General features: G+C 50.1%; 4 protein-coding genes across 4 annotated transcripts in view; 2 read left to right on the top strand and 2 right to left on the bottom strand.

The window, feature by feature from the left end:
• TMEM119 (transmembrane protein 119) overlaps positions 1-5,067 on the top strand; it is an 8,617-nt gene extending 3,550 nt beyond the window's left edge. Inside the window, exon 2 of the mRNA XM_048514757.1 lies at positions 3,113-5,067. Within this exon, the coding sequence (XP_048370714.1) occupies positions 3,139-4,056 (918 nt within the window). The 5' untranslated portion in view covers positions 3,113-3,138 and the 3' untranslated portion in view covers positions 4,057-5,067. The remainder of the gene's footprint in view (positions 1-3,112) is intronic.
• An 18,556-nt stretch (positions 5,068-23,623) lies between these two features.
• Positions 23,624-28,646, bottom strand: ISCU (iron-sulfur cluster assembly enzyme). Its single transcript, XM_048514918.1, has 5 exons — positions 28,490-28,646; positions 26,162-26,275; positions 25,373-25,483; positions 25,159-25,237; positions 23,624-24,423 (listed from the first exon to the last, which is right to left on the bottom strand). Exons 1-5 carry the CDS (start codon positions 28,592-28,594, stop codon positions 24,326-24,328), a joined length of 507 nt encoding a protein of 168 aa, XP_048370875.1. The 5' UTR covers positions 28,595-28,646; the 3' UTR covers positions 23,624-24,325.
• A 1,096-nt stretch (positions 28,647-29,742) lies between these two features.
• SART3 (spliceosome associated factor 3, U4/U6 recycling protein) lies at positions 29,743-47,165 on the top strand. The gene is made up of 19 exons (XM_048514279.1): positions 29,743-29,957; positions 31,466-31,592; positions 32,514-32,618; positions 33,179-33,363; positions 33,868-33,973; positions 35,102-35,226; positions 35,632-35,787; positions 36,593-36,731; positions 37,103-37,210; positions 37,902-37,979; positions 39,095-39,153; positions 40,159-40,268; positions 40,655-40,767; positions 41,152-41,228; positions 42,011-42,179; positions 43,215-43,675; positions 44,400-44,552; positions 44,893-45,083; positions 46,262-47,165. The coding sequence occupies exons 1-19, from the start codon at positions 29,775-29,777 to the stop codon at positions 46,440-46,442; spliced, it is 2,826 nt and encodes a 941-aa protein (XP_048370236.1). The 5' UTR covers positions 29,743-29,774; the 3' UTR covers positions 46,443-47,165.
• Positions 47,166-48,388: 1,223 nt separating this feature from the next.
• Positions 48,389-52,333, bottom strand: FICD (FIC domain protein adenylyltransferase). Its single transcript, XM_048514280.1, has 3 exons — positions 52,245-52,333; positions 50,423-50,779; positions 48,389-49,647 (listed from the first exon to the last, which is right to left on the bottom strand). Exons 2-3 carry the CDS (start codon positions 50,727-50,729, stop codon positions 48,566-48,568), a joined length of 1,389 nt encoding a protein of 462 aa, XP_048370237.1. The 5' UTR covers positions 50,730-50,779; positions 52,245-52,333; the 3' UTR covers positions 48,389-48,565.
• Positions 52,334-68,761: the final 16,428 nt, after the last annotated feature.

The raw sequence follows: 68,761 nt of genomic DNA, 5'->3' as shown, positions 1-68,761 counted from the left end.
AGCGAAAATAACAGTAGATAGTGGTCTAGAGCTAACAATTCAGCAATTCAGTTGCAGCAACAACTTATGCTAACCTAGCGAATAACATTACAATCCAATACTCAGTTAACTAAGCTAGCGCTAAACTACAGCTAACCTAATGAATACAATGGCTAATGCTAATTAAGACAGTTTCTGGAGCCTGTCTCAGGATCCATCAGCTGGGAGCTGGGAAATGCCTCCTTTCTTGGCCTCCACAGTCTTGATTTATGGGATTCAGTGAGATCACTGAAGGAATGTGGGGTGGGATGGAATGAGCTCCTAGAAGCGGACATCTTTCCGTTCTGCGTTTCCAAACCTCTCTCCATCTCTGTCTGAAAAGGTGGCTGGGAATTGCAGCAAGCTGGCTTGACGCTCAGGCATTAGGTAAACCTGCCAGTCCGTTGCGGCTTGATTAGATTAGTGGTGTAGGGTTGGGGGGGCGGGGCGGACGGTGGAATCCAGTTTCTGAAGGGTGGTGCCGTTTCTGCTGGCTGCGCTCCCTCCCTCTCCAACGTCCCTACGTTTCCCTGGACAGGAGCCTAGCACTGCCTGCCAGAATGTGGATTGGGGTCTCTCTCTCAAAGGGGTAGCCTGAAGAGAAATCCCAAGGAAAGAACAACAGAAGGAGAAAGAGAATTAACGGGGGCCAAGAAAGTTCTGTGGCCCTATGAAGGCCAAGGCCGTTGTTAATCAAGCATGACACTGATATTTGTCTTTATGGCGCTGCAAATTCCCTTTGAGTTTGGCTGCCTGTTTGGGACCATAAAAGAGGAAATCCTTCTCCCCAATGAGTATCTGCTCAGGTGATCGGTGGAATGTGGGGCAGCCGGCACAGTCTGGCTCCAGACTTCTCCCGTTGAGGAAACATGTCCATATATAGACGCGGCACTCTCCTCTTCACGTTCCTGAAGACGAGCCGGACTGACCCATGCACAACTAAATGGATCCTCCATGTTCACGGGCAGAATAATTTATATGTCTGCATTGCTCTTGCACATCACTTCCCATATATTATCATCTTGACCACAACCCTGTAAAGTAGGCCTATACAATTCTAAGGTGAGAAGAGGCATCAAGTCAGGCTGAGGTCTCCTGGTGGAGGCAGGATTTGAACAGGGGAGGTAAAGATGGCCAGCCTCTCAGCGGTCCTGAGATGCTCTGAATGCCAGTGGCTGAGAGGTGGGGGAGGAGCTATTGAGGACGTGTGGGGGGGGCAGTGACCCCGGGGGCAAGACCCCTGCTTTACGTTTCCCCACTCAGGAGGATGTTGCCAAAGTGTGTGGCTCGTGGGCCCCCGAGGACCATCTAGTGGACAACTTGTTGGAAACAGGATTGGGTCTTGATTGAATCAATCAGGGCAGCTCTTCTCTGACCAGCGTTTTCATCCAGTTTTCATCCAGACACCGGTGCAAAGAGACGCATTTGGCAGCTGCAGAGAAATCCAGCGGGTTCAGCCGCACCCCAAGTTTGAGTTAAGAGTGCTAAAAGTTTGACAACTTGGCAAGAAGTCTGGACAGTTCACCCTCGAGTGGAGAAATAGCCCTTTGAGTCAGAGGCAGCCCCTTGAAGGGGCCGTTTAGGGCCAGGAGGCTGAGGATGCTTAGAGAAGGGAGGAACACAGTGGTGGGATCCAAAAATTTTGGTAACAGGTTCCCATGGTGGTGGGATTCAAACTGTGGCGTAGCACCAATGGGGCTGGGCGGGGCATTCCTGGGCAGGGCTGTGGCAAAGACGGGGCATTCCTTGGGCAGGAAACAAATGCACGCAGGCGCAGGCTGCCATGCATGCTGGTGCACCTCCTGCTAGACTGCTTCAAGGTCTGCACACCAGTGCTGAGAGGAGGGGCGTAACTAAAGCAAAAAAAACCCTGGCAAAATCGCCAATTAGTAACCCCCTCTCGGCACACACAAATAATGAGTAACCTACTCTCGGGAACCTGTGAGAACCTGCTGGTTCCCACCTCTGGAGGAACACCTTCACGTTTGAGCATGTGCAGAGGGACTTTCACACTCACCACTGGGCAGGGTTTTGAGGGCTACTATGTGTACAGCCCCCAGGAACGCTTCCACCCTGGAACCCCTTGCTTTTTCCAAATTAAGAACTGGAGAGCCGAGTGCGTTTTATGAACCACATTAAAGTCCTTGCAGATGCAGCTGGCCATGTAAACTGCGTCAGACCAGTGGTGCGGCCTGCTGGAGTTTGCCTCCTTGGAGCTGGGTCACAGTTTCCACAGCAGACCTTCAAACTCTGGAATTTGCCTCTCACAGCCTGAACCAGCCCAGGGTTTGGCCAGGCCCTGGTTTGGGGGCAGGAGCAATTATGGCTCCAATGCTGCTCTCAGCTGTGGACTGAAATGTGAAGCTGGTAATTCTAGAAAATGTACTTAATATTCTAGTATTAAATATTAATTCATTAACTGAAAATGTTTGAAGTCTCTTTGCAACCATCAAAATGCTCTTCTTCTTCAGTCATTGTAAAGGGACAACTCACTTGCTTTTGAACCATGGAAACTTGAGAGCCAAAGCTTTTATAAAACAATCATAGCTTTCCCACTGAAAGAAATTTGTGAGAAACGTGGGGAAAAATGGGCAGCAGGGTAGACCTGTGGATAAGGTAGCTGGTGGCAGCAGGCCCCACCCAAAGTTCTAGGCCCCCTCCGCAGCTGCCCCACCTCAGGGTATGTGGACACCTGCCTGGCCCCAAACACCTGGGTATGGAGAATAATTGTTCCAGGTCAAAGAAGAAGAAGAGTTTGGATTTATATCCCACTTTTCTCGCCTGTAAGGAGACTCAAGGTGGCTTGAGTCCTCTCCCCACAACAGACACCTAGTGAGGTAGGTGGGGGTGAGAGAGTTCTGAGAGACTAGCCCAAGGTCCCCCAGCAGGAATGTAGGAGTGCCGAAACACATCTGGTTCACCAGATAAGCCTCTGCCACTCAGGTGGAGGAGTGGGGAATCAAACCCGGTTCTCCAGATTAGAATCCACCTGCTCTTAACTACTATACCACACTGGCTCAGTTAACTGCTGTTATTAGAAGCGATAAAAGACGACAATATCTAATTCTGTTGTTTCCGTGTGTTTGTTTTGCAGAGAGCCACCCAAGGCCAACGGCTGCCATGGCTGCCGCAAGAGTCGTCTGCCTCCTTGTTGTGCTGATGGTCCCTCTCTGCTTCTCCCGATCCAGGCATCTTCCAACAGCGGCCGAGGAAGACAATGGTGGGAGTGGGGAGGGGGAGGGGGCTTCCTCCGTCTCCCCCCCTGCAAGCGTGACAGTGAGTAGTGTCCATCCCACCTTGGGCGACATCCTCGTGACCTCGGTGAACGAGACGTCAGCCACCCTCACCCTACTGGATGGGATTGTGGATTTCTTCCGAGAGTACATGCTGTTGATCATTGTGGTGGGTTCTTTGGTCTTCATCTTCATGTTCATCGTCTGCGCCGCCGTCATCGTCCGGCAGAAGCACAAGGCCTCAGCCTATTACCCGTCATCTTTCCCCAAGAAGAAGTACGTGGACCAGAATGACAGATTGGGGGGTGCCAAATCTTTCAGCGAAGTGCCTGAGAAGGTGGGTGATTCCTGCCAGGAAGAGCCTGTGGATTCCACCAAACAGCTGCAGGCGGATATTTTAGCAGCCGCTCAGAACCTTAAATCCCCAACCAAGGCGGTCACAGCTAATGGAGAGAGTGCCAAGACAGAGGAGAAACCAACCAAGGAAAGGGAGGAAGGAGCTCAGGCACCAGAGGTGGACAGAAAGGAAGAAGAAGGAGCTACCAAAACCCAGGATTGTCCACAAGAGAAGACTGAACTTCCAACCGAGACTTCAGCTACCCACAATCCAGCAGATGCTGAAGTCGATGGAGGAGATCCGCCACCCAGTGTGGAAAGTCAGCGGGTGGAGGAAACCGTGCCACTTTCTCCAGAGGAACCCAAGGAACCGGTCGGGACTGATAACTCCACCGTACAAACCTTGGAAGGTGAGAATCAGGAGTCTTTGGACCAAAAAGCGTGTGATGACAGCGCCTCAGGAGACTAAAAACTGTCCAAAAAAACCCCCCTCCAAATGTTATTTGCCACCCGCTGGCTTTCGTCTTGGACATTCATAGTATTAGATCAGTGATGGACTTACTTTCTACACTGTGGGAAATGGGAGGTCCTTCCTTCATTGTAGGAGACCACTTGCTCACCTTCAGTTTCAAAGAATCTCATTAGAAGTTGCACGAGGCGTTCGTTGCCTTAATGGACATCTCTGGTTCCAGGGAAATGCACAGCCAAACTCATCCAACAGAAGGGACCGGTTCGGGGCTGGGCCCTATGGCTCTGCTAGGCTGCGTGGTGGAGGTCACCTGATTCCAGGGAAAGCACCATCATTAGCCGAACGGATCCGAGGGGGCCAAGTCATTATTTGGTAGTTCACGGTGGACTTGAAGAAAATCCAATAGCCAAGTATCGCCTGGGAGAGGAGCAACAGTCCTTGAGTAGACCTGACTGTAAGCACCCCTCCAATAGTTCCCCTCAAATACACATGGCACCATTTGTCTCTTGGGTCCAATTTTGGTGAGTCCCCTTGGAAGTTGCCTCTTCGTGGCCGGTAGCAGCCGGTATCGTGGCCGGTATCACCACATTCCATGTGACTTTCTAGCTGAACCACTTTTGTTAAATTTCCTGATCACATCATCTCACTGTCCTCCTGCACCTCGGACCGATTGTTTACAATCTGAGCTCACTCGAGGTTGGATTTCTTCTCCTCTTCACTGACCTCCAGCCCCTTCTTTTGACTGGCTGATGTTATATTCAGGGATGCGTTCACATAGTCATTTCCCATTCCCTACCATGGGAAGCAGGAAGCTGCCAGAACAGAGTTGCCCAGTGTGGGACCACTGGTCACCATGGTGCCCATCAGTACTTCCCTTGGCATCCACAGAGCTTTTCAGAAAGTGGGTGGGGCCAGTGGTGGGATCCAAAAATTTTAAGAACAGGTTCCGATGGGGGTGGGATTCAAACAGTGGCGCCGCCGCACACACGCGCCTCCAGTCCCTATTGGGCAGGGAAGTTGCTTTAGTAACCCCTTCTCGGCACTCAGAAAAAAATTAGTAACCACTTCTAGAGAAGTGGTGAGAACTGGTTAGATTAAGGTGACCAGATTTTTAATTTTGTAATGCGGGGCACGCGGCGCTGCACTCCGTAAAGCGACCAAGCGAGCAGCAGGGAGCACACTGCTGCCCTGGATGTGGAAGCTCAGGTGGTGTGCAGGAAACCGGGAGCTGCAAAAGGCTGTGCGCCCCAAGCGGCCGCATGACAAGCATCTCTCGCTGGCCATGCACTGCCTAGTAATCAGGAAAATTTTAAAACCCCGCGGGACGCGTTGCCGAAAAGCATGGCTGTCCCGCCAAAAGCAGGACAGCTGGTCATCTTAGGTTAGATCCCACCTCTGGGTGGGGCCACTGTAAGACAGGGCTTCTTACTGGCTGCCCTCACTCCAATGAAGGGGTTCTCCACTGGAGCATCAGAAGGGCTGGTCAAAGCACCTGGGATTTCCTACCAGTGTGTGGCTCCATTTCCCCTCCAGGGTTTCCTGCTTCCCAGGATACTTGTGTTGGGGGAGTAGACATTCCATTTGACTCCTCCAGTAGCAGAGCCATTTGAGGTTTGGCTCCATCTATTGTAGCACCACGCGCTGTCAAAAAAAAAAAGGTTGGGAGCCCTTCCCCCAGAGTATTGGGCCACCACAAGCAGATAATGTTGTACTCCATGAGGGTGTGACTCTCCTGCCTCCTGCGAGTAGCAGAGAGCTGGACTAGATGGACTCTGGTCTGATCCAGCTGGCTTGTTCTTATATTCTTAGTGGGGACTGGTGTGTGCGGCTGACATTCCTGCCCCTTTCCACTCTGCTCGCTAGTACTGTCATGGTGGGGGGCAGTTTTGTGCCCTGCTGCGGAAACAGCTTAATTCCTTCAGGGTTAGATCAAATGTAACCTTGAAAATTTGGGCTGATGACCCCAGGGAATGTGACGAGGGTGTTTTCTTCTTCCGACTGGATCTTTCTCCGTTGGCGCTTGTTCCCGGTTTCCTCCTGATCTCTAGTCAACCTCTTTCAGTTGTGTGCTCAAAATCTTTCCCCCCGTGACTCAGAAAAATCTCCCACTAGGCTTGGTTACAGATCCTGCTGCTGACCCCCCAGTCCGCCAGACTCCTGCAAGACAAAGATCCACCTGTCTGCTTGGTCAATAGCAAATGCCAACTGTGAATCCTCAGACGACTCAGCAGCCCTGAGACCACGTTGAATCATTTCGGCACTCCGAGACATTCCCATGGAAGATCTTGCCCTAGGAGAAGTCAAGCACAGATATGTTTTTGTGGGACTGGCAGTCTTTAAAAAGCCCCGAACATTTGGATATGTGCACGACAAGGGAGTATGTGGGCGACCTCAAGGAAAAATCATGTTTGGGAAAAGCACATTTGCATATTTATGAGGCTTGAATCTTGAAGCATTTTTTACCAGCAAAGAATCTTCATTCATAGAGACAATTCTGGATGTCTAGTCCCTATGAAGAACAATCTGGGGATAGACGTGTACATTAAGGCTAACATAACCAGAGTAGAAGAAAGTTTTGAATTTATACCCTGCTTTTCTCTCCTGAAAGGAGTCTCAAGGTGGCTTACAAACTCCTTTTTCCTTCCTCTCCCCGCAACAGGCACCTTGTGAGGTAGTTGGGGGTGAGAGAGTTCTGAAGCACTGTGACTAGCCCGAGATCACCCAACAGGCTTCATGTGGAGGAACGGGGAATCAAACCTGGTTCTCCAGATTAGGGCCCACCTGCTTTTAACCACTACACCACGCTGGCAGAGTCTCTTCAAGTGCTGGAAAGAACTTTCTGGACTTGTTCGGTTTATACCGTGTTGCAGAGGAGGAGTAACTTTTTCCTGATTCTTTATGGGTGGGAGAAGGTACAAGAATGGAGACTTTCTCAGTGGACTTCCTGCTTCCAGGGTGGGTGGGTGGGTGTCTGGGATATTCCTTCTCCTGGCTGTTTGGGGACATTTCTCCATTTTCAGCTGGACCTGGACCTGGTAGCATTATCTTGTGTTTGACAAGCCTTGAAGAAGGAAAGGAGAACAATTCTCTGGTACCTTTCCTGATTTTGCAAAGGTTCTGCTAATATTTATGATGCCGAGTGTTCTGTATCACTTGGTTATATGGGACACCTGACCCCAGAGGAGAGGGAATGCTTTCTGTCACCGTAGCATGCTAGAACAAGCAGATCGGAATCTCATCTTTTTGAACTAAGACGTGAAGAGGTCCTCTCTGAAGGGGTCTTGTGCCTGCAAGGGGGCTATGTTGGTAATTAGCACTAGGTTGTGAGCAGAGGTGGGATCCAGCAGGTTCTCACAGGTTCCCGAGAGTAGGTTACTAATTATTTGTGTGTGCCAAGAGGGGGTTACTAATGGGTGATTTTGCCACGTGATTTTTGCACCTTTAGTTTCACCCTCCTCCTCTTGCCAGCAGTAGCGCCAGCAGAGAACTTTGAAGCAGTCTTAGCAGGAGGCAGTGCACCAAGGCGCAAGTGGCAGCCCTGCGCCTCGCCTGCATCTGCTTTCCTCCGCCTAAGGACCGGTGTAGCGACTCGCATCCCTGCCACAGCCCCGGCCTAGGGAATGCCCTACTCCCATAATGCCTCGCCACGCCACAGTCAGTCAGTCTCCTCGGCTCCCAGCCCCATTGGTGCTACGCCACAGTTTGAATCCCACCACCATGGGAACCTGTTACTAAAATTTTTGGATCCTACCACTGGTTGTGAGGGTATTCAGGAGGAAGCTCTGGGGCAAGTTCTAGTGGCTTTGGGCTTTTGTCTGTCTGCATCCAACTTTTCCACCTTCACCTCCAGCTCCAAATCCAGTCACTGGCATCAGGGATGATGGAGAAAAGGCCCGGGCATCAAGTGGGGCTGTCACCCTTGGGATGCCGAATGTGCGCTGGGAAGAAGGACTGCGCATTTCCAACCAGGGGGTGAAGTTGTCTTTGGAGTGTGTCACATTGTGACTCAAAGGTGGGGGCCATGTATGACTTGCAGAGCAGATGAGTCTTGGCCCCATCCATGAAAATACCCCCCCTCCCCCGGAGCTCATGACACTGTCTGTGACCAAAGGGCACCCACTGCAGGATTTTGGGAGGAAAGGGATCCTTATTGTGAGTCATAGCAGCTGAATGAATGACGGCAGAGATGATGGGATTGGGAACCCTCCTTCTCCACTGAAAGCTCATCCATTTTTTAAAAATTAGCCAAAAGAACAATTGCAGACTGGAATTTTTGGGTTTTTTCTTCTCCGTTCCACAATGCCTTTAACCTTTTTGCTATTAATAAAGATTTTTTCCTATGCAGAAATTTTCCACGTCATTTTTTAAAAAGTTCTGTGTGTGGCTGGCCAAGGGGCGCGCGTGTGTGTGTATGTGTGCGCGCGCCACCAAGTTACAGCCAAACTTGTTGGGTTTTCAAGGCAAGAGACATTTGGAAGTGGTCTCCTATTGCCTGCCTCTTGGATGTTACCAATCCAAATACTAACCAGGACCAACCCTGCTTAGCTTTTGAGATGTTGAGATCAGGTAGCTTGGGGCTATTCAGGTCAGGGTGTGCCATGCTTGTTGGGAGAGATGTAGCCTGTATCATCCTATCCCTGTGTCTCTGTTTGCTTTTCCAAGATAAAAAAGGTCACAAACTCCTCCACTCTTATGCAAGTTTTTGGGCTCACCCCAAACAGCTCCATCGTTGTCTGGAAGGTGGTGAATGCGCATATATTTAGGTACGTGAAGCAGTATCCCAATGAGACTTTGATCCATAAAAGCATAGGAATGTATTGATTATCAGATGTACTCCATTCCATTATGAGGGGTCACGGGGAGCAGCCCAAAGGAATTATCCTTGCCCAACTCTCCGTGTCCCAGACCAGAACCCAGTGTGAATAAGAATATCCTGCTCGGCTTCAAGGAGATTCTTTGGTGTGTCTCCAAGCTTAGAGAATTCCAAAGCTGAAAGGCAGCCCCTGGGAATGCTTCTCAGCAGGCTCTTGAGGATTTAATGCGATAGACTTAGTGGGCATTCCTGGGCCATTTTAATCCTGGGACTGAGAGGTAAGAGCTGGACTTTCACATATGTTGGGGACTGCCTTTCTGGATCAGCCCCAAAGCCTGACAGTTTGCTGCTTTCACCAGTGAGGTTATTCTGGGAAGCCCGCAAGCAAAAGGGGATGCTTAAAGATGTCCCCCGTTGTCTGTCTCTGCTGTGTGGCATTTGGAGCCATCCTTCCACAAAACATGGCGCTTCTATTTGTAGCTAACAGCTGTTGATAGACTAGACTTCTGTGAATTAGTCATATATATACACAGAGAGAAAGAGCTGGGGATGGAGGGAATTTCCAATCCCTGAGCAAATCTGGGGGGAGGGGCAGAGTCCCTCGAGACACTAATGGCCAATAAGCAACCGCAACCACCTCTGCCCCCTGCGTGCCTGCCAATCAATTACCCGTTTTGTGTAAGCCCTGCCCCCTAGCTGTGGGTGCATAGTGATTGGCTGGGAGTGTGTCACTGGCTTTACTTACTCTTTTATATACTGATGATATGTGTGTGTGTATAAAAATTAGGTAAACAAAATAACATTAGGACTAATAAAAGGAAACACTTCTTCACGCAACGTGTGATTGGTGTTTGGAATATGCTGCCGCAGGAGGTGGTGATGGCCACTCACTGGATGGCTTTAAAAGCGGCTTGGACAGATTTATGGAGGAGAAGTCGATCTATGGCTACCAATCTTGATCCTCCTTGATCTGAGATTGCAAATGCCTTAGCAGACCAGATGCTCGGGAGCAGCAGCAGCAGAAGGCCATTGCTTTCACCTCCTGCACGTGAGCTCCCAAAGGCACCTGGTGGGCCACTGCGAGTAGCAGAGAGCTGGACTAGATGGACTCTGGTCTGATCCAGCTGGCTTATTCTTATGTTCTTATGTTCTTTCTTAACATTTAAAGGTAAAGTCATCCATATTTCGACGACAATCTTCTCCCCATTTCCAGGGTGAACTTAATCCTATCTAGGTGTAATTTTTAGAAAGGTAAATGCTGGGCCTTGTCCTTTCTAAAAGCCTCCTCCCCCAATCCCAGGTGCACAGTAAGTGGGCTGAAGCTACTTCGGAGTGGCTCTGGAAGGAATGTTGGACATGCTCAGGGGCACTATGCTGTGCTGCTACACAATCGCCGAGCCCCTGGCTGAGATAAAGTCCAGTTTCTCAGTCTCGGTGCGGGGCACCCTGGGGTTGCCAACTCTAGTTCAGGACATTCCTGGGGATTGGAGGACACAGCCTGGGAGGAGGCAGGTTTGTGAAGGGACCCCATCCAGGTGCAGCACCAGAGTCCACTTTAAAAACAGCCATAACAACAGCCGTGATCTCTGTCGTCAGCCGATCAGCTGCGATTCCAGAATATCTCCAGGCCTAACCTGGAGGCTGGCAACCCTAGGCCAACTCCACATCACACGCTACCCCCCCCCCCCACTCGGCTCAATGAACAGTCACCTCAGTTGATTGAGGAGGCGTCTGTTTGGGGTTGGTTTCCTCACTCACCGTCTTGGCTTGCCTGTGGGCTAGACAGGGATTAGGATCCCAAGTGCAGTCACACATCACAGCAAGCTTTGGTGGGTCGGACTCGGAGGCATCTCAGACAGCGGTGAAGTCGAGGCCGTGTTTGGATGACTGCAGCTGGGGCTTTTGTTCTGGTCGGGCAAAAAAAATTCCTTCTAGGCTTTTGGGGGGGCAGAGAGTGTCACAAGACTGACTGAAAGCTGGCTGGAGGGGACGGCAGGGGGTCAAGGCGGGTGAGGGAGACGGCCCTTGGAGACTATCAGTTGCCTGCCTCAGGGCTGGCTCCAGCTTTTGGGGTGTCCTTCAGCCAGGGGGCCCCTCTGGTCCCCTGGGGGGGGGGAAGGGAGTGTGGGAGCAGGGATGAGCTGCCGCAGGGATCTTTGTGTGTTTGGCTAAACGTTAGGGACAAGTGAGAGGAGTTCCTCAGTAGAACAGGCTTCCTTGGGAGGTGTCTGGATTTCCTTCTTTGGAGGCTTTTAAGCAGAGGCGAGAGAGCCGTCTAAGGATCAGCACTGATCGTGCGAATTGGAGGCAAATCGTGAGAGGGTAAGAAGGGTGGCCTCAGTGCTCAGCTCTCGTGGCCCCTTCTTACATGCCCAGATGGCCACTCTGGGGCCGGGAAGGAATTTTCCTCTGGGCCACACTGACCCAGGAATCCTGGAGGTTATTTACCTTCCTCTGGGCATAGAGTAGGGGGAATTTCCTGGGCTAGATGGCCCATGAGGTCTCTTCCAACTCAGTGTTCCTCACTCTCCCTCAGCCCAGGACAGAATGAGTGCCAGGTGCAATACCTCTGAGCAGGCTCAACCCAGTGCCAAGAGAGTCAAAGATAAAAGTCAACGGGCCGCTTAATGGAACGGGAGCCCCTCAAGTGCCCAGTTGTGCAGACCCTCGATGCTTAATGTGACCAATGCATTTGGTCTGAGATTGGAGGGGGAAGGGCTTCACACAGGACTTTCATCCACGGGATGACTGAGCTGGGATCTGACCAAGGGGAAGGGTGTGAAGGGTGGAGAGTTTGTGCTTCCTCGGCTGGCTGAAGCAGTTGCTTCTTCAAGCAGTGTTGCAAACTAAGCCTCCAGGTTACTATTGCTGACTGCCCGCTTAACCTGCCTGTTTCCACGTCTGTTGTGGCGTTTGGACAACAGCCACAGACCCAGCTTCCGAAGAGCTTCCTTGATGGCAAACGAGGCAGGGGCTGATGGGAATTGTAGTCCATGAACATCTGGAGAGCCGCAGGTTGCAGACCCCTGCGTGTAGTCTGATGAGCTGCAATTCTGGCGGGTCCCACTGGAAGCGGGCATCTCTCCTTCCTTCCTTCCTTCCTTCCTTCCTTCCTTCCTTCCTTCCTTCCTTCCTGTCTCTGTGCAGCCGCTTGGGCAGCCAGGTCCTCCTTGGGGAATGGGGGGCGTGTTTCCCTTCTCCTTTTTCCAGTTTGGAAAACGAAGCAAACTTTGGCCAAACTTTCCCCGTCGTTTTGAGTTCTGACCAGTCCCGACTCTGAATTCGAATCCAGTTCTCATTTGCACGAAGCCCTCCCGGGCTCCCTCCGGGGCTCTCCTGTCCCATCTTCAGTGCCGTCCCCCCGTGCCGCCTACCTCGCAGGATCGGCGTGCAGAGTCTCGGAAGGAGCGGGGCAGAGAAAAAGCGGGATCTGCCCGGGAGGCTGGACGCCTCGCCCCCCCCCCCCCCGCCCCGCCCAGCCCCGCCCAGCCCAGCCCAGCCCCACAAGCGGGGAGGACGGAGAGAGGGAGGGAGGCAGGCAGGCAGGCTCTGGGGGCGGGCGCTTTCCCGGCAGCCGGCGAGGCTGAGCCGCAGGCTTCATCCTTGCCCACTCTGCAGGCAGCAGGGCGGGCCCACCAATTGCCTGCAGCCGGCTGGGACGCACTGCGGCTTTCTCCTCACCTCGCCCTTGGCTCTGGAACGGGGCGGGCGGCTTCCCCATGGGCCATGAGGCCGTTTTGCTGCTGGCTCCCATCTCCTGCCTCGCCCTGCAGGCAGCAGTGCGGACGCATCCATGCGCTTCTCAGAATGAGCGGAGTAAAAGGTAAAACCCCCCCCTATATATACAGTGTGATCTTTATTTTAAATGTCAAAAATTATTTGCGGCTCCAAGTGTTTTTTTTTTCCTGTGGAAAACGGGTCCAAATGGCTCTTTGAGTGTTAAAGGTTCCCTCCCCTTGCTCTAGCTATTCTAAGGCCACTGTTAATCAAGCGTGACACTGATATTTGTCTTTAGGGCGCTGCAAATTCCCTTTGAGTTTGGCTGCCTGTTTGGGACCATAAAAGAGGGAATCCTTCTCCCCAATGAGTATCTGCTCAGGTGATCTGTGGAATGTGGGGGCTGCCGGCTCAGTCTGGCTCTAGGCTTCTCCCGTTAGGGAAACATGTCCATATATAGACGCGGCACTCTCCTCTTCGTGTTCCTGAAGACGAGCCGGACTGAGCCATGGACAACTAAATGGATCCTCCATGTTTAGGGGCAGAATAATTGATATGTCTGCATTGCTCTTGCACATCACTTCCCAAATATTATAATCTTGACCACATAAGAACATAAGAACTAGCCAGCTGGATCAGACCAGAGTCCATCTAGTCCAGCTCTGCTACTCACAGTGGCCCACCAGGTGCCTTTGGGAGCTCACGTGCAGGAGGTGAAAGCAACGGCCTTTCATGCTGTTGCTTTTTTTTTCGTCTCCCGAAAGCACCTGGTCTGTTAAGGCATTTGCAATCTCAGATCAAAGAGGATCAAGATTGGTAGCCATAAATCGACTTCTCCTCCATAAATCTGTCCAAGCCCCTTTTTAAGCTATCCAGGTTAGTGGCCATCACTCACCTCCTGTGGCAGCATATCTCCAAAACATCAATCACACGCTATGCGGATAAGTGTTTCCTTTATTAGTCCTAATTCTTCCCCTCAGCATTTTCAATGGATGCCCCCTGGTTCTAGTATTGTGAGAGCAGAAACCACAACCCTGTAAAGTAGGCCTATACAATTCTAAGGTGAGAAGAGGCATAAAGTCAGGTTGAGGATTCCTGGTGGAGGCAGGATTTGAACAGGGGACGTAAAGATGGCCAGCCTCTCAGTGGTACTGAGATGCTCTTAATGCTAGTGGCTGAGAGGTAGGGGAGGAGCTGTTGAGGATCTAGGTGGGGCAGTGGCTCCCAGGGGCAAGACCCCCCTGCCTTTACATTTCCCACTCAGGAGGATGTTAAGCTACAAAGTGTGTGGCCTGTCAGCCCCCCCCCTCCTCCCCGAGGACCATCATCTTAGTGGGACAAACTCTTGTTGGAAACAGCATTGGGTCTTGATTGAATCAATCAGGGCAGCTCTCTTCTCTGACCAGCTGCCATCCAGACATCGTGTAAAGAGGCGCATTTCCAGCTGCACAGAAACTCCCGGCAGGTTCAGCCAAGCGACTCCCAAGTTCTGAGAGTTAAGAGTGCTAAAAGTTTGACAACTTGGCAAGAAGTCTGGACAGTTCAATCTCGAAAGTGGGAGAGAAATAGCCCTTTAGTGGCCAGAGGCAGCCCCTTGAAGGCCGCTTAGGGCCAGGAGGCTGGAGGATACTTTAGAGAAAGTGAGGAACACCTTCACCTTTGAGCATGTGCAGAGTGGGATCTTCTACACTCACTCACCACTGGGCAGGGTTTTAGAGTGGCTACTATGTGTACAGCTCCCAAGCAAACACTTCCACTCTGGAACCTCTTGTTTTTTCCAAATTAAGAACTGGAGAGAGAGCCGAAAAGCGTGCAGCTAGGAGCCACACATTAAAGTCCTTCTTGCAGATGAAGCCATGGCAAGTAAACTCTGCGCCAGACCAGTGGTGCTGCCTGGGCTGGAGTTTGCCTCCTTGGAGCTGGGTCACAGTTTCCCACAGCAGACCTTCTCAAACTCTGGAATTTGCTCTCTCACAGCCTTGTGAACTTTCAGCCCCAGAGTTTGGCCAGGCTCCTGGTTTGGGGGGGCAGGAGGCAATTATGGCTCCCCAACGCTGCGCCAGCCTGTGGGGCCAGACTGAAATGTGTGAAGCTGGTAATTCTAGTAAAATGTACTTAAATATTCTAGTATTAAATATTAATTCATTAACTGAAAATGTTTAAAGTCTCTTTACAACCGTCAAAATGCTCTTCTTCTTCTTCTTCAGTCACTGTAAAGGGGCAACTCACTTGCTTTTGAATCATGGAAACTTGAAACCTTTTATAAAACAATCATAGCTGATTTTCCCACTGAAAGAAATTTGTGAGCATGTGGGGAAAAATGGGCACAGGGAAGGCCTGTGGATAAGATAGCTGGTGGCAACAGGCTCCACCCAAAGTTCTAGGTCCCCCAGCAGGAATGTAGGAGTGCCGAAACATGTCTGGTTCACCAGATAAGCCTCTGCCACTCAGGTGGAGGAGTGGGGAATCAAACCCGGTTCTCCAGATTAGAATCCACCTGCTCTTAACCACTACACCACACTGGCTCAGTTAACTGTTGTTGTTAGAAGCGATAAAAGACGACAATATCTAATTCTGTTGTTTCCGTGTGTTTGTTTTGCAGAGAGCCATCCATGGCCAACGGCTGCCATGGCCGCCACAAGAGAGTCGCTCTCCCTCCTTGTTAAAGTGCTGATGGTCCCGCCTTCTGCCTCCCCGATCCAGGCATCTCTCTGGAAGCGGCAGAGGGAAGACAATGGTGGGGAGTGTGGGGGGAGGGGGCTTCTCCGCCTCCCCACCCCTGCAAGGCATGACACAGTGAGTAGTGTCCATCCCACCTTGGGCGACATCTTCGTGACCTCGGTGAATGAGACGTCAGCCACCTTCACCCTACTGGATTGGTTTGTGGATGTCTACCGAGAATACAAGCTGTTGATCATTGTGGTGGGTTCTTTGGTCTTCATCTGCTTGTTCATCCTCTGCGCCGCCTTCATCGTCCGGCAGACGCACAAGGCCAATTACCCGAAAACAAGCCAAACTGTGTGTAACGTAGATGACAGAGGAACAGAACAGCGCGTCACACACTGAAGACCGAGGATCAATGTGTTCAATAAATGTATTTATGTATATTTTATAATTGTCCAGTTACTGAATCCAATGATTGTACATCCAGTTTTTTCAACAATACAAGTTCATTTTTGAGATATATAATCCATACCTTCAATATCTACCGAACAAAAAAATAGTTCATTTTTTTTCAATATCTTTAGGGATAATTATATTCCATATAGAAAGTACTTTCCCAAACGACTGGCCAAGCTATAAGGCATCAAGCCACTTGTAGTCTTCCTCAGTGAGAAGCAATTCTTTTCCTCGAAAAAATTATTTATATTCATTTGCCATGCACAGGTCTTTTTCATTAACGAAGAACAATATAGTACTCTATGTATTAGATTCTAGAAGATTTTAATATTTTTAAACATTTTTACCATTAATATAAAATAATTTTACAAAATTGGTTTTATATTAATGGTAAAAATGTTAAAAATGGTGTTAGATATTACTAGAATCTAATGCACAAATTATACTATGTTGTTTATTATAATTATATTGTATAATAATACAATATTATTATATTGTATTATTATACAATAATTATTATAGTAGGAAATGTTAGCAGTAATAATTTTCTTATTTGTCTCTCAACAGAGCTGACACACAAACCCAAATGGCTGCATACACTCCGCAAAACCTTACTAAGTATTTCTAGGCTTTTTAAACATTCTTAACTTTTTTACATTTATAACATTTATAACATTTTTAACATTCTTAACATTTATACATGTTAACATTAATATTAAGAAAAAAATTAGAATGCATCAGCACGCGCTTACTGGCACCCCTAGGTCCACATCTGGCACCCCTAGGTCAACTCCACATCACAAACTACCCCCCCCCCTCGGCTCAAACCTCAGTTGATTGAGGAGGCGTCTGTTTGGGGTTGGTTTCCTCACTCACCGTCTTGGTGCCTGTGGGCTAGACAGGGATTAGGATCCCAAGTGCAGTCACACATCACAGCAAGCTTTGGTGGGTCGGACTCGGAGGCATCTCAGACAGTGGTGAAGTCGAGGCTGTGTTTGGATGACTGCAGCTGGGGCTTTTGTTCTGGCCAGGCAAAAAAAATTCCTTCTAGGCTTTTTTTTGGGGGGGGGGGCAGAGAGTGTCACAAGACTGACTGAAAGCTGGCTGGAGGGGACGGCAGGGGGTCAAGGCGGGTGAGGGAGATGGCCCTTGGAGACTATCAGTTGCCTGCAGCAGGGCTGGCTCCAGCTTTTGGGGTGTCCTTCAGCCAGGGGGCCCTTCTGGTCCCCTGGGGAGGGAAGGGGGTGTGGGAGCAGGGATGAGCTGCCGCAGGGATCTGTGTGTGTTTGGCTAAACATTAGGAACAAGTGAGAGGAGTTCCTCCGTAGAACAGGCTTTCTTGGGAGGTGTCTGGATTTCCTTCTTTGGAGGCTTTTAAGCAGAGGCGAGAGTCAGTTTAAGGATCAAAGGCACTGATCGCATGTAATTGGGACCAGTGGCAATCGTGGAGAGGGTAAGAAGGGTGGCTCCCCAGTGCTTCAGCTCTCGCGGGCTCCCCTTCTTACATGCCCAGATGGCCACTCTGGGGTCAGGAAGCTGAATTTTCCTCTCTTGGCACACACTGACCCAGGAATCCTGGAGGTTATTTACCTTCCTCTGGGCATACATAGAGTAGGGGAATTTCCTGGGCTAGATGGCCCATGGAGGTCTCTTTCCAACTCAGTGTTCCTCACTCTCCCTCGCCAGCCTCCAGGACAGAATGAGTGCCAGGTGCACACCTCTGGAGCAGGCTCACCAACCCAGTGCCAAGAGAGAGTCAAAGATAAAAAAGTCAACGGGCTCGCTTTTAATGGAACGTGGGAGCCCCTCAAGTGCTCCAGCTGTGCAGACCCTCGATGTCTTCAATGTGACCAATGCATTTGGTCTGAGATTGGAGGGGAAGGGCTTAATACAGGGACTTTCATCCACGGGATGACTGGAGCTGGGATCTGGACCAAGGGGAAGGTGTGAAGGGTGAGAGAGTTTGTGCTTCCTCTGGCTGGCTGAAGCAGTTGCTTCTTCAAGCAGTGTTGCAAACCAAGCTCTCCAGGTTACTATTGCTGACTCAAGCCCGCTTAACTCCGTCGCTCTGTTTTACCACGCCTGCTGTATGCTTTTGGGACAACAGCCACAGACCCAGCTCCTAAGAGCTTCCCTTGATGGCAAACGAGGCAGTGGGGCTGATTAGGGAATTGTAGTCCATGAACATCTGGAGAGACGCTGCAGGTTGCAGACCCCCGCGTGTAGCTCTGATGAGCTGCAATTTGGCGGTCCCACTGGAAGCTGGCATCTCCTTCCTTCCTTCCTTCCTTCCTTCCTTCCTTCCTTCCTTCCTTCCTTCCTTCCTTCCTTTCCTTCCTTCCTTCCTTCCTTCCTTCCTTCCTTCCTTCCTTCCTTCCTTCCTTCCTTCCTTCCTTCCTTCCTTCCTTCCTTCCTTCCTTCCTTCCTTCCTTCCTTCCTTCCTTCGAGAGGAGGTTGCATTCCAAATGCAGCTCAGCTGAAGTTTGAAACTACCCTCTGCTTTTAACAGCTCTCTCCGACGGCTGCTGCTGGGTTTGCCCTGGCTCGGCCCAGCTGCCAGATTCGCAATCCGTCTGGCTCTGTCTCCCTCCAGGATCCTACGTAGAAATAGGAGGGTGGGGAGGGGTCTCATCCCCCCGCCCTCATTCCAGTGTGTCTTCCGCACTGGTGTGTCTCACTGCCACGTTCTTCAGGGGTGTGTGAGAACTGTGCTGAAATCTATTTCTCTCTGGGGATTAACAGAGGAAATAGCCCACATACTTTGGCCACACGGCAAAAGCTGAGAGGCCCCAAACGCAGAATTTCCCGGCTTTTCCATTCAGGGCTTCAAGCTCTCCTCAGGCTAATGGTACCAGAAGGGGAGTAGAAGGGGTTTCTTGGGAGGGGGGCTACCTTTGTGAAATAAGATTTTGGAGGGTGGGGAAAAGGCAGGCAGGCAGAAAGAGGGTCATTTTGCACAGGGGTTCCCTTTCCTTTGGGGATTTCTGCCACATGAATTTGTTTGCCAAGGGAGCCTGCCCGTGGGCCATGGGCTCCTTTGCATCACGGCTGAGGATTCTGGGAGAGTGTGATCTGGCCTGGACTCTCAATTCTCCAGGGGCACCAGTCACAGTTGCTGGGCAAACAGAATTACTGGAACATGCTCCACATTCCTCCTGGATGGAAGGAATGAAATGGGAAGATGGAATGAGGAAACCAGACGACACCGGAAAGATGGCTGGGAACCACATGCAGGGGCTGGAAGGTCTGGGGGCTGCAGAGAGGATTGGAAAAGCTGTCAAACTCTGGAGGTGGGGGGTACTGGAGAGCTCCCAGAATTACACCTCCAGACTACGGAAATCTCTTCCCCTAGAGAAAATGGCTGCTTTGGGGGGCAGGCTGCATGGCATTACACTAAGGTGACCAGATTGTTTTGTGTTCTTTCAAAAATCGGGACTTTTTTAAAACGCTGTGGGACGCGGGACAAATTGTAAAAAATCATGAGTGTCCCGCCAAAAGCGGGACGTCTGGTCACCCTACATTACACTCTACTCAGGCTCCAGCCCCAAATTTCCAGGAGTTTCTTGGCTTGGATCTGGCAACCCTATGCAATCCCCCCCTCCCCAAATTGCTCACTGGTAGTCACAGGGGGCACCTGGGGCCTGAAAACAGGATTGGCTGGGCGTCGTTTGAGGACAGGGCAAGTTGAATCACTTGTTCTGTCCCTTAGCTTGCGGGCCCACTTCTTTTCCTCTGCCTGGAGACTGTTTAAAAAATGTGGCTGCCTCTTTTGAGAGTAAGGAACGGAGCCTGCTGCTTATCTGGAAGCCTTGACCCAGCGTCTTCCCTTCTCACCAGCTCCTTGTTCTTTGAATCCAGGACTACGTAACCCCTCCTAGATAGATCTTCCAAGGGCAGCAGTCCTGTTTTTGCAAGAAGCACCCTCCGCCCCTGTTCTGTGCTGGGCTGGGGGAGGGCCTTCTCCCTTGTGTTAAAGAGCATCTGGGACCAGCCGAAGTGGTTTCTCGCTGGAATGTTTGTCTTCCTGTGAGCAGCAGTGGCGTAGGACGTTAAGAGCTCGTGTATCTAATCTGGAGGGACCGGGTTTGATTCCCAGCTCTGCCGCCTGAACTGTGGAGGCTTATCTGGGGAATTCAGATTAGCCTGTGCACTCCCACACACGCCAGCTGGGTGACCTTGGGCTAGTCACACCTCTTTGGAGCTCTCTCAGCCCCACCTACCTCACAGGGTGTTTGTTGTGAGGGGGGAAGGGCAAGGAGATTGTAAGCCCCTTTGAGTCTCCTGCAGGAGAGAAAGGGGGGATATAAATCCAAACTCCTCCTCTTCCTCTTCCTCTTCTTCTTGGCTTGCTCTGCTGGTGCCAAAGGCAAGGGCATGTTTGGAGATGCCAGCTCTGACCTTCTTGGCTGTCTCTCTGGGCCTGGAGTCAAGACTGTTGCTGGCTGCCCACGATCATGACAGCTCCATTTCACCATTTATTTATTTTTAAACATTTATTAGCCACTTTTCTTCCTTGCAGAAGGGAGGCTCAGGAGAGGCTCAGAAGAGAAACAAAACTATACAAAAAACACAATGAACACAGAGGCAGAACACGCGGTGGATGCAAGGTGCGCAGCCAGCAACTGGAAAAGCTCCTTGGCCTCCCAGTGTTCCATGCATGGAGTTGTCAACCTCCAGGTGGTGGCTGGAGATTTGGAGAACTCCAAAAGCACCACCCAGACATTAGAGTCAGAGGTGTGAAAGTTTCTCTTTACCTGCCACTTGTTGCATGATCCTAGACCTAGTTTATACAGGCGGTTCTTGGCACTCCGACTATAATTATCAAGCCCTGCCAGCATGGCAATTTGCCATGCTGGCAGGGGCTGATGGGAATTGTAGTCCATAACATCTGGAGTGCCAAAGGTTCGCCACCACTGTAGGCTATTTTAGCATGAGGCGAGAGGCACAAAGATTTCCTGCATGATTTTGTGGACATTTCCAGCCTCTGAACACATACCCAGTTTTTAAAATGCTGTAGAATCTTGATAGTGCAATCCCACTTTATTCATCAAAGGCAGCAACATACTATGATATTTCATCCCATGTACCCCAAAGGACGTTCAGTCAGAACTTCAGCAAGGTTGCATACAGGTTGACTCTGAAAATAGTTCCCCTGGGGCCGACTTCCAAGGAAGTGCTGGCGGATTTCCACAGCTGATTTCATAGTGCTTTGGGCAGGCCCAGCGGAAGTGAAAGATAACATCTTGATCAAGCGCTATTCATGTGTGTCTGTAAAATGCAGGCTTGCTGTTCCCCTGTAGGTTAGATATCTCCCTAACCTTGTTGTCCTTTTGGATACCCCAAGTCCTCTGACCCTGGCAGGCCTTTCCCTCAGTGTTTCTACCTTCTAAGGTTGACAAATGTACACAGCCTTTTCTTAGGAAATTCTGCTCCCAAACTGCTCAGCAGGGCCATTTTAGAACTCTTGTTTACAAAATTAGTATTCATTTGACCTTTACAGACATGGATTGCTTTGGTGACATTTTTGTTCGGGTCCCTTCTACTGACTGCACTTTTGCTGTCGATGGTGACTTTTGAATTGGATTTGAACAGCGTTTTGTGTGGGTGTTAATTTGTATAAAGTGTAAAGACAAGGGCTTTAAAAGGAAGAAACAGAAAAAGGCATAATGAGGGCTAAACAGCTGTACAGTGTTTACAGCGAGAACTACAACCTTGAAATAGATTTGGAGTGAAAATAGGAGCCTGCTCTTCAGCTATGAGATCAGTGATGGGGGTGGCAAAAAGGTCCCATCGAGCTTTCTTGACTGGACCCATCAATCTGAACCAGACACTGCCCAGTCCAAGCACTCTGGAGGGATTTGTTGGTTAACATCTCTAGCTCTTGCGGCGACAATCGCTAGAGGCTCAACTCCTCGCTTGTGCCAGGCAGCTGTTGTCATAAACCATGACATCGTAGCAGCTGTGCGGCAATTTCGGTTGGAAATCTGAGCCAGCGATAAATTATTTCAAGGAGCAGATCTACCTCCTCCGGATAGCAACAGGCGCTTGGCAAGAGGGGAAGGATTTGGACGCCTAGCAAACACGACCAATATTTCTGACTTTCCACAGATTTGTGGAGGGCTGTGGATTTATTAGGGTTCACACATTCATGTCCAGTGCCTGCTCCCCTCCCCCCATTTCTGAGCATGCAGAACGACATTTTGGCACTAGAAAAGAAAGAGCAGAGCCCGGTGCATCCAGTGCTGGCTTGTTTTCCAACTGTGGGCGGGGGGAGGCATTTGGGATGAGATCTAAAACCATCTGTGGTCTATTCCAAATTAATGGAAAGAATTAAAAAAAATAATGCAGCCATTTACAAAAGCCCCAGCTGCAACATCCTGTCTTGGAGGAGGGGCGCCTCTCACACGCAAGAGTCTGCCTCGAACCGGGACAGCCCTGGGGCAGATCTGGGAGGCACCGTTGTGCGCACCATCTGACTGCTTCTCTTAAACTTTTGCACCCCAAACATCTGCCTGTGCGACAAACATGGCCTGGAGGCGTTCTTGCCAAAATTGGTTTCTTCTGCATTGTATAAGGACTAGTGTTGGCTACAGCAGGAGACTTTGTCCCAGACAGCTCTGCTCCATGCTGGCAATTCAGCCCATGAATAGCTGCTGGTCCCATGCTTGTCACGAGGCTGCCAGGAAATGGAGCGTCGATCTGTCACTATTCCTGACATTGTATAGATTTCTGGGGTATTGCCATTTGGAGATGGAGAGGCTCCACTCATCCCGGGTCCCAGGATGAGAGAAGCCCAGATGAGCTCTTCTGAGAACCAGAACCCAGGTGCAGAAGGGCAAAACGGGGACAGTGCAATGAATGCCCCCCGCCCCCACACACACACATTGGCCATGGGCATAGTAAAGACCCCTTTTCTGTTTGAGAAATTGCATCAGTCCGTAGGTTGTGTAGTGGTCTGTGTATTGTGCTGCCCTCTAGAGGGGCTCAGCTTTCCCAAGCAATTTAAAATAGCCTGATGCCAGCCAACTTTGCAAGTTCCACTGCAAAGAGCACGCCTGCTGCTGCGCCCCGTTTAAACACCGTCCAGGCTAAGGCAAAAGCACTCTGCAGCAGGACTTTGTACCTCTTGTTTGAACTGCGCTGCTACCTGGTTAAAGCAGCTACCAGCTTTCCATAGGCAACATTCCAGTTTAAATGAGGGACCTTATGCTTGAATCAGGTTAGAAAGGCACCACCCAGTACAAAAGAAAGCAACTTTATCCTCACAACAACCCTGTGAGGTAGGTTAGACTAAGAGAACACAACTGGCCTGAAGTCATGGTCTGAGCAGGGATTGAAACCTGGAGGTTCCAAGCATTAGCCTGACATTCTTCACCGTACCACCACACTGGCTCTCTTCTCAGTATTTAAAAGCATAGGAAGAGAAGTATTTAAAAGAATCGGTCCAAATGATGAGTGAAGATGGGGTTCTCCTCAGATGAGAACAGACCTCTCCTTCGGCTTTTCCAGCTCTCCTCCCCCAGGCCCCTTCTGCACACGCAAAATAATGCGTTTTCAAACCACTTTCACAACTGTTTGCAAGTGGATTTTGCCATTCCGCACAGCTTCAAAGAGCACTGAAAGCAGTTTGAAAATGCATTATTCTGCATGTGCGGAATGAGCCCCAGCTACTGCAAGTCTAAACAAAAATGCGAGGCACCTTCAGGCTTGGCCTCGGGCAAGCTTCAAGTGCTCCGTTTTCAGAATCCTTTAGCTGCAATGTAATTCCCCATCTTTAGAATTCCAAGGCCTCGACGTAATGCACATCCACTGGTGGAGAAACTGTGTGGCGCATATTTCCCAAAAACACAGGTTTAGAAAAAAGTCAACTCTTTCTCCTTGGACACAGTTTAAAAAAAAAAAGTGATGCACGCTGGCTTAAAGAACAGCCATGTATTTTTTTAATACACAATTATATAGCATTTGTCATTCACAAAATAAATCTGTACTTTGTGCATAAACAGCCTGACCAAGGCAAAACCCACTCCTACACAACAAAATCATACCAAAGATGATGGAAAAGGTTGTCCACATTTTCCCCTCTGGGCCCAGGGTTTTGTGTCAGCTGCCTCCTTTGTTAGGCAAGGAGAACAGGGTAATGCAAAAATGAACAGTTCTTTTGCCCTACAGCCTATTTTATTAACGAAAGTCTATTTTATCATCTGCCCTTCTCCACACCACACCATCTCCTCTATAGCCAGCAGGTGGGTAGGGCAGCCCACCGCTGCCTGCAGGTAACAACAATCCTAGACAGGCAACTTTTTTATTTTGACAGAGAAAGCCCTTCCCCCTCAAACATGTAGGGAACAAAAGCCCACCTCTCTACCTATTTTTATTCAGTGTTCCTGCTAAGGCCTGGGATGATTCTTTTGCTAAGGATCAGAGATAATCTAATGCTGAAATCACAAGATTTTATGTGCAGAGATACGTGGAAATAAGGACAGAAGGCATTTAGTGCCAAGATGTGACCACCCGCTACCCCAATGGTTCTAGTACACTGTGCGTATGAAGGGTGCGCTCCGCCCACCCTCTTGCAAAAGAGGAATGGGAGAGGGTCAGCTTTGCCACAGAGGACTCCTGCTACCCGCTGGCTGTATCCTTCTCAGCCTGGCCACTCTGTGGGTCTTGTTTCTGCTTGTAATCTGCTAAGGCAGCCTTGATTGCATCTTCAGCTAGCACTGAGGAGGAAAAGAAAAGAAACCACACGATTAGAAGCAGAAAATCAAGCACAGAAATGGTTAATAAACACAAAAGAGAGTAAAGCCGAAAACATGCAGGCTTCCAACAGGTCACACTCAACAACTCTTTATTTCAAAGTGTTTGCAGCTCATGCTGAAGGATTGATTAATTTAAGAAGCCCACTCATTTCACAGGGCTATTCACGGTGCTGACTGGGGTATAAAAGGATACCAGTGCAGTTCTTCAGCATCCAAATAATTTGCAGGACAGGAACCTCTTTCAGAGCCCGTGAGACACCTTGCGTGAAAGGAATGCACGCTTCTCCAGAGAAAACAAGAGGTGTTAAATTGGTAGCAGGTAAAAGCTGCGATCTCTGTTCTTCATTCATGCGCAGTGGAAGAGGTTCCTACTCACTAACAGCAATCCATTTGGGGTGCTGTCTGGTTTTCGGGCTGTATGGCTGTGTGGAGAGAATGCTGCTAGAACACGGCCGTACAGCCCAGAAACCAGACAGCACCCCAGTGATTCTGGCCGTGAAAGCCTTCGACAATACAGCAATCCATTTTCCTGGTGTGAGAGTTCTGAAGTGCTGCCATAAGCAGGACAGACAGAGACTTCTTTGTATTTTGGCCCCTTGCCTTTCTCAATTCAGCTCCAATTCTCCAGCTTCACATTCACCAGGAAAGGAGGGACCCAATGAGCAAACTGAGCAGAAGTAATCCAGAGTTACTTACTGGAGCAGTGAAGCTTGACCGGAGGAAGGCAGAGCTCTTTAGCAATATCTGTGTTTCTGATCTTCAAGGCTTCATCAACCTGAAATGCAAAGCATCTCCATTTGTTCTTATTTCTCCATCTTTCACCAGACACTTCCCATTCTGCTCCAGCTGCCCTGAGCAGGATGAGGAATGGCTAACAGGGTTCAGGACTGTGACCAAGGTCCAGCCTTACCGTCTTCCCTTTCACCCATTCAGTAGCCAAAGAACTGGAAGCGATGGCCGAACCACAGCCAAATGTCTTAAACCTGGCATCAATTATTTTTCCTTCTTCATCCACTTCAACCTGAGAAGATTTCAGTGATATTAGTTTCCACATGCTATTTAAAAAACACACACACTTCATCTAAAAATAATAAAGAACAGAAGATGGGGAAATTTTCACTGTATCAGAGTGGGAGGAGGGGCTTTGGCTCAGGGTAGAGCAGTGGTGGCGAACCTATGGCACGGGTGACAGAGGTGGCACTTAGAGCCCTTTCTGTGGGCACGCGTGCACAGAGTTCGTCATGTGGGGGGGTGTGTGTGGAAAATAACACACACACCACAAACATATCTAGGCTGGCCTGGACCTAGGAGTAAGCTCAGTTGCTGGCAATGGGGCTTGCTTCTGAGTAAACCCTCCTAGGGTCGTGATTCACCCATTCGAAGTGTTGCACGGTTGCTTCACCAAGCTTACTCCTGGGTAACACACACCTCAAAGCCAAGTTAAATTGCCGTGTTGGCACTTTGCGATAAATAAGTGGGTTTTGGGTTGCAATTTGGGCACTCGGTCTCGAAAAGGTTTGCCACCACTGGGGTAGAGTATCTGTTGGCAGAAGATCCCAGATTCAATCTCTGGAATGGCTAGATAGAGGCAACAGGATCATGAAGAGCTGCTGGCAGTCAAAGCAGATAAAATTAACCAATGATCTCACTCCGTGTAAGGGAATTTCATGCACAGTGTCTTGAGATCACAATAACATACTTGCAGTTTCATGACATCTCCACAAGCTGGAGCTCCCACAAGGCCAGTCCCAACATTTTTGGCAGTCTTGTCCAGAGAACCAACATTTCTAGGGTTCTCATAGTGATCTACAACCTGCAAAACAAAGTCCAGAGGCAAACATGTGGCAGGTCTCCATCTACACAAAGGCCTTTGACAAATCCCTGAACACCCAGAAAATTATGCTCACATCCTTCCCAAAACATTACCAGATCACTCAGACAGAACAAGAAAAGTTTGGATTTATATCCCCCCTTTCTCTCCTGCAGGAGACTCAAAGGGGCTGACAATCTCCTTGTCCTTCCCCCCTCACAACAAACATGCTGTGAGGTAGGTGGGGCTGAGAGAGCTCTGAGAAGCTGTGACTCGCCCAAAGTCACCCAGCTGGTGTGTGTGGGAGTGTACAGGCTAATCTGAATTCCCCAGATAAGCCTCCACAGCTCAGGCGGCAGAGCTGGGAATCAAACCCGGTTCCTCCAGATTAGATACACGAGCTCTTAACCTCCTACACCACTGCTGGGTCTTCTTCCCTAGGAACTATTATGAAATTAGTGCCAATAAATCTCATGATTTCCCCTGCAGCTTAACAGATAGAGGCATTTATGAACAAGAGCTCTGCAGAGGTTGTGTGCAAGAAACCCTCCATGGCCCTGAGACTGGCACCACACAAGAGAGAAGAGCTGCTCCTAACATGAGCTGCATGTGAGCTTCTCAAGCACATCTGGCAGGTAGTGTCAAAGAGGTGAAGACATCTCTTTAGTGTGCTAAAATAGTACAGCAAGAAAAAGCCAGGTTGTATGACTGCCACACCGTGGTGCATGTCTCCAGCCAAGGACCAGCATTCACTAGGCAGTCTGCAATTTCTCAGAAAACCTCTGCCAATCACCCTGCAGTGGTTCCCCATCTCTTCCCCACAAGAAGTCCTAAAGGTAAAGTGGCACAATGTGGACATGTGTTTCTGAAATCAAACTTTTCCCTTCCTGTACTATTCTTAAATCAGATTTTCATCAGCATCCCAGCATGATGACAGGTGGTACAAAAAGGAATTTAGTACCATGATCAGTACTGCACATCAGCAATACTGCCCCTCAGGCCTTGGGAGGGTTTAGGGGAGCCACTGGAAGCCATGTTTGTTTTTATTTTATTTTAATTTTTTTAGATTTATAGGCCGCCCTTCCCTGAAGGGTTCATGGTGCCGAACAACAGAATAAAACAATATAATAATACAATTTAAGAATTCAAAAACACCCAGAACTACCAATAACCAATGTGCCAGATCAAAGTCTACACTTGCACCAAAATGTAAAACAGAGTTCAGGTTCACCAGAACATGGACAGACGTCACTGTTCCAGTACAAAATGGGCACAAAGAATTTTTACGGCTCTACAGTTTTACGGCTCTACGGCTGCCTGAGAATTTTTACAGCTCTACAGTTTTACATACTTAAAGGTTTATTCACTCCTCCACTCCCTTAATCCTTCTCATCCCACCTGGTGGAAGCCTTGCCCTGGTGCACCTACTGATCTTTCAAGGCAGGGATCTTGCTTTTCAAGCATGCACACATGTGGGCAGAGAGGGTGGAGGAATTCAATCTGCAAAAAACTTAACCAGTAGAGAAAAAGCCTTGAAAAAAGTCCCACTCTTAACAGAGCCACTCTTGGCCACAATTCAATCTAGCCAGCCAGCCAGATGCCCTTCCTCAGCGCTATTCATACAGGGCATCAATGCCCATGCCCCAATTTTGGCATCTATTCCCCCCATCCCCGTTTGCCACCAAGGATTGCCAATCTCCAGGTACAGCCCAGAGATCTGGAATTACAGCTGAATTACAGAAGAGCAGTGGCGTGGCGGTTAAGAGCAGGTGCACTCTAATCTGGAGAACTGGGTTTGATTCCCGACTTTGCCACTTGAGCTGTTCAGGCTTATCTGGGGAATCAGATTAGCTTGTGTATTCCAACACCTGCCAGCTGGGTGACCTTGGGCTAGTCACAGTTCTTCTGAGCTCTCTCAGCCCCACCTACGTCACAGGGTGTTTGTTGTGAGGGAGGGGGGGAAAGGAGATTGTAAGCCCCTTTGAGTCTCCTTACAGGAGAGAAAGGGGGGGTTAGCAGAGATCAGTTCCCCGGGAGAAAATGGCTGCTTGGGAGGGTGGAGTGGATGTGGCTGCACCCCCAAATCCCCGGGAATTTCTCAGGCCAGAGTTGGCAGCCGATTGGCTGGATCAGCCCGCCACTGCCACGACCCTGCTTCCCCAGGCCGTCCAGCCCCGGCCTCTCTGCCCGGCCCGGCCCCTCCATCGCCTCCCCCACCTTCTTGTGGTATTCTGCGGCCGACAAGGCCTGCTCGGCGCCCAAGCGAGGCCTCAGGAGGGCCGCCGCTGCCGTCTTCACGCCGCTGGCCCGCAGCGCCGCCATCTTGGCTGTTTTGAAAAGACGACACGGCCCTGGGAGTCAGGGGGAGGCGGCGCGGGACTATGACGTCAGCCACACCACAGAAGCGGCCGCGGTCTATGACGCTTGCCAACTGCTCCTCTCAGCCACGTCCTCTCCCTTCCACCAAAACAAGAATTAACTATTTGCTGCCGGGAAGGTTTTACTGACACGCAAAATTGATGCCGGGATGGCTTTTTCCAAACTCACAACCGGCACGTTTGAAGCTGGGACACCATTAATAGAGATCATATGTTGCGTTGATAAATGGGGTTTATTAAGACACGATTTGAAGTTATGAAATTAAGAAACAGCGTTAATCGAACACAAATTGCATGGGAGTATTAAAGGGTAGGTTAACACGGAACATCCATGTGCAGAGGCAGTGTATCTGAGCCTGGGGACAGCCAGCTCCAGCTTCCTCTGCGTGTGTGGAACATCTGTCTGGATGTTGCTGACGACTGAATGCTTGATCAGGCAGCTCTTTTTCTATATTCTTACCAGCCCGCTAAGCTCGCGCAGTTTGGGGGCGATAGTTTGATACAGCCAACGGCAAGGTGGGGCTGGAGACCTCCCCGCACGTCCACCGATCTTCGGGGATTCGTCCCCCTGGAGAAAATGGCTGTCTGGATGGTGGCCTCCATTGCTTTATGCCCCAGTGGGGTCTTTCCCCTCCCCGGGACCCACCCCTAAATCTCCAGGAATCTCCCAACCGGGAGTTGGCCACCCCGATTTATCTAGCGAAGGTCTGGCGCGAGACTATTAGCGCCCTCCCCTGAACTCATTGGCGCAAACTAGCCGGCCTCTGATTGGCCATTGCGAGGGACGCGACAGCCCCGTACCCAGGAACGGCGTGCTTTAAACTTTCCTTCTTTGAAGCCCCCACGCCGCCGACAGGCTCAGTAGCTGTCTAAAGAGCTGCCTGTCTGAACACGAACTCGGAGATTCGGTCTCCTTCGGCCTAGTCCGGTCCGCGAGCTTCCTCGCCCCAGCCCCTTCCTCGGGCAGGAAAACCCCGGGTTCTCGCGGGAGCGCTGGGCGGCGCGGCCGTTCCGCGGCCTGCTTTTGACTCAGGCGGCGCGCAGCCGCCTCTCTGTGGGCGGGCCGGGGCTCCGTGTCAGGGCCGAGTGGAGCGCGGGGGCCCTGAGGCGGTGTCTCGGGCAAGATGGAGGCGAGTGGCGGAGCTGAGGCGGCCGCTGCCGAGGAGGAGCTACACGAGGCGGGAGGCTCGGAGGACGAAGGCGGGGGGGACGAGGAGGAGGAGGACGCCGAGGAGACCTCGGAGGAGTCCTCGGGCGAGGATGAGGAGAAGGAGAACGAGGCCGAGATCCAGCGCCTGGAGGAGCAGGTGAGCGGCCTTCCCTGCCAGGAGTCTGCCCGCCTCTCTGCATGAGTTCGTGTTCGGGGCCAGGAACGGTCGGGGCTCCTAAGGCGACTTCTGCCGTGGAGAAACCAACCTTAACTCTGTGAGGCAGGAATGGAGCCCAGCTGGGGTTGCCAACCTCCAGGGGCGGTTGCCAGCTGGTGCCTGAAGTTTTCCCGGATTACACCCGATGCCCAATATCGGGAGATCAGCTCTGGAGGACGGAGCCTGGAAGCAAATCGGGAGCCGGTGTCTACGGAGGAAGGCGGGAGCGACGTGGTCCAGTTTGACGCTCTGTCTCAGCTGCAGCCTCCACGGACACTTTTCCAGGACAGCCCGACATAGAGCGCACTTTAGTAATCTAATTTGGGTGCTGCCGCAGCCAGATCTTTTCTAACCAGGAAGGGCTGCTGTTCGAGTATAGAGAAGAAGAGTTTTGGATTTATATCCCCCCTTTCTCTCCTGCAGGAGACTCAAAGGGGCTTACAATCTACAATTTTATAGAGGAAGTTTTGGTTGGTGGTTGTGGGTTTTCCGGGCTGTGTGGCCGTGGTCTGGTGGATCTTATTGCTGACATTTCGCCTGCATCTGTGGCTATCTTCAGAGGTGTATCCCAGAGAGAGGTGTGTTACACAGTGTGGGACACAGTGTGTAACACATGGGACACAGTGTGTAACAGACTTCCCTTTGTGATACACTTCTGAAGATGCCAGCCACAGACGCAGACGAAACGTCAGGAGTAAGATCTACCAGATCACGGCCACACAGCTTGGAAAGCCCACAACAACCAGTTGAGTCGAGCCGGGAAAGTCTTCGACAATACAATGTTTTATTTGTTTGTAAATTGAAGCACCAAAAAATGACCAAAGAAAGCAGCTCAAGAGTCCTATCCTGAGTGTCACATTCAAGGCATTCATCCCCATCCTTGAGAGCTACAGCAATACAGTCAGGGATGCCTACCTCCAGATGGGCCCAGGATGACAGCTAATTTCCAGACTCTATATATATAGGGAAAGAGAGAGTTTTCCTGCAGAAAATAGCTGATTTGAAGGCCAGATTTTGTGATAGTGTATGAATCTGAGGTCCCTCTCCAAATGCTGTTTTCCCAAGGCTCCCCAATTTTCCAGGAATTTCCAACCTGAAGTTGGCAACCCTAATCATTGCAAGGTGGGCCACTGCGAGTAGCAGAGTGCTGGACTAGATGGACTCTGGTCTGATCCAGCAGGCTTGTTCTCATGTTCTTAAGGTTTTTCCATTGGCTGTTGGAACTTACTGTGCTTTAAAGAAATATGTGTAGCCTAAGAATTGACTACTGATTGGGGGGGGGGGGGGGGGGGCGAATGCATGGAATGCCTTAGAATTTTTGTTTGTATTCCTGACTGCCTCAAGGATGTTGTTGCATGAGGATAATCTTTGGATCTTGATCGAGAAATCAAATCATAGCGCTGTTTCTAGTTACAGATAAAACCTTTTATTATCACTTTTCTTTTAAGCTGTCCATCAATGCATTTGACTATAACTGTCACCTGGACCTGATAAAATTGTTGCGCCAGGAAGGAGAGCTGGTGAAACTCCGAAGAGCCCGGCAGAAGATGAGTGAACTCTTTCCTCTTACTGAAGGTAGATGATGTCTTGAAACTTGTAGCTTCAGTTTCCATGAAAACTTTGAAAGTTCTTAGGATTGTTATAGGATGGGCACAATTGGAACTTGAATGGGATGTTTTTGTGTGCGTGTGTACTTTATACCTTCACATAATCTATAAAAAGGCTTTAATTTAACTTCTGAATCAGATATCAGTGAAAACTGTGTGTGGCAGTTGAGGGCCATTTTTGGAAAGTCAGAAGTGTTTGCTGTTGCCCTTGAGGACTGAGGGATAAACATTTCAGAGCCAAGTCCTCAATCATATTGTGCTGCTTTTGAGAGCCAGTGTGGCGTTGTGGTTGTGAGTGGATGGATTCTAATCTGGAGAATTGGGTTTAATACCCCACACCTTCACATAAGCAGCAGAGTCTTATCTGGTGGACCAGATTTGTTTGTTTCCTACATCCCCACTGGGTGATCTTGGGCAGGTCACAGTTCGTTCAGAACTCTCTCAGCTCCACCTACCTCACAAGGTGTCTGTTATGGGGAGAGGAAGGAAAAGAGCTTGTAAGCCCCCTTGAGTCTCCTTACAGGAGATAAAGGATGGTGGTGGTATAAATCCAAACTCTTCTTCAGCTTTTGCATGTTGACACATTCCTCATTTTATTCATGTAAAATATTTTACACTGCTTCTCTGACTTACACTAAGAATATACATTTTAAGTTTCAGTAGCACTCTTACATTAAGAATTGCAGGTTTCAAATTGGTGTGTTCTGGAATGGTACATTGCCTTAAACAGGCACTGGAGTGTCATAATGCCAAAAGGCAGAAAAACCTTTAAGGCAGGCATGTTCAGGAGATTTCTGGAATGTTCTTTCTCTCCCTCAAGCTTCTTTGACAATTTTAATTTCCTTTTAGTATTTTTGAGTAGTAGATCTCTATGTATTTTGTCTTGCAGAGATCTGGCTAGATTGGTTGAAGGATGAAATTCGAATGGCATCAGATAACCCAGAGAGGGAGAAGGTCTATGATCTCTTTGAGAGAGCTGTGAAAGACTACATCTGTAAGTTTTCTTTTTTGGAAAAACAGTCTCCAGTTTAAAAATTCCATACTGTGTTGTTAGAAATGTGTTCTTTTCAGGAAATTCAGGATGTTCCTGGTAAAAGTACTTTTCTGCAATCAAGGGAGTCTGAGCTGATCGGGGCATGCTCTTTCACATTTGGTGAAAAGGTCTGAAAGATGGTCTCATTCGAGCTAATGTACTGAGGTCTGGTTTTCCAGCTCTAACTATTCCACACTGACTGGCTCTTAATATTTTTGTTTCTTCAGCCTTGCAAGTTTTGTGCTGTGTTTTTGGCAATTCAGAATAGGCTGCATAGAATCAGAAGAATATAATTCTAACTTAGTTCTAGCAAATGTTGATATTTACAAAATTCAGGTGTGACCAAGGGTTTGAGCTGAAAAACTTGTCAGGTCATTCTTATCAAAGGAAAGTATCGACTCCTGGTCAGGTCCAGTGGTGGCGAGCCTATGGCACTCCAGATGTTCATGGACTACAATTCCCATCAGCCCCTGCCACCACGGGCAGAATTGAGTGAGTAAAATCTTCGTGGTTTCCTTTAGGTCCTGAGATCTGGCTCGAATACGCTCAGTACTCGATTGGCGGCATTGGCCAGGAGGGCGGCATTGAGAAAGTTTGCTCCATATTTGAAAGGGCACTAACCGCGGTTGGTCTTCACGTGACCAAAGGGGCTGCCGTTTGGGAGGCCTACCGAGAGTTTCAAAATGCCATCTTGGAAACCGTGCAGGTAAGGCCTCTGCCCCCTTGCTTACCCTGAGGGTGTGCATTTCCTTGTAGAACAATGTTTTGACTACAAGGCTGTCTTTTCGCCAGTCTTCTGGCAAGTGGAGTGGGGCAAATGCAGACTGAGGGCATTAACATTCTTTGTATCCTGATGTCTTCCTTGGAGTTTGGTGAAGTTCTGTAGAGAGGAAGTCCTGTACCAGAGTGAGGATGGAGGCTTTATCATCTGTTCGGGTCTCTTCCTGGTTTCCCTTTTCCCTTTCTTCCCCCCTGCGCCTGTCCAGGACAGTTGCTGGTTTCTCCATCCACTGGCATTGGGCCCATCAACAAATACCATTGCTGGTATGGTGTTTGTGTGCTTGGGATGAGTATGTGGTCCTTTCTGTGGTGAGGGAAAATAGTCTGTGCTGCCTTCATTCCCTCTGTTCATTGGTGAGTTGTAGTCAGTCTTCTTCTGCTTCGGAAGGCTGCTTGCCTGATGCCCCCTGGCTTCTCTCTCTCCCGGCAGCCAGCAGCTGGCAGCGTTCCATCCCCTGAGCAGCAGGAGACCATCAGTGCCCAGCTGGAGAAGATCCACACGCTCTTCAGGCGCCAGCTGGGAATTCCACTGCTGGGTAAGAACCCAGGAGCTTTAATGACTGCCCTTTGAGGCTGCTTCTGTCAGAAGGAGGGCACTGCGTGGCAGAGCCACCCTGCAGGCAAAGGCCCTTCCACCAGAGGAAGGTGTATGACTGGAAGTGGTGGAGGGTGACATTGTGGGTGTCTTTGGGGGGCATTCTTGGAAGAGCACTTCCACTGCACAACAGGACTGTATTTCTTATGGAGGTCCTTGGCAGAGCCCGTTGTGGCAGTTTTCTAGTTGAAAAGGGAGGCTTTAAGAAATGTAAGGGAAACTTCTAGCTTCAAGCTCACCAGGTACGCAGGAGCCTTGGTGTTAGTTGCAGACTTATGCACATAATCTCAGTGTAACTTGAGAAGGAAATTGTGGAGGGGGCAGAAACCGATGAATTCATCAGCCTACCAATGCTGAGGTCAGAACTTTTGGTCTTTCAAGAGATGGGCTCATAGGCGCCCCTGCGCCGGTGGAGGGGTGGGGGCCGCTCGGCGACGTGGGAGCGCAGGGCGAAGCGGCCCCCGTGAGAGGCCGGGCGCTGGGAGAGGCAGCTCCTCACGACGGAGCCGCCTTCTGCCCCCCCCCCCCACTCCACCTGCGCCGCCCAGCACCGTGGTGGACTCCCTAAGACCTCGGCCACGCTGCTCCTCCGGACTCACCTCCAGGGGCTGGGAGGGACAGCGCAGGGAGTGGGTCTCCCCAGCAGTCCCAGCAGAGTGACTCTGCGAGGACTCCACGAGGTTAGTGGTGGAAGGGGAAAGCGTGTTCCCTCGGGCGGTGCCGCTTCAAGCGACCGCGTCGGCTGGAACGACGTTGTTTTTTCTCCAAAAACCTCCCTCCAGGAGGGAGGTTTTTGGAGGCGGCCTGACGCCGTTCTGGGGGAGGTGGAGGGGAGCCAGGTCGGCGCTGCTGCATTTCAGCAGCGCTGCCTGTGCGAACGGCTCCCCAGCATTTTTGCCGTCCCCAGGGTGCCATATTTGGCCCGTGCGGAAAGGGCCATAGAGACTGCTGTGCTTTTTGCTTGGCCTGTTCATGGCTCTCTTTGACTAGCTGAAAATCAGCGGAACTGAACCCGTATCCTGCTGCCAAAAACCTTAGCCTCCCAATGTTTTTCCACTTTTCTTCCCAGATATGGAAGCTACTTATGCCGAATATGAAGAGTGGTCTGAGAAGCCAATCCCAGAAGCAGTGGTCAAGAATTACAAGAAGGCTTTTCAGCAGTTACAGAAATATAAACCCTATGAAGAAGCTCTGGTAAGCTGGGTGCCTGCCTGCTTGGCTACAGGAGGGGGATTTGAGTTCTTGTTTTTACCATAGTTTGCTGCACTGTTTATTGTAGGTCCTTGCTGTCTGATCAAATTGTTTTTTACATTTTGTATCCCTCCCTAAGTGTCAGAGATAAAGGTATAGTTGCATGTAAACAAAGTAAGTAAATAGAGGATTTTTAACCCAGGTGTAAGTCTCTGGAGTCTCTCATATCTCAGACAGCCACCCTCATAGGATTCATAGTCGTGTTTGTTCTCAAACCTTGCTCCCTGGAAACATTCCTGTGCTTGGATCACACAGTCCAAACTTTATATTAAACAGATGGTGCCATTCCTCCTCCCCTCCGCAGCATGCCGAAATGAGTTCCTTTCTCTGCTCTTGCTTGCTTTACAGCTGGTGGCTGAGACACCAAAACTGGCAGAGCATCAAGCCTACATTGACTTTGAGATGAAGGGCGGGGATCCAGCTCGCATCCAGCTGACTTATGAGCGAGCCCTGGCAGAGAACTGCCTCGTGCCGGACCTGTGGGCTCAGTACACCCAGTATCTGGTAAGGAGCCCAGAGCTATTGACTGTCTGGGGCAGGGGTAGGGAACCTGCGGCTCTCCAGATGTTCAGGAACTACAATTCCCATCAGCCCCTACCAGCATGGCCAATTGGCCATGCTGACAGAGGCTGATGGGAATTGTAGTTCCTGAACATCTGGAGATCCGCAGGTTCCCTACCCCTGGTCTGGGGGATACACTTCTGTTTTTCCCTAGCCCTGCTGCTGTTTTAACCACAGTTGTGTGTGCTAAAAGGGTTAACAGGGAACACACTGAGTAGCCTTATACTGAACCAGACTATTGGTCCATCAGGGTATACACTTTGTTGTCTTCTGTGAGTGGCAGTGCCTCTCCAGTGTCTCAGGAAGAGGTGTGTTCCATCCCCTACTACCTGGTCCTTTCAACTGAAGATGCCAGGGATTGAATCTGGGACCCTCTCCATGCCAAACAGGCTTTACCCCTGAGCCACAGTACCTCCCTTTTACATGGTGGCAATCCTGAGGCTTGTATAAATGTTGCATAATTTTGTTAATGGTATGTGTAATTTTAGTATCAATGATTGCATGTGTGGGAATAAGCAGGCTGCTGAAAAGGTTCCTTTTAACCCTCCCCAAGTCTTACTCCACTACTTTTTTGGATTTTATTATTTCACCAGTTGGTACCCATGGGCTTTTGAAGGAATTTCTCCATCCATAAGTGTTAGAAAGGTGCTTTCTGCCTTTTTTTAAAAAAAGGGATATTCTCAGGGAATGGACTTCTGTGGTGGAAGCCTTGGCCTGAATCACTGAATGGTGGTGTTTTATTTTCCAGGACAGACAGCTGAAGGTGAAGGAGCTAGTCCTTTCTGCACATGAGCGGGCCGTCAGGAATTGTCCGTGGACGGTCAGGCTATGGAAGCAGTACCTGCTGGCCATGGAGAGGCATGAAGTCGAGCATCAGCTCATTTCTGGTAAAGGAACACCACTGAAATACAGATTGTATCTTGTAATCTTTCCCAACCTGAGAACTTCGAAAACTCCCCTGCCAATGTTTTTTGTGTACCAGCTGTGGAGTTGTGCAGGTAGGGTCACCCAGTGTTGTGTGCAAAGATGTCTTGTTCATTTTGGCAGTTAGTCCTGGGACTTCATTTCAACTCAGGTGGGTTCCTCTTGAGGAAGTGTGATTGTCAGAGCTTAATGGCTTTACGCACCTCTGGGTTAAGGGAGGGCTCAGCGGCTATTTTCTGGGATCAAGCCCTGAATAATTTCTTGCTGCGAAATGAATTTGGATGGAAGCTGAAATCACATCCACACTGTTTTTTGTCTCCTTTATCCTTTCCAGAAAATTTTGAAAAGGCTTTAAATGCTGGCTTCATCCAAGCTACTGACTACGTGGAAATCTGGCAGGCCTACCTGGACTATTTGCGAAGACGGGTGGATTTTACTCAAGGTAATTGTGCTGTAACTCAGGACTGGGGAAATGTGGGGTAGTCAGAGCCGGCTATATCACATTTGGATGCAGGTCAGTTGAATTATTTTCTCTGCCCAAAGTCTCCTTGCTGGTTGCCATGGGACCCAAGGCTAGAATCCTTCCTCTGGCAGACAGCTTTCTATGTGTATTCAAGCATCCTGAGCCTCATCCTTCATTCTCAAGTGGTCCAGATCAAGAATAGGATTATCCCCTCACTGGCTGTGTGTGAGAATATGGTCGCCTGGTCCAGTATATTCCTGGACTCTGCCAGGGAATCCTTGAAGGCCTTTGGAATTTTTCTGAAAGTTTCTTTAGTGAATGCTGATGAACTCTGAAAGCTGGGAGGGGCGGGGGAGGGCAGCAAGCAAAGGGAGGACCTGGCGACCTGGCAACTAACCTGCTTGTCCTTCCCCTTCCTATACTCATTGATGTAGCTGCTGTTTTAATTGTTGCTAAGCGTGGAGAGTTGCCTGCTGCAAGGCCTAGATTTTTCCTGAGTTCTTGCTCTTTATATCCCAGGAGTGACCTTGCTCACTGAAAGTGCTCTGAAACTTGGGTTTGCTTGCTTATCTTTGCTGCAGACAATTTGGCCAGGCCCTTCGAGCAAATGGTCCTTTCCACCTGTCCTCTCTGCCTCCCAAATACACGCCTGTTGCTTGATGTTTTTCAGACTCCAGTAAAGAGCTGGAAGAACTGAGATCCGCATTTGCCCAGGCGGTGGAATATTTGAAGCAAGAAGTGGAAGAGCGTGAGTTGGTGTTTTTTATTTTAAATCTGGGCATATATGTGCCCTGGAGGTGCAGAACTGAGAGCTTAAAAGAGCTCTAAAATCCTTTTTATGCACAAGAAGCCTTAAGCAAGATTGGTGTCATGTATTGTCGAAGGCTTTCATGGCCGGAATCACTGGGGTGCTGTGTGGTTTCCGGGCTGTATGGCCATGTTCTAGCAGCCTTCTCTCCTGACGTTTTCGTATAGCTGTGGATTGAGTTATATCTTCAGGGAGGATCTTTGATGGATCTCTTCTGGAAGATGCCAGGCCACAGGTACCTCAGACGCCATCAGGATCCCTCTGAAGATGCCAGCCACAGATGCAGGCGAAACGTCAGGAGAGAATGCTGCTAGAACACGGCCATACAGCCCGGAAACCACACAGCACCCAAGATTGGTTTCCTTTTTAGTCTGAGTGGGCCTCCTTTAGGTAGTGGAAGCGGCAGCTTGACCTTCCCTCTGGATTCTATGCTAGAGCAGCACTGCAAAATCTAACCTCAGAGGGGGCTCAGCCCAGCAATATGTTCTTCTGTGGAAGCTCAGGAGCTTGCCCCCATCACCTGGCTCTCAGAGCTAGACTGCCTCTGACCAGGGAAGTTCTAAGGGACCATGTCATCCTCATTGTTGCTGCCTCTCCAGGAAGGTTCTCAATCCCTCTGGCTTCTCTGTGGAAGACCTGCCTGTGGTAGATGGGGAGGGAAAGAAGGTGATGAGAGGGGAGGCTATTTAGTGTGGAGCCCTAGATGGTATCCAGCCACCCTGGAGGGTAAGTGATATTCCTCTGGGGAAACCATGAAATCAGCCAGTGCTCAATAGTTTGGGTCTGATTTCAAGGGACCTTTTCTTAGACTCATTCCGCACATGCAGAATAATGCACTTTCAAACTGCTTTCAGTGCTCTTTGAAGCTGTGCGGAATAGCAAAATCCACTTGCAAACAGTTGTGAAAGTGTGGTTTGAAAACGCATTATTTTGCGTGTGCGGAAGGGGCCTTAGCTTTTGGCTCAAGGCAGCTGATGCTATTGCCCTTGCATTGCCTAGAGAACTTGTCTTGACCGCTTTCTGTGGGGTGTAATCCTGCTTTCTTTGGTCTGCAGGGTTCAGCGAGAGTGGAGACCCTTCGTGTACCATAATGCAGACCTGGGCAAGGATTGAGGTACTGTTGGCCTTTTGAAAGAAAGAAGAGAGCATCACACAATATCTGCAGGGAAGCCTTTTCTAGCGTACCTGGGAGGGAGGGCAGGAGGCTCTTTCAGCTGACTAGCCAGGCCCAGCTGCTCCCAGCCACACTGCAGACTAGAACTGTGGTGGCGAACCTTTGGCACTCCAGATGTTATGGACTACAATACCCATCAGCCCCTGGTCATCAGCCAATTGGTCATGCTGGCAGGGGCTGATGGGAATTGTAGTCCATAACATCTGGAGTGCCAAAGGTTCGCCACCACTGGACTAGAATGAGGGGAGACTGAGGCTTTCTAGGGTGGGCACTGTTGCCTTTTCATTTGCAAAAGGAATCTGGGATATAAACGACACAGTGAAAAAGGAGCAGGAGCTCTGGGGGTAGCTCTAGCGGTAGTCATCTTAATTTAAATTCCAAAAAGTAGTCAAGTAAGGCCCACTCTCCAACAGTTGCAGTGGGGATATAGGCAGGTCTGTGGTTTAATTTGTTTACATTCCAAAGCTCACCATGGCAACCAAGTCTCAGACCTCCAAAACAAAACTATAAAAGCCACATCTATCCTGCTGTCTTCCTACAAGCGGCAAAGTTGTTCCAAAGCATTTTTGCCAAGAGCTGGTTAAGCTGCTTCAGTATCTTCTGACTTCCCTGTTTCAGAGACACATAAAACTTTCTTTTTGTGAATGTATTCCCAAAAAATCCTTGGAAGCTTCATTAGGCCTTTTAAAATCTCAAGTTGGTGACTGAACCCACTTGGGGTTGGAGCTTTTGAAGTGCCCACCCCGTCACACAGTCGCAGCCCCTCTGGTATAAAGCTGCTGTCTACTGAGTCAGGAGTTGGTCCATCACACACGGATTGTTCTTACTGGCAGAGGTGCTCCAGGGAAAGGTCTTTCGCAGCATCTGCTACCAGAGAGCCCTTGATGATTGGTTTTGAACTTGTGGCTGTCTGAGCGCCAAGTAGTTATTCTGGCTTTTCCACAGGCCCGCTTGTGCCACAACATGCAGAAGGCGCGAGAGCTCTGGGACAGCATCATGACGAAAGGGAACGCCAAATATGCCAACATGTGGCTGGAGTACTACAGCTTGGAGCGGTGAGAGATTTTTGCAAGGGCTGCTCTGCAGGCCATCTGTATGGGGGGCAGGGGGGGGGCGCTGAAGGAGATAGTGGGCTGTCCCCCCCGGATTCATTCCACTGACAGCAGTGCTTTCTCCTGTTGCAGCCATTAGTGGAAAAGATCCTCAGGATCCTACCCAGTGGTTCAAATTCCCTGGTGAAACAGTGAGGCGACTGTCAAAGTCTTACACTGTGTTTAGTTGAAAAAGCAGCAAGAGCAGGATGGAACGGTCTTAAAAACAGCCTGTTTGAAGGCAATTTCCTTTTGTGACATCACACAAGTTTTAACCAAATGTTGAAGACGCTTGCGGCATCGTGTTCTGCAGCACTAAGCCATCCCTTTCTTTTGCTTTCTGGCCGCAGGGCACACGGCGATACCCAGCACTGCAGAAAGGCCTTGCATCGAGCTGTGCAGTGCACAACCGACTACCCAGAGCATGTCTGTGAGGTGCTGCTGACGCTAGAAAGAATTGAAGGTAAGGTGCTTGTCCTGCAGGGTTGCACGACAACCATCTGAGTCATTATGTTGTTGGCTCAAATGCTCAGGAGCCTTTACTATATTTTTCCAGTCACTCATTTCTCATCTGTTGCTCACTCCTCGGAGCTGATGTGAATGAAAATCCCAGGCCTGCAAACAAACAAAGGGCTTGGGGTGCGCAGTTGCTGCCCTGGGCCTAAGGATGGCAGAATAAATTGGGGAGGCAGCTAGGAGAGGGGTCCCCAGCAGCCCTCACACAGAGCTGGGAAACATCTGCTTCAAAGCTTTAATATCTTTGCCTCATGTTTTGGAGGATCCTTGCTGGGTGAACAGAGAGGCTAAATCACCTTTTCCTTGGTCTCTTCCCCTCTCTGTCTCTTAGGCACTTTGGAAGACTGGGACGCTGCTGTTCAGAAAATAGAGAACCGGCTTGCACGAGTGAATGAGCAGAGAGCTAAGGTTGGGGCAGCTTCTGAGGTCCTTTTGAAAAGAAGCAGGTTTCTTTGGGAGGCATCCTTGCCTAGAGTTCCCTCTCTAACCAGGAGCTCCTTCAATTTGTGTTTTGCATGGATGCTCCTGCTCATTGGGTTTGCAGCTCTCTCCTGCCTTATGATTTTGGGTGGCAGGCAAAGAAGCAGTGACCTTTGTCCTCTCCCTACCAGTTCCTCTGTATTATGTTAGAGAAGCCTATTTGTGGTATTTGGCGGGTTCTGTTTTGCCCCAGAAATCTTTTCTAATTTTTGCCAAGGCATCCCCCCAATTATTTTGATTGGTGTCCTGTCTCTCTGTGTGTGTCTGTGTGTGTGTGTGTGTGTGTCTGTCTGTCTTTCTGTCTGTCTTGTGTGTGTCTCTGACCCTGGACAGGGCTAGCCCAAACAGAACAAACCCCCAAGGAATTGCTTAGGGGTTCTGTACCCTGTGGTATGAAAAGGACTACAGCCCTTAGCTTTGGGTAGGATGGTCAGTGGGGTCAGCCTTGGTCCTGGTTCTTGGCCTTCCATCCGCTCTTCCATGTACTACTGGGCTTGACATTCCTCTTGTCCAGCTTCCGTCTGTGTTATCACTCCCTCCATGCCAGATCTTCTGTTTTTCATTTGCCACCCCTTTTCCCTCTGCCATGTAGGCTAGCTAGTTGCTTTGTCTCCCCACTCCCTTGCTGGTGGTGGGCTCCTTCCCAGGGTAGCAGAAGAATTCTGCTTCTGTTGGGAAGGTGGACTTTCTTTTTGTGTCTTGCTTTCCAGGCTGCTGAGAAGGAAGCTGCACTTGCTAAACAGGAAGAAGAGAGGGCTGAGCAGCGGAAGCAGTCTCGGGCGGAGAAAAGAGCAGCCAAGAAGTCCAAGAAACCCAAGGCTGGGGACAAGCGCAAAGTGAATGATGACGACGACGAAGAATGGGGGCAGGAGGAGGAAGGTACGAACTCCCTTTGAGCAGACAACGTCTCTCAGCCCCTGAGCCCGCACCAAAGGACTGCTCCACCCTGGGGGGCTTGAACCGGTGTCCGACTACATTTGCCAGGCTATAATCTTGTTCTCAGCAGGGCTTGGGGCTGAACAAACATGCCTGTGTTCACCCACCAGGCAAAAGTTAGTCAACCAGCACCTGGGCAAAAATCTGAAGTTGGTTATTTGAATAAGCTCGGCCACTTAGTGGGTCATCCCACTTGGATGAGTGAAACTGACAGATGTCTTATAACTCTCAACTGGGGAGGGACACTGCCTGTCTCCTATTGCAAGTCTTGGTGCTTGCCTCTCTGCGTATGGCACTTGACTTTCTCTAATATTCCTGGGAGGCCTGAAGTGGGCATTTCCCTCCAGCCCCGTTTCCCTTTGGCCTGTAAAGGAGTATTGGCGCCTGGGAGGAAAAAGATTGAGAGTTCTCTGTTGCCTTCCTCCGATGGGATGTGATTGGCAGAGAAGAAAACAGTGTGGAACCTGGGGATAGCTTCAGCTCTGGTTCTTGCTAACTTTGCTCCATGCCCAGTTACTCATCTGTGGGTGAGATGCAGGGGGTACAGGGGAATGGCTGGCCCTAACTGGAAAGACAAAAGTGTTAGTTCACTTGTGATGTGTAGAGCTAGCATGGTGTAGTGGTCAAGAGCAGGTGGATTCTAATCTGGAGAACCGGGTTTGATTCCCCACTCTTCCACCTGAGTGGCAGAGGCTTATCTGGTAAACCAGATGTGCTTCCGCACTCCTACACTCCTGCTGGGTGACCTTGGGCTAGTCACAGTTCTCTCAGAATTCTCGCAGCCCCACCTACTTCTCAAGGTGTCTGTTGTGGGGAGAGGAAGGGGAAGGAGCTTGTAAGCCACCTGGAGTCTCCTTACAAGAGAGGAAGGTGGGGTATAAATCCAAACTCTTCTTCTACCACCTGCTTCACCTGTGTGCTGTAGATGCCCATGTGTTCAGGGGGAATGTCTCAGCTTCTTGACTTTCCTCCTGTCAGCTGACCACCCCAGCAAGAAGCAGAGGGGAGATGGCGATATGCCAGATGAAGACGAGGCGGAAGACATGGAGACGGAAGCGGGGCTTTTTGGACGAGACATGTCCACTAAAGCAAACCCAAAGCAGAAGGAGGAGGCGGCGGCGGCGGCTTCAAAATGGAAAGAACCCCCCAAAATCCTTCACAACAGGGAGAAAGAGAACGTCACAGTCTTTGTCAGCAACCTCTCCTACAGCATGACAGAACCAGAGGCGAAGCTGCGGGAGCTTTTTGAGAGCTGTGGGGAGGTGGTGGAAATCCGCCCCATCTTTAACAACAAGGGGACCTTTCGGGGCTACTGCTACGTGGAATTCAAGGACGAGAAGTCTTCCCTGCAGGCCCTTGGCCTGGACCGCAGAATCGTCGAAGGGAGGCCAATGTTTGTGTCTCCTTGTGTTGACAAGAACAAGAACCCCGATTTTAAGGTACAAGGATCTGGATTATAGAGCCCCTCACCCCACCTGTAATGCAATTGCTAGTCAGGCGCTTTGGAAGAAAGTAGGCGCAAGTCTGTGCCTCAAAATACCGGCATTGGTTTAAGCGGGGTGGGGGTGTAATAATCATAGCATGGTTCAGATTATGACCCTCTGCTGGCCCAGGGGCTTAGGATGGGATGTGGGTGCTTTACCTGAGCTCGGGGGGGTGGGGGTGGTCTGTGGCCGCGAGCCGTTCACGCTCCATGCCTGCCTAGCCAAAGCAGGGGATGGGGGAAAGGCTGAGTTTTTCAGCAGGCCAGATGTATCTCCTCTCCTCAGTCTGTGTAGCAGCTTCCCCTCTGTTTCCACAGATAGATGCCTTCTCTCTTTAGTGCTGTTTTTATATAAAGATGATTGTGCAGAAAGAGAAGCATCTGTTTTTCAAATGTGGAAGGTGAAAGGCTTCATTTGTGTCGGGAAGATGCGGTACGGAATGCCACGCCTGATTTCGCAAGTGCAGAGTTCCACAGCAGGATTCCTCTTCACTTTTAAATCAGGCTTTGCATCCCGCACCACGCCTTCCCGACACAAATGCAGCCTCCTTCGAAGGAGACCCCAAGCGAGCGCCACGTCCGCAGGAGGGGCGGCTTCTGCCCGAGTCAGCACCGTGTTGAAATCTGGTCTCCGCTTGTTTGAGTGTGAAGGGAAAGAAGGATGTTTTGTTTCCCTGCAGGTGTTCAAGTACAGCACTGCCCTGGAGAAACACAAGCTCTTCATATCTGGCCTGCCCTTCTCCTGCACAAAGGAGGAGCTGGAAGAAGCGTGTAAGGCTCACGGGAACGTGAAGGAGATCCGGCTGGTTACCAACCGAGCAGGAAAACCCAAGGTACCTTCTCAGCCAGAGCCACACTCTGCACAGACTCTGGGAACTCTCCCGAGAGGACTTTTTGCCATCCTGCGTTCCATAGAGAGAAGGGCAGGATAGAAATGTGCTAATTGCTAGGACTGTTGTCCAGGTCAGGACTTCAAGATATACTTGCGTGTCCTTGTACACATTTGGTTCCGATTCCTCAGGTAGAGCAGTTGCTGACCAGCTGAGTCCTTTGCTTCTTGAAAAAAGCTACTGTTGGTTTGTGAAACATTCCATTCCATGTTGCTTCCTCATACTAAATGATTCCTCTAAATTGGTACCAGCTAAATCAGACCATATCTTTTTGCCTTCTCAGGGCCTGGCCTATGTGGAGTTTGAGAATGAGACGCAGGCCTCTCAAGCAGTGCTGAAGATGGACGGCCTGACCATTAAAGACCACGTCATCAAGGTGGCCATCAGCAATCCACCTACCCGAAGGTTCCCTGAGAAGCCTGAGGCTGCGGGAAGAGCGTTCCAGGCAGGGGGCCAACGGCAGAGCTATGGCGCGTGAGTATTTCAAGGACTGCCTGTAGGTATGGGGCAAAGAGTACAGGAAGTGATTGTCTTGGCTCTGTCAGGAATTGTTGTATAGTGTGGAAACACTTTTTGCTTTGGTTGAAATAAGTGGGAGCATTTCAGAAATTCCCTGCGAAGTTCAAAGCCTCCAATGTTGAAGGGGCAATTCTCATGGTGATAAGACTTCAGCGTCAATATGGATGGGTGTAGAAATTCATTTGCTTTCCAAAAAACTGATTTGCTGGAGGGCTTGAACTGGCTGGACATTTCAAAAGCACAGGAGCAGGCAGGATTTGGGGAGGAAACAGACTTTGTGAAATCAAGTTGCTAGATCTTGTAGCTATGAAACCATTCTTAAATATATGGGGAGAAAACTTAGGATTTAAAATTGGGACTTCAGAATTTGTAGAAGTTGATGGAGGGGAACCTCCCTGTGGTTATCAAAACCAGATGGTGTACTGTAGGGTTCCTCAACATAGTGGCACGGCAGCACGATGCCCACGAGCAGCAGTGGCGTAGGAGGTTCAGAGCTCGTGTATCTAATCTGGAGGAACCGGGTTTGATTCCCCGCTCTGCCGCCTGAGCTGTGGAGGCTTATCTGGGGAATTCAGATTAGCCTGTACACTCCCACACACGCCAGCTTAAGTGACCTTGGACAATACAGCGCTCTTCTGGAGGCTCTCAGCCCCACCTACCTCACAGGGTGTTTGTTGTGAGGGGGGAAGGGCAAGGAGATTGTCAGCCCCTTTGAGTCTCCTGCAGGAGAGAAAGGGGGGATATAAATCCAAACTCTTCTTCTTCATCATCAGTACATCAGTTGGTGCTTTTCAACAAGTGGGCTGGGCTGCTGTAAGATAGAGCTTGCCCTCATTCAAATGAGAGGGATTTCCACTAGAGGATCAGGACAGGTAACCCCCTGTGCTTTCCTTAGTCAAGGGAACCACACGTTCCATTTGACTCCACCTCCCGTGGTGGTTTGGCTCCCCTTCTTGCAGCAGCCATTGTGGGGTGGTTCCCACTTTTGTCTCAAAATTCCAAGTGGGCCGGCAAGCTCAAAAAGGCTACTCGGTGCTGAATCCTGCTTTTATGTTACAGAATTTGAATGGCAGAATTTGATTCTTTATTTTGTTGCACAACAATTGGTGTCGTGTTTGTTGTTCTTTCAAAAGCCGGGGGAAAGGAAGGACCCAGCTCTCGATGATGCCTCGTGCTTTGCAGCGTCAGAGCAATCCCACAGCCAAGGCAGCCAATGGGATGGCTCAGAACCCACCTGCGACTCCACCCTTTTCTGTAGAGGAGCCCAAACGGCTGTCTAATGCAGACTTTGCCAGGATGCTTCTGAACAAATGAACCATGCTGGTGAAAGACCACCTTGAAAGCCTCGGGAAGTCACAACCACACGCCCATTCTCCTCAGGACTTTTGCACCTACCGAGCTCAACAGAATATGGAGCTGTTGAAATGGAGAGCAAGGAATGGGGGATGTTGGGTTTTGTGGTGTTGGGGGTGGGAGGAAGGCAGAATCTGGTGAAATGGCTTTAAATCTTAAAAGTGCTCCCTCATATTGAGGGGTGTTGTGGAAGGAACTCACATTGGAGGTTGGGGTACAATGCCAAGTTTAACGGAGGTCCTTTGTTCTTCAGAAATCTTCTTAACAAAACGTCTGCTGTTAACAGGAAAGCTTATTACTGTGACTTGCAGAATCCCACCACGATCACAGATCCAGTGGGTGGTCTTTGGCAGCACACGGTGCAGTTTGGGTTGGATCCTGTGGATCTGTTCTGCCAATGTTGGTGGCTCCCTCTGAGAAAAAAAAAGAGTTCCTTTTGGGATAGAGTTATGTTTGCACTGGGGAAAGGCACGATAGCTCAGCGGAATGGATTGGCAGGACCCAGCCCTTTGTACACAGACCCCAGCCTCTCCAAGGCCTGGCTGTCTCCACCTCCTCCTGTATAAAGTTGTTATAAATAGTATAACCATAATGGCCTATTTTAGTACTGGGGTGCCAGGATTGGCATTTGTAACGAAACTGGATTGATGATTTGCTCACCTTGGTATGTTTTTCTAGATCTACATCATAGGTGTCAAACTCGCGGCCCTCCAGATGTTATGGACTACAGTTCCCATCATCCCATGTTATGGACTACAGTTCCCATCATCATCATTCCCATCATCCCATCCCATCATCCCAGCATGATGCTGGCAGTGGATGATGGGAATTGTAGTCCATAACATCTGGAGGGCCGCGAGTTTGACACCTGTGATCTACATAATACATATAGTGTATTTGTCAATGACATGCCAGTTATTTTTAAGCTCTGTTCAACACAGTGCTAGGAAGGTCTCCCATACAAGCCTGGATATCCTCCTCCAGTAGACCATCCATTGTTTTGTCTGGTGAGCGCCCTTATTTTTTTATGTATATATCTTGGCCATTTGATTTTTCTGGATTTTGTGTTTTGGCCTGTTCAGGTTTTTTGTTTTGTATACAATGTGAAGTGTGACCTTCCTTTCTTCCTCGCTGCGTTCATTAAAGTACAGTTCTGGGAAACTGCCAGTTTGTGCTTCATGCCGCTGGAAAGGGAGGGCTATTTGGATAAGAATTTGCAGATTCCAGGCATAGGAGGTCTAGTCAGATGTGTGCCGCTTCCTCTGGAACGACAGCCATTCTCTCCCCGCTCCCCCTTTCACAAACTATTGATCCAATAATGGCTGGAGGAACAGACCCCATGAGTGTTTGTTGTGGAAGATGCCGGCCACAGATGCAGGCGAAACATTACAAACAAGATCTACCAGACCACAGCCACACAGCCCGGAAAACCCACAACCAGTTGAATCTGGCTGTGAAAGCCTTTGACAATACATCGAGACCCCGTGAGGATTAATGGGGGCTTCCTGTTGACCCGGGCTCAGGTTGAGGAGTATCACAGTAGTGCTTGTACCGGAAAGAACGTGTCCTGCAGTGCTGATACGTCAGGCTGCAGAGACAGTGGGTGGCTGACCACAAAATCCTGTCCCTGTATGGAAAACTCCCAAGCACTGACTTTCAAGAGGAACTACTCTAGGAAAGGGGGAATGTATACACTGGCCAAAGTTCTCTGGATAAACGGCAAAAATTCAGCAAGAACCGATTCAGAGGTTAACATTCCACTTGACCAACCACTGGTGGCTTTCAGCATAAACACGTCTTAGGAAAAACATTAGCTCCACCCCCATCTTAAGTTGTTGTCTATGCTGGGTTACTCTTGGCAACCAGCCTGCTTCCATGAAAAAAACAAACGACCACACACAGCCTTCCACATTTGGCTCGACAGGATGAGATAATAAATACTTTAAGATATTACTGTACATAAGGTATAACTTAATCTCATTTAAATAAATGAAATGCTTAAAGTGCCTCTGTCACTCCACCCCCTTGAGATGTTTGGACACCCAGACCGTTCCTCTGTGGGTACGCCAGTCCCACGCCCACATTCATGGCCGGGTTTTCACTGGGATGGTTTGCTTGCAGTCTGTGCTGCCGCCATGTGCTTCGGGCAGGCCCACTGAATACTCGGTGGTAGCAATGAGCAACATATCTAAGGTGGTCTCGGTACATTTGGCAATAAAACGGATGAATGGCCTGACGTCCCCTTCGTTGGCCACCTCCAAGACATGGTAGTATTCTGCTCGCTGTTCTTTGCGGATGGTGATAGGCGGGTAGCCGGCCTGCATGAGGATGAGATTCATCAAGAGGCGGGAGGTCCTCCCATTACCATCCACAAAGGGGTGAATGTACACTAATTTGTAATGGGCCAAGGCAGCAAACTCAACTGGGTGCAAACTCATGGCATCCTCAGAGTTGATCCACTGCACAAACTCCAGCATCTGCTTCTCGACGTCCCGAGGGTGGGGCGGAAGGTGATGCCCCACAAATACCTGCGTAGTCCTAAACCTCCCAGCCTCCACGGGGTCCACGTACCCCAGCACCCTCCTGTGGATCTCTAAAATGTCACTGAGGGTCACGGACCCTATTCTGGACACCAGGGTGGTGTTGACATACTTCATGGCAGCGTGCATGCCGATCACCTCGTTCTGTTCCACCAGAGACTTCCCAGGGACAGCATAGCGGGTCTCTATGATGTGCCTTATTTCAGACAGGGTCAAAGTGTTCCCTTCGATGGCCACTGTGTGATAGATGTGGTGGTAGTAAGACTCCTCCATCACCCGGCGCAGGGCGGAGTTGCCTTTTGGGATGGACATCACTTTTTGGACCTTACTGTCGATGATGCTGAAATACCTTTGGTCGATCTCCTCAACCAGGGGCAACGTCCGGTCGCGGTTGATCAGGGCCTTCTCGTTGTGGGGCGAGATGGTCAGCGCCTTGGAGTACAGGTAGTCGGCCTGGATGATGTCCTTCTCCTCTTCAGAGAAGAGCCCAAACTCCGTCAAAGCATCGACATAGTCTGGATCCATCTTGAGGGCGTGTGAAAAGAGCTTGTGAGCTTTCTCCCGCTTCCCCTGCCGTTTCATCTCCAGGGCTTGATTCAAGGCTGCTCTGGCTTCCAACCGGACCTCTGAAATGACATCACCACCATTAACATGGTAGAAGATCATATTCTTGGACAACTCATTTTCTCCTGCAATAACCCTTCCTAGTGGAATAGAGAGAACTTAGGGGTCTACATGACAGCAGGCAACTTTCTGCTTGGATTTTCATTTTTACTTTAAATCTTTGGGAGGAGTGTTCAGTTGTTTACACCCTCTCATTAGATGTGAGTTCAGTAGCACTTTAAAGACCAACACATTTTTGTGGGAGGGGGTATCAGCTTTCAAGAGAATCAGATATCAAAAATGAGCTTCTTAACATTGCCCCACTGATCTAGATCCTGGCCTCTAAGCTGCTATAGGTACCAAAGGGGAGAATGAATGTATTTGAATTGTGCCTGGATTTGTTTACTCTGTGGCAGCAGTAGGGACAGGGATGACGTCAGGAAAAGGCAGTTGGGGAGGGAGAGGGAGGGTTAGGAATGCACTACCCCAGAGTATGATGGAGTCTCCTTCTTTGGAGGTTTTAAAAGGGAGGCTGGACGGCCATCTGTCAGGGGGTTGGACTTGATGGCCCCTGGGGTCTCTTCTGACTATTGTTCTATGACTTCTGATTTGTCCCCACATCTGTTCCAACTTTTAGGCTGTCTTTGATTTCCCTGCAATATTTGCCACATGACAACATTAATTTCCAAAGTGCCTCACAGTGAAAAATATCAACTCAAACCCAATATAACACATGTGATAAGCCTGATAAAGCCGAGTGTAACCTAAATGCAGGACCCCCTGCCTCCCTCCACACACCTGGGGGTGCTTTGGGCTTCAGCACCAGGAGCTCCAATCCAGACGAAGTCACGCTGAGGCTGGTGGTTTGCCCCGGGGACGTGGCAATGCCCGTGTAGGCCAGCCCCAGCCTACCCTTCAGGAGGGAGAGGCCCTTGAGGACGGCCTGGCACTGCTCTTCGACGGAGGTCAGCGGCAGCAGCAGCAGCAGCGACGAGGCCAGCAGGACCGCCAGGACGGCCGCCCAGCGGATGCGGGGCCACAGCGGCAGCCATTTCAGCTCCGGCTCTGCCAATGCCGCCACGGCTGCCATCGACACCGGGTTCATCTGGCCACAGGGGTGGGCGTGTGGCGCATCTCTCCTGGCTGAGGAGTCATCTGGGAACAAAAGGTGTCTCAGTGCGACGGTCTCCTTCCTGGCCCTGAACCCAGCCCCCCGTCTCTGCCTGGGCTCCCCTGCCACAGTCCCTCAGGCCACAGAAGTTCCTTGCCTACCATTTTTTTTGTAAACAAAACAGGGCTTGGTTGTTCTGGGTTTTCCGGACTGTGTGGCTGCGGGGATTTCCCAGAGTCACACTTGGTTTCCAGACACCAGTTTTGGAGGGCGGGGGGGTCTTTCTGGCATTGTACCCCATGGAAATGCCTTTTTTCTCCACCCCAAGCTTGGCCCTCCTCAGGCTCCAACACCAAATCTCCAGGAATTTCTCAGCCTGGAGGTGGCAAACCAACAGATCCAACAAGTGTGTCTGGCCTCTGGGGAATTCCTTGAGCATCCAGCTGGTCCTTATATACTCCAGGTAAGCTCAGAGAACACTGCCAGCTCTGGCTTGGGATAGGTCTGGGGATTTGTGGGGGTGGGGTCTGGAGAGGGCGGAGTTTGAGAAGGGGAGGGACTCCAGTGTGGTAGAAGGCCCCCCACAGTCCACCTTCCAGTTCTCCAGGGGAAATGACGTCGTCGGGAGATCTCTAGGCCCCCTCCCCCCTTGGAGCTTGGCAGCCCTGTTCCTTGGGGAGGCTTTGGGGTTGGGGGGAGGCCCAGGGGGCAGAGGACCTGCAGGCCTGGTTCCTAGCAGGGTCTCTCCCCACTGGGATAGCAGGGGTGAACAGACAGACCCCAATGGGGACCCCATGAGTCCAGGGGGCTGAAGGTTGAGTGGGTTCTGTGGGGTACCGGAGAAAACGTTCAGAATCGGGGGGGGGGGCTTGTTGCGGGGGGAGGGGGCAATGTCTTCCCTAGGAGCTGGGGGGCGGGGCTGAGTGAGGTTCTGGACATTCCTGGAGATTTGGGGGTAAAGCCTGGGGGCGGGGCAGAGTATGGGGAAGGAGATGCCAGACAGCCCACTCCCCAACGCGGCCTTTTGATCCAGGGGACGTGACCTCCGTTGCCTGGGGATCACTGGCGGTCTCGGGAGATCTCCAGCCACCACCTGGAGGGTGGCTACCCTAGAAGCGGCTGAGGTCTCCCATCCCTTCCACCCGCCTGCCTCTCCTTGGCCCACATGCAGAGACTCCCCCAAAATCCGGACCCCCCCCACCCCGATTTCACTCCTCAAACCCTCTGAACCCTCCAGCATTTCCCCCCCCCCCAAAAAAAACCCCTGACTACCTCCCCCCAAGCCTGGCTTCTGGATCGCTCCTCCCCCTTTTACCCAAAGTAGACCCCCCCCCCCGTTTTGCTATTTCCACATTTGGGGCAACCCCTCCCCCACTTTCCTGCCTCCCCCGCTGCTCCCTGCCACCTCCTCCCCCTGTTCTTCGAGGGGAGCCCCCCGCCCCCTTAAACCCACACTCCCCCCCTTCTGGAGATCCCTTCCCCCAACTCAGCCCCCCGCCCCCCGGACACCTGCAAGCCGCCGGCCGGTCCCCGCTGTCCAGCTGCCTTCGCCTTCCCCGCTTGACAGTCCTGCTTTCCTTTTTGCTACTATTGGCCCCCGCCCGCGTCCATCTCTCTCCGCCCCGCCCCCGCCAAGCGTTCCGCTTGCCCCGCCCCCTCAGGCTATTGGCTCTCCCGCCTGTTCATCTCGGTTCCGTTCCGGCCATCTTCCGCCTCTCCGGAACAGAACAAGCGGAGGCCGAGTCCCACGCTCTGTCTTCGTGGATCGCCCTGATTGGTCACTATGCCTGTCCGTCCGGAAAGCCGGCTTCGGCCAATGGGGAGGCTGCAGAGGCGGTGATGCGTGCTTTTAAAGCCTGGGTTGCCTAGGAGACGGGAGCGGGCTTGCCAACCTTCAGACGGGGCCGGGAGTGCGCCTGGAATTTGGGCTGATCTTCAGACTGCAGCGTCCAGTTCCCCCGGAGGAAGTGGCAGCTCCGCAGGGCGGACTCGGTGGCGTCACATCCAGGATGAGCTTCCTCCCCCAACTCTAGGGACTATGACCCAGCGCGGTCACACACTCCCAGTCTAACCCACCTCACAGGGTTGTCGTGAGGGTTTGAAAGAAGGGAAGAAAATTAAGCAAATGAGTCAAGCTGGAGTTGGCAACCCAGCGGGGAGGTGAACCAGATACTGTCCAGAAGCTCCCATGTTTAGGGGAGCGTCGATCGGAAGGCTTGCCAACTCTGGGCTGGGAAATTCCTGGAGCTGTTGGGGTGAACCATTGGGGGGGGGGGCGGCTTTGGGAAGAGGGAGGACCTCGGTGGGACTGAACACCGTGGAGTCCTCCTCCGAAGGAATGCCCTGTTTTGCGCAGCCAGGGAATTGGTGGTCTCTGCAGTCTGGAGATAAGAAAAGGAAGAAGAGTTTGGATTTATATCCCCCCTTTCTCTCCTGCAGGAGACTCAAAGGGGCTGACAATCCCCTTGCCCTTCCCCCCTCACAACAAACACCCTGTGAGGTGGGTGGGGCTGAGAGAGCTCCCAGAAGCTGTGACTAGCCCAAGGTCACCCAGCTGGCGTGTGTGGGAGTGCACAGGCTAACCTGAATTCCCCAGATAAGCCTCCACAACTCAAGCGGCAGAGCTGGGAATCAAACCCGGTTCCTCCAGATTAGATACACGAGCTCTTAACCTCCTGCGCCACTGCTGCTCCTAACTTGCAATTCCTGGAATCTCCCGGCCGCACTGGGAGGTTGGCAACTGTAGACTGGGAAGGGTAGCGCTCCCTCAAATCAGAGTCTTCTCGGATGAGGAAATGCGAGGGGGAAGCAATTGGGAGAAAAAGTAGTTTAGGAAACAATTATGAAATCTGTTTCTTCCACCAGTAGGTGGCAATAGGCGGTTTTATGTTGCCTGGGTCCGGTTTCTAAACATCTGCACTGATCCTGGTCATTTTTGGGATGTTGTCCTAGTGGAAAATTAGGTTTCAGGCAGAAAGTCCACCATTTGATCACACGTCACAGACTCTCGCCTGTTTTTACTTTAACTGTGCCATCATTATAATGATTATAATGATAAAATAGTTAAGTTTTGTGGAAAGTTGGGGAGGGGGTTGCAACAGCGAATGGTTGAGGGTACGTACTGTGTAGAAATGCCCAATATTTTCAGGAATGCAATTTATGATCTACTATCCTTTCTCCAAAAATTCTGGTTTTCCCATTCCATTTTCCTCAGTTCAAGATATCCCACAACAGTAATTCAGAATTTATGTTGCAAATTGCATATAGACTGACTCCAAACCTCTGGGAAATTTAGCCAGACCAACAGCAATATCTGAAACTGCTAATTCATTTGAAAAACAAATAAAAAAGACGTCCTTGAATAGATTCTCAAATAAAGCTTTCTACATAGCAATACAAAATCTGACAAGCCTTTCCCCGCTGTGTCCTTCAGTTTCAAACCCAGCCCCCCTGGGTCTAGCTAGGGTTATGTGGGCCTGCTGTGATTTAGCTTGCTTAAATTCAATTTATTGATTTTAAAGTTTTCAGGGGAGCCCTGTGCAGAACTGGGGAATCAGAAAGCGGAGATTGAACACTCATCGATGACTCAGTCTCCACAGTAGATTTCTCGGATCAGGCCTCTCCAGGTCCCACACCTTGGGTGTGGACTCCACTTCTGATCTTGCGTGAATCCAGGAAGCAGGAAGTTATGCTGTTTGGTGCTGGACGGCAGCCCAGCCCTGCGCTGCGTTTCTGCCCAAGAGGAGCCCTCCTAGGTTCCAAGCCACACAGCTTGGGAGGTCTGCCCCCCCTGGGCTCTGATTTCCTGCTTGTCACGTTCTCAGCCAATAGATCACAGCCCTCTTCATTGGCTGGGCCATCCATCAGACTGAAGCTCATTCTCCGAGCACAGCTCTCCATCACTCAAGAATTATATAGATCCTGACGCCTAGAAAATAATTGCCTTGTTTGTTCCTGGGGGCTTGAGAAATTCAAAACTGAAATTAGTCGTCCCTCGTCCCCAACCCGTCCAGCCTTTTGCTTGCTTTCAGGGGTGTACAACTGTGGTGCCCCAGATGTTCATGGACTATGATTCCCAGGCAGGGGCTGATGGGAATCGTAGTCCATGAACATCTGGGGCACCACAGTTGGTTTAGATCAGGGGCCTGCAACCTGCGGCTCTCCAGATGTTCATGAACTACAATTCCCATCAGCCCCTGCCAGGCTGGCCAATTGGCCAGGCTGGCAGGGGCTGATGGGATTTGTAGTCCATGAACATCTGGAGAGCCGCAGGTTGCAGGCCCCTGGTTTAGATCAAGAGACTGCCTTGTCAGGTGAAAGAAAAGAACTGGTTTTGAATTCCAGTGGCTAAGCCAAGAGGCCGGGAGACCCGCCCCTCTTTTCTCCCTGGATCTCTGTTTAGAGTGAGGCCCATCTTGGAGCAGGGCTGGATTGAATTACAAAGGTCTCTTGCAACCTGGATCAGCCGTCTGCCCCAAAGGAGTGCACAGAGAGTCGAGAGAGGACTTTTGCTTGGGAGATGGCAGAAAAATCTGCTTTGTAGTGGCTGTAGAAGGTGACCTTTCCCGGTAGCCTCCCCTTGGCCGGCTGGGGCTTTGTGGAAGTGTGGGACCTGACTTCACTGGCTGCTGAACCTCTGCTGTTATCCTGCCAAACCTCTACTATTATAGAATATGTTTGAAGATGCCAGGTGCAGCTTCTACCTGTGGAGTCTTGTCTTCACTGAAGAAAACCATCCTCACAAAGGCCACTGTGACCTACCCACTAATCGGAAAAGTATGACTGGCTCGGTCTGTTGCGCTTCTTCCTGATTTCCCTTCCGGTGCCTGGAATAACCTTTAGCATTTATGGCATATTCAGACTGCTTTGTATACTTGAGTTCAGTAATCCTTGTGAAATAGCTGGAAGGTTAAGGGGGGACATGTTAGCCCTGTTTAGATATTTAAAGGGATTCCATGTCAAAGAGGGAGCAAGCTCGTTTTCTGCTGCCTCAGAGACTAGGACAGTGATGGCGAACCTTTTCGAGACCGAGCGCCCAAACTGCAACCCAAAACCCACTTATTTATCACAAAGTGCCAACACAGCAATTTAACCTGAATACTGAGGTTTTAGTATAGAAAAACAATTGGCTCCAAGGCGTCCGTTACTCGGGAGTAAGCTTGGTGGTAATCGGTGGCTTTGCTTTGAAGCAACCGTGCAACGCTTTGAACGGGTGAATCACGACCCTAGCAGGGTTTACTCAGAAGCAAACCCCATTGCCAACAACCGAGCTTACTCCCAGGTAAAGGATCAGGCTTTCGTTCTTCTCATGAAAATCAGTAGGGTTTAACAGCGCTTAACAGGGTTACCTACACTGTGTCCCCGAAACTAGATCTTAGATTTAATGCTAGTAATCTCCCTGAAATAATTACACTATTACCACATGACGAACTCTGTGTGCGCGTGCCCACAGAGAGGGCTCTGAGTGCCACATTTGGCACCCGTGGACTAGGACATGGAGTGATGGATTCAAGGTGCAGGAAAAGAAATTCCACCTGAACATCAGGAAGAACTTCCTGACCTCAGGGCTGCTGGACAGGGAAATACGCCGCCTCGGAGTGTGGTGGAGTCTCCTCCTTTGGAGGTTTTTAAACAGAGGCTGGATGAACATATGTCGGGAGTGCTTTGATTGTGTGTCCCTGCATGGCAGGGGGATGGACTTGATGGCCCTTGTGGTGTCTTCCAACTCTATGATTCTAAAAGACAGGCCAGGCTGACCTTTCTAGGCCAAGCATTCTCCAAGGGGTATCAGCACCGTGGACAGGGGTCACTCACAATGAAGCCTGCAGGACCGGTATGAAGCCTCTAATGGATTATGGTGAGTTTCCAAGGTGTGTTGTGAAGCGCGCGGGTTTGATTTTGAAGTAAACCATATCTCAAAAACCTCCTCCCACTCCGATTCCTCTGGGATTGTGCAACATGAAGGCTTTTAAACAGCACAATTTATGGAAGGAGCAGGCCATTCCGTGCTGTGGGTGTGTAGAACTTTTATGCCCAGTAAAATTTGATGTGTTATCATAAATTACCTTTTGGCTGCGGATGCTGCTGCTGGATGTAAAGAGAGTGTAATTGTGCTTCCTGCCCTTTCCCAAAACAACAATGGCTTTTCTTCCAGAAGTCAGATTAGGCAAGGCACACTTTGTGGTTTCTATTTATGTTTTTTTTATAGTACAATTGTTATTTCACAACAGCACACCTGTGCAGAAAGCACACAAAAATGGATTGATACAGTCACCCTGAAACTGACTCAGTTGTGGAACACCCGCTTTGCAGACAGATCCCAGATTTAGTATCCAGCATCTCTGGTTAAAGAAGAAGGAGGAGGAGGAATAGTTTGGATTTATATCCCCCCCTTTTTCTCCTGTAAGGAGACTCAAAGGGGCTTTCTCTCCCTCCCCCCCCCCCCGCCAACAAACACCCTGTGAGGTGGGTGGGGCTGAGAGAACTCCAAACAACTGTGACTAGCCCAAGGTCACCCAGCTGGCATGTGTTGGAGTGCACAGGCTAATCTAGTTCCCCAGATAAGCCTCCACAGCTCAAGTGGCAGAGCGGGGAATGAAACTCGGTTCTCTAGATTAGAGTGCACCTGCTCTTAACCACGCAGTACTTAGGACTCTTGCGAGCCAGTTTGTGCAGGCCAGGTTAACCTTACCTTGCCAAGGCTGTGGGTCCTGGGGGTAGGGGCAACCACACAACGTTGTGAGGTTCCAAACCTTCTGTGGGGAGAGCAGCTCTTTCCAAATAGGCCTCCCCTGCAGGACTGGAGTTTTGATCTGAAATGGGAGCAACAGCAGGTAGGAAGCTGACCATCTGGGCTCATAAGCCAAAATGCTGCCCGAGATGAGCTGCTTGGCATATTTGGTCTTACTGGCAATGGGAGGCGGGAATCTGCTTTATTAAATGGAATGGCCGCCTTCCACTAGGAAGGCAGCTGATTAGCCCCTGGCCCCAGTTGGCATGGGCTCAACATGCAGGCTTCATGTGGTCCCTGCCGTCCTGGTCCAACGAAGAGGGAGATCCAATGAGCCTGCTAGTGGTTTACTAAGAGGCAGTCTTGGACCTCCCCCTGTGCCAAGGGAACGGCTCTCCTATAGCTGGCTCTGGAATAAAAAAGGTAAGAGCATCAGATCCTTCTGGCTCAGACCAGCGGTACACCTAGCCCAGCATCCTGTTTCACAAACATCCGACCAGTTGCCCAGGAGGGCCAAACAGAGCACTGAAGAGGAAGGAGGAGGAGGAGGAGGAGGCAGCAGGTCGAGTTTGGGCCATTTTTGCCTCAGCTGATTTGTGCTGTCATCTTTTCAGTTTTGTGGCTTTCCTGAGTGTTGTTTTTTTTTTTAGCCTGCAGTCTCTTTCTGATCCACAGGGAGTCAGCACTGGACGTGCAGATCAGGGAGATGCGCTGAAATGCTTTTCTGGAGAAGGTGGGGGGGGGCACACCAAGGGCAAGGGCTTATTTTGCGCATGTTCCTGCAACCCGGTCGGCCCAGGCTCGTCTGATCTCGACCGATCTCAGAAGCTAAGCAGGGCCCGCCTTGGTTGGCAATTGGATGGGAGACCCCCATGAATGCTAGAGTTGTTGTGCGGGGGAAAGCAATGGCCTACCGCCTCTCTTGGTCTCTTGCCTTGAAAACCTTGCTGGTTGCCACGAGCTAGCCGTGACTTGGTGGCCCTTGACACACCTTGTAGAGAAGACTTGTGTGTTCCTGGCCTGCATGACGCAGCCGGCAGCTCTGACCTAGCCCGTAGGGGCCAGCTGCTCATGCTAGTGCAAGCCTTGGCAGGAATGTCCTTGGTTTTAAAGGGAAGCAAACTGCTGCTCACTGTAGCTGCTTTTTAGCAACAGTGTTGTGTCTGTTGAACTCCTCCCAATCACCAGGGGATGTCCGGCTGGCCTGAGGAAAGTCATTACTGCAATTCTAAACAAAGCACAGGTGAGGACATCTTTGGTGCCTCAATCCCCTGGGCTTCCCTGGGTGGTCGTGGAAAGAGCCAAGGGGACCGGGGCTTCACAAACAGGGGCCTCTAAGTGAACCTCTGCAACAGGGTTCCTGCCTGCAAGTTGGTTGGGCTGGTCTATCTGCTTGTGGTGGAAGGATATACTTGCCTCCCACTCTGGCTGGAGGAATAAAAGCTACTGGCAGAGTAGCCCCCTATCTCCCAGGAAAAGCCCTGTGCCTAGAGGAAGATCGGCCCAGGCCGCTCTGTGGCAGAAATGGCTGAGTTCTGCTTGCCCGCAGGGTGACTGCACCACCTCCAGCTAAGCAAAATCACCAGCAGAGCAATCAATTCAAACAATCAAGCTGTCAATTTCCCCCCCCCCTCCCCTTCCCTTCCCTGGTGATTGTTGCCTCTGTCATCTCGCAGGTGGGACCTTATTGACAAGGGTCTGGAAGGTAGGACATAAATCAAAGCAACAAAGGACGCCCCAAATGCAGTTAGTTTCAGAATGTCGGCATGCTGGTCTGTAGTAGAAGAGCTTGATTCAAGTCCAGTGGCACCTTAGAAATGGACAAAATGTTTTGATGTGAACTTTCAGAGTCAAGAAGAAGAAGAGTTGGATTTATATCCTCCTTTCCTCTCATAAGCATAAGCATTTTATTGTCATTGTGCACGCACAACGAAATTTACAGCAGCATTCCTCGATGCACACAATTTCAGACTCATACCCCATCCTCACTTTCCCCTTCCTCCACCCATCCCTACACAGCCCCAAACACATCAACACGAAGCAGCGGAGTTTAGCATAGCCACAGCTCTAGAGCTCTCCTGTAAGGAGACTCAAAGGGGCTTACAATCTCCTTTCCCTTCCTCCCCCCTCCCCCCCCCCGCACCCAACAAACACCCTGTGAGGTGCATGGAGCTGAGAAAGCTCAAAAGAACTGTGACTAGCCCAAGGTCACCCAGCTGGCGTGTGTAAGAGTGCACAGGCTAATCTGGTTCCCCAGATAAGCCTCCACAGCTCAAGTGGCAGAGCGGGGAATCAAACCCAGTTCTCCAGATTAGAGTGCACCTGCTCTTAGCCACTACGCCACTGCTGATCCAATACCTTGACTCTCAAAAGTTCAAGCCCTGAAAATCTTGTTGCTCTCTGAGGTGCTACTGAACTCGAATCTGGCTCCCAAGTGCAGTTGTGAGCAACAAAATGTTGATTGGCCCACTTGGACACCAAAAGCATTCTCCTGGGGTCTGGACTGAAGGGAATTTTGTATGGTTGGTTGGAAATCTAAGCGGAGGAGAAATAAAGTTCAGGAGTTCTGGGGATGGTGGACTGGAAGGTATGGGGCAGCCATTTCATGCAAGTGGCACAGGAGATATTGGCCTGCCCTGAATATGCAGCAGCAGGCCTTGAGTGCAAATACATTCACATCAGAGTACCTCCTTCCCTCTGCTGGCTTCTTATCTGCAAAGTGCAATGCATATATATTTGCCCAGGTCCTGGAGACCGCCCGTAGAAATGGAGTTCGCCACATTGTGTATCAGTTTTCTCTGTCCATGTGAGGCAGCTGGTGAAGAGAGGGAGAGGGAGGGGGGGAGAGCACCTCTGCCCTTGTGCAGAACGCCCTGCCCATGCACCTAGTCGTGTCAACCAAGCTGCCCAAGCGCATGGCACTTCCCCAGAGCCAATGAGGTGCTGGTGTCAGCGATGATTTCTGTTGAACATGGCTGGGGTGTGGAGCGGTTTCAGATCCTGCAGTACCACTAGCTACAGGCTCGCTTGAGCCCTACAGGATCTGGGCTCGGACCCTAGAATGGCGATGGCGAACCTTTTCGAGACCGAGTGTCCAAATTGCAACCCAAAACCCACTTATTTATTGCAAAGTGCCAACACGGCAATTTAACCTGAATACTGAGGTTTTAGTTTAGAAAAAACAGTTGGCTCTCAGGTGTGCGTTACTCGGGAGTAAGCTTGGTGAAGCAACTGTGCAATGCTTCGAATGGATGAATCCCGACCCTAGGAGGGTTTACTCAGAAGCAAGCCCCATTGCCAGCAACCGAGCTTACTCCCAGGTAAAGGATCATGCCCAGGCCAACCTAGGGGTGTGTGTGTGTGTGTGGGGGGGGTGATTTCCCGCCCCCCCATTGTTGAACTCTGTGCACATGTGCCCACAGAAAGGGCTCTGAGTGCCACCTCTGGCACCTGTGCCATAGGTTCACCACCACTGCCCTAGAGTATCTATGCTTGAAGTAGAAGAAGAGTTTGGTTTGATACCTCATTTTTCTCAATTGTAAAGCATCTCAAAGCGGCTTACAAACTCTTTCCCTTCCTCTTCCCACAACAGAACTTTGTGGGGCTGAGGGAGTTGGGAGAGAACTGTGACTGGCCCAAGGTCACAGGTTTCTTTGTGGCAGGGTGGGGAAACAAACCTGGTTCACCAGATTAGAGTCTGGTGCTCATGTGGAGGAGTGGGGAAACAAACCCGGTTCTCCAGATTAGAGTCCACTATTCCCAACCACCATACCACACTGAGCCACAGAGAATCTTCTAGAGGAGCTGAGAACTTATTCAGGCATCTTTTTATGCGGAAAGGAGCAGATCGGCCCTGCCAGTGAACGCTCCAGCTCTGAAGCTTCCACAAAGCATGAATAGACGTGCTCAGAGTCATCCTGGGAGTCAACGGTAGGCCCAGGGGGGCATTTCCAGGAACTCCAAGGTTGTGGTCATTCCTGTCTTCTCCAGAACAGCTAACTTGGGCGCATGGATCACCCGGATGCGCCAAGGGCTCACGGGATCTGCAGGGACAAACAGTGACTTCATTGTTTACCAGCAGGGGGTGGAGGTGGTTGTGGCTCTCCCTTTTCCCATTTCAGAGGCCATCTGCTGCTCTCTGCCTTGCTGGTGTGTTCCATTGTCAGTATCATTTGAATACAAAGCATTTGACAGCTGCGCTCACAGCAGGTATTAGGGAAATGTCCCAGCATCTATTAGATTACCTGCTTCTCCTGCCAGCAGTGGGAGGGGGGGATCCATCACTCTCCTCCTCCTCCTCCTCCTCCTTTCTGCAGAGTGTGAAGTCAGTGCTGGGCTGGAGGAGAATATGAGTTTTCCGTGCGGTCGCTGTTCAGATGTGTTAGCTGGGGAAAATCTCATTAGCACTGGGACTGTATCAGGAGACGGCAAATGGAGAATGCAATTTAGCCCTGTAGGTTCTTATTAAAAAGGAGTTTGTGGCATCATAGGGGGCAGGCAGGCGTCCGCACAGATCCCCAAATGCAGCAAAGAAAGGAGGAGGCCGGGGCGAAGATTCCTAGCTCTGCTCGTTCTTCTGCGGTGGAGGAAGGAATGGGGGCAGAGAGGGAGGACCAGAAAAGGAGGGGAAAGTCCTGACTCAGGGAGGGGAGAAGGGAGAGGGCAAACAAGGTGTCTGTCACTCTGCCAGGAAGATCTTGCCTGCCAGGAAAGGGCAAAACTGAGAGACAGACAGGTGCAGTGGTTAGAGGGGTGATCTAGCTAGGACTGGAGAGGCAAATCTTCTCTCAAAAGAGAAAAACTTCCTGACCGTCAGGGCTGTTCGACAGTGGAATGCACTACCTTGGAGTGAGGCAGAGGTGTCTTAACCTACTGCATCTGTGTATGGTTCTCCAGTTGCCCAGTGGCAGATAGGAAGGCGCTCCAAAGGGTGATCACTACTGCACAGAGGATTATCGGCTGCCCTCTCCCCTCCTTGGAAGAACTCTATAATTCCCGAAGCCTAAAGAAAGCCCAAAATATTCTGAGAGACCCGTCTCATCCAGCACGCTTTCTTTTTGAACTGTGACCATCTGGCAGATGATACAGGTCTATCAAAACTAGGACAAAGAGGCTTAGAGACAGCTTCTACTCTAGAGCTGTGGCGATGCTGAACTCCGTGGCTTCGTGTTGATGTGTTTGGGGCTGTGTAGGGATGGGTGGAGGAAGGGGAAAGGGAGGATGGGGTATGAGTCTGAAATTGCGTGCATCGAGGAATGCTGCTGTAAATTTTCGTTGTGCGTGCACAATGACAATAAATGCTTATGCTTAAACAGAGGCTGGATGGCCATCTGTCAGGAGTGCTTTGATGGTGTGTTCCTGCATGACAGGGGGTTGGACTTGATGGCCCTTGGGGGTCTCTTCCAACTCTGTGATTCTATGATAATCACACATCCTCAAAATGCAGTCGTTTTTAGTTTTGCACCTTCAAGAGCCAGTTAACTAAATGAGGTGATGCACAGATGCTGGATTCAGAATTCTTTTCAGTGCCAGATTTTGATCTATGAAGAGCTGTGGAGAGGAGAGAGATTCTGCACGTCGTTTAATCTGGGAGTTCTCCATCGTCTTTCAAGTGGTCCTGCCTTTGGGATCACCCTGGGCTTCGCACTCTGTGACCCCCATCCAAATAATGTGAGATTCTTCATGGGCAGGATCGATTCAGAATTATGGCAGGGTTCGTTGGTTAGGATCCAGTTTGACGAAGACTTTGTTTGTTGCAGCTGATGCCCCCAAGTCAACATGCAGTTTTCCAGCGTGGTCCTTTGTGCTTCCTGGCATCAAGTGAGGCTAGAGCTGGTTAAGACCTCTCAAAGTGGTCTATCAAATCTACCAAATAGTCCGTTGAACCCATATGTCCCTACACGGCCTCTACGTTCATCAGAGGCCAATTTACTGGTGGTCCCTAGCCCCTCGATGATGCGGCTGGCCTCTACCCAGGCCAGGGCCTTTACAGCCCTGGCCCCTGCCTGGTGGAACACTTTACCACCAGCTATCCGGGCCCTGCGGGATCTTGGAGAGTTCCACAGGGCCTGTAAGACCAAATTGTTCCACCGGGCATTTGGAGGGGCCGGCCACTGATGTGCCCCCCCTCTTTCCCCTTCCCTTCCTTTACACTCTGGGTTCTCTGCTCCCCTGTTTTATTTTCCAGGGTGGATCTATGAAGTTTATGTTTTTACCAATGTAACGTTATTAATTGCTGTTTTAATGGGGTTTTATTGTAATTATTGTTTTATTGTGGTGTTCACCGCCCAGAGCCCTTCGAGGGAGGGGCGGTATATAAAACCAATTATAAATAAATAAATAAATAAATAAATAAATAAATAAATAAATAAATAAATAAATAAATAAATAAAACGCTCTGTTTCCCATAGGAGGTGGCTCAGAAACAGCCCCTGGGGGCCCAAGACCACCCTGTGGTCGCCTCCTGCCAGCAACAAACATTCAGAGGTAACGTCTTTGAAAAGGGAAGATGCTCCAGCTTGGGTTGTAAACCCAGTTGTGTGATGTGATCTAATTAATGATTTACGTCTTTTTCCTTTTTCTGTGTGAACTTATCGCTCCCCACCAAAAAAAAGAGCATAAATCGAAGAACCTGAGTGAATCCCACATGAGAATTTCAAAGGCTGTTGTTTCCACAGCAACTGAAGTGGTGTTCCATCTCTTAATGCAGCGTTTGTGGGGGACAGAAGAAGCTATTCTTTCAGGGTGCCAGAGATCCCATGGCTGATGGTTTTTTCCCCAGTTTTGTTGCTAAATACAGCCTTGTCTGGACACTGATGTAGGTGAGCAGAGACGGCTGTGTCAACGTGGGAAGTGTGGCACCCAGCTCTGGAGACCCAGTAAATCAGCCATTCTCTTTTTACATAGAGACTTTGCCCTTTATTCGTTCACAGGAGACAGCTGTGTCTTCCAGGGGACCTGTGCTTCCTCAACATGCAAGAATTTGGTATTGCTCACCTCAGGCCCCTTCCGCACACACAAAATAATGCGTTTTCAAACCACTTTCACAACTGTTTGCAAGTGGATTTTGCCATTCCGCACAGCTTCAAAGAGCATTGAAAGCAGTTTGAAAGTGCATTATTCTGCATGTGCGGAATGAGCCTCAAAGAGTCTCAAATTATTTTTTTAAATCAAGTTTCTAGTTCATTTGACTTAAGAATGTCTGTTGCTGGGATTGGTGGATTCTCAGGAGCTGCCAGGGGCAGAAAAGATTTTTCAACTGACTGTGGGCCAAACTAGACATGGTGATGTTCTTGTGGCCACTGCAAGGATACTGCCACCATTTGTTTAAAAAGTAATTTGAAAATGCTGTGTGGTTATTTTGACTGGCCACTTGGGTCACTTTGTAAGGTGGGGGCAGGGGGAACAAGTCTATCACAGCTCACAGAATTACTTTAAATGACTTTGAATTACTTTAAAATTATGGTGCTGTGGGTTTTCCGGGTTGTATAGTTGTATTCCAGTAGCATTTTTTTCCTGACGTTTTGCCTGCATCTGTGGCTGGCATCTTCAGAGGACCTTCAGATGAGGCCAGCCACAGGTGCTGGCAAAACATCAGGAGAAAATGCTACTAGAACACGGCCATACAATCCGGAAAACCCACAACAACTGATTGGAGTGTGAACAGAGGTGGGACGAAGCCCCTACTTCAAGGAAGTCAATTCAAGCATTCTCTCCCAGGCAGACTTTACAGGTGAACTGCCGTCACTGAAGCTTTTTAATGTTTCTGTTAAATGTGTTGAAGTGACTCTGCAGCTGAACAGCTTATTAAAGGAGGAGAGGAGAAGAGAGAGAGCAACCTAATATCAGCTTGGAATGCTATGTAGCTATCCAGAATTTTTGCAGGTTGCTGAATTAAATTAGGAAGATAATTGAAGCAGCAGGAGATTTGTGAATAGCACACATAGCTGCTTGCCAGATATTTCCTAAAAATGAATAATGTAGTTTTAATTACAGAGGGTGGGGAAATCTGGTGCAATTTCCCAGCAAACCAACTGAGCATCACCTATACTTAAAAAAGCAAAAAACCTGAGCCTTCGCCAGGACTACCTAAACTCTGTATCTTAAATAAATAATGCCCAATATTCAAACTGGCAAATCTTGGTTTGTTTTGCATCATTTCTCTCCCGCTCCTGTAAGTTGCTTCCTCGTAGAACCACATTAGTGTGTCCTTGTGGCCCCGACAGTGTCCTTGGGGCTTCCATAAAGATGCTGCTGCTGCTTTAAAGTTATTTCAAAGTATTGTAGAAGGCTTTCAGGGCCAGAATCGCTAGCTTGAGATGGTGTTCCAAAGGTTTTGCTTCCGTTGGCAGCCAGCTCTGCCTTAGGGTCAAAGGTGACCCTGAAAACTCCATAAAATGATCTTGCCAGCAACTTTTAACGGGAAAGTGTTGCTACAATGTGTGCACACCGCGTTTTCACTTTTCCTCCTATGTAGGTTTTACCAAATAAATTCCCCTGTGAAGGATGCAACCAGTGGTGGGATTCAGCCAGTTTGCACCACTTCGGCAGAACCGGTTGTTAAAAGGGTGCTTGTAAACAACCAGTTGTTTGTTTGAATCCCACCACCGGAACCGGTGGTTAAATTATTTGAATCCCACCACTGGATGCAACCATTTTGCCCAGGGAAGCAAAAAAGGCAGGCCCCCTTTATTTCCCCCTTCTAGGACTAATAACAGCCGTGCAACAGACAATTTGATAGTTTGAATGGAGCATAAGAGGAGGAATCGCCCCTATTGCAAGCATTCCAAGCAAGGGGTATTTCACCGCATATTTGAGAATGCCGGTCTTGAGTTGAGGCAAGCTGTTGTTGACCAAGTTGGGTCACGACCAGAAGTCAGTATTGTCATTTGCTGAGCAAAATTTTGTTTGCTGACTTTGGCAAACTTGTGTATAGCAAATTTAAAAGGTACAGTAAACTTTGCAGATGCTAAATAGATGCACACTTTCTGCCTCTCCTCCCTCCCACCTGCAGCGGAGAGGCTGAAGCTGCCAAGGCCGATTGGCGAGCAAAGGAATATCGCAAGTGGCCAGTCCACCTGAGCCCCAAGTCGTCCAGCCAAACCAAATAACTGGGCTCATCTTTGTCATCTGAGAGTTAGAGAAAAGTTCAGTTTTAGCTATGGGTTGGACTGAATTTTCCATGCTGTTGTCAGTAGGCGAGATTGTTCATTACCCTGGGACGCAGGTTGCATAAGAATCATGAATTTTGTATCCAAGACCTGGATATGGAGTGCTGCTGATAGGAAGGTGTGTAGGGGACCCCAAACAGGGTTGGTTTTGGGAGTTTCTGGGCTGTATGGCCGTGCTCCAGTAGCATTTTCTCCTGACATTTTGCTTCCATCTGTGGCTGGCATCTCCTCTGAAGATGCCAGCCACGGATGGAAGCGAACTGTCAGGAGAAAATGCTACTGGAACACGGCTGTACAGCCTGGAAACCCCAGAACACCCCAGTGATTCTGGCCGTGAAAGCCTTCGACAATGCATGTTGGATCAGTCCAGAAGTCTATCTGGTCCAGTCTCCCACCTCACATAGTGGCCAACCAGTTGCCTTGGAGAGCCAACAGCAGGGCATGGAAGGTGAGACCTTCCCAGGGCACTGGAATTCAGAGGTTGACTGCCGTTGGATGTGGAGGTCCCTTTAGTCACCATGGCTCATAGCTGCTAGTAGCTGCCCAGCCCCAGCCCTGCTCCACAAGAATTGGAACACAAACAGCAGAATAAAAACTCCCTTTCCATACCCTCAGTCAAGTCCTCCCCCAGCCACGTGACTGAGAGCAGCTGTGGCCCAAGGGGGGCTGGGGGCCATCTTTGAAGGATAACTCCAAGGTCCGTGAGAAGGTCTGATAAACCAAAGCACATTCTCTTCCCCTGAACAGGTGGGCTTTCAAATGCCTCATCCGTACTGATTGGCGGAATGGTTCGGGAGCAATGTTGGAGCCTTTTGTTGAAACGAGACAGCTGCTTAGGAAGATGACGAGGCACGCGAGACCTCTGCATAATGCCCAGGCAGCCAGACACCTGCACTGGCAGATTCCACGTGGCCTCGGGGTGGGGATCCTTCTCTGCATCCCCACGGATGCATTCTCACTGTTCAAACGGGCTTTGAGCCCCTCTCCGGAGCCTGCCTTCAACCATTCTGGCTCCTGTCTGCCTTATCTCTCACAATAATCGGGTCCCTAAATCCATGCTGTGACTCCTGACAGCCACTGATGAGGAACTGCCAGAGAGAAACAGCAGTGGCGTAGGAGGTTAAGAGCTCGTGTATCTAATCTGGAGGAACTGGGTTTGATTCCCAGCTCTGTCGCCTGAGCTGTGGAGGCTTATCTGGGGAATTCAGATTAGCCTGTGCACTCCCACACACGCCAGCTGGGTGACCTTGGGCTAGTCACAGCTTCTCGGAGCTCTCTCAGCCCCACCCACCTCACAGGGTGTTTGTTGTGAGGGGAGAAGGGCAAGGAGATTGTCAGCCCCTTTGAGTCTCCTGCAGGAGAGAAAGGGGGGATATAAATCCAAACTCCTCCTCCTCTTTCTTCTTCTTCTTCTTCTTCTTCTTCTTCTTCTTCTTCTTCTTCTTCTTCTTCTTCTTCTTCTTCTTCTTCTTCTTCTTCTTCTTCTTCTTCTTCTTCTTCTTCTTCTTCTTCTTCTTCTTCTTCTTCTTCCAACTAACAACTAACAAGTCGAAGGACACCAAGGCTCATTTCGCACATGCAGAATAATGCACTTTCAAACTGTTTTCAGTGCTCTTTGAAGCTGTGCGGAATAGCAAAATCCACTTGCAAACAGTTGTGAAAGTGGTTTGAAAATGCATTATTTTACGTGTGCGGAAGGGGCCCAAAGGAAGGCCGGTGGGGATGGCAAATGGCTGGTACTGCAAGAGGCTTGAGCCCGGCAAGGTTTCTTTATATTTCGGGGGGGGGGGGGGTGGCGGCTGCTTTTTTGGTCAGGGGATTAGCCCCAGTTTCTGTGGCAGCGACGAGACACTCAGGACATGACCCCAAAGGGTTACTAACTGCCCTGCTTTGAACCAGAGGGACTGAATTTCTACCCCATTCAATTCTGCAGCCAGAGCCCCTGATCCACTGGAGCTCAATTTTCCCTTTCACTTAAGAGGTGGCAAACGGTGGTTTGGTCTTGGAGCTGTCCATGCAAATCTAGATTCAAGTAGCACTGCAGAGACCAACAAGATACTAGAACCAGGGGGCATACATTGAAAATGCTGGGGGGAAGAATTAGAACTAATAAAAGGAAACACTTC

This window comes from Sphaerodactylus townsendi, linkage group LG13, assembly GCF_021028975.2.
Source record: "Sphaerodactylus townsendi isolate TG3544 linkage group LG13, MPM_Stown_v2.3, whole genome shotgun sequence".
In the NCBI taxonomy this organism is placed as follows: domain Eukaryota; kingdom Metazoa; phylum Chordata; class Lepidosauria; order Squamata; family Sphaerodactylidae; genus Sphaerodactylus; species Sphaerodactylus townsendi.
The sequence above is the reverse complement of the archived record's forward strand: the minus strand, read 5'-3'. Positions and strand labels throughout refer to the sequence as shown.

What these genes read in the sequence shown, in the direction of transcription:
- ISCU (XM_048514918.1), bottom strand. Translation starts at nt 28,594, where the DNA reads ATGGCGGCGCTGCGGGCCAGCGGCGTGAAGACGGCAGCGGCGGCCCTC. An exon ending in CCGCAGAATACCACAAGAAG is followed by an intron (nt 26,276 to 28,489) that starts GTGGGGGAGGCG and finishes TTTGTTTTGCAG; the next exon opens with GTTGTAGATCACTATGAGAA. An exon ending in GAGATGTCATGAAACTGCAA is followed by an intron (nt 25,484 to 26,161) that starts GTATGTTATTGT and finishes AAATCTTCTCAG; the next exon opens with GTTGAAGTGGATGAAGAAGG.
- SART3 (XM_048514279.1), top strand. Translation starts at nt 29,775, where the DNA reads ATGGAGGCGAGTGGCGGAGCTGAGGCGGCCGCTGCCGAGGAGGAGCTA. An exon ending in GAAGCAAGAAGTGGAAGAGC is followed by an intron (nt 37,980 to 39,094) that starts GTGAGTTGGTGT and finishes TTTGGTCTGCAG; the next exon opens with GGTTCAGCGAGAGTGGAGAC. An exon ending in ACCGAGCAGGAAAACCCAAG is followed by an intron (nt 44,553 to 44,892) that starts GTACCTTCTCAG and finishes TTGCCTTCTCAG; the next exon opens with GGCCTGGCCTATGTGGAGTT.
- FICD (XM_048514280.1), bottom strand. Translation starts at nt 50,729, where the DNA reads ATGAACCCGGTGTCGATGGCAGCCGTGGCGGCATTGGCAGAGCCGGAG. An exon ending in GAAGCCCAAAGCACCCCCAG is followed by an intron (nt 49,648 to 50,422) that starts GTGTGTGGAGGG and finishes ATGTCATTTCAG; the next exon opens with AGGTCCGGTTGGAAGCCAGA.